Here is a 71,828-nt window from a genome sequence, read left to right as displayed (position 1 = left end):
GATGTTATGGTCGATGGTAACACCGCTGAGAGACCCAGCAGAACTAGGAAACAGCTCTCACCTTTGTCCCTAGCCCGCCGGAGATCATCAACCAGTGCGACCAAGGCAGTTTCAGTCCCATGATGAGGCCTGAATCCCGACTGGAAGGGATCCAAATGGTCCGCTTCTTCCAGGCGTGCCTGGAGTTGTTCAGCAACCACTCACTCAATCACCTTGCCCAAGAATGGAAGATTTGAGACTGGGCGATAATTGGCCATCGTGGCCGCATCTAAAGATGGTTTTTTAAGAAGCGGTTTAATAACCGCCTCTTTCAGCGGGTCTGGGAAGGCTCCCTCACGGAGGGAAGCATTCACCACCCCACGAAGCCCATCGCCCAGTCCTTCCCGGCTAGCTTTTATAAGCCAGGATGGGCAAGGATCCAGGAGACAGGTGGTTGGCTTCACTCGTCCAAGCAGCCTGTCCACATCCTCGGAGGTAACAGATTGGAATTGATCCCACGCAACTTGACTAGACAGGTCTCTAGCATTCTCCCACTCCGGCCCTGCTCCCACGGTGGAGTCTACTTCTTCCCGAATCTGAGCGATTTTATCTGCAAAAAACTTTGCAAAATTATTGCAGGAGATCATGTGGCCCGTACTGGGCCCCGATGTCGCAGGTGGCTCCGCTAAATTGTGAACCACCTGAAAAAGTCTCCTGCTGCTGTTTTCTGCAGATGCAATAGAGGCGGTGAAGAAATTCTTCTTCGCCGTCGCTATCGCCACTTGGTAGGCTCGACGTTCAACTCTAACCTGTGTCCGGTCAGATTCGGAATGAGTTATCCGCCACCGGCGCTCTAGCCGTCTCAACGATTGTTTCATTGCCCTCAGATCCGTGGAAAACCACGGGGCTCCATGCAATCGGAGAGGGCGCTTTGGAGCCAAACAGTCAATAGCCCTGGTTAACTCCACATTCCAGCGGGCCAGCAGGGAATCGGCTGAAAGGCCATCAACATGGGATAGAGCATCCCCTACCACTCTCTGGAAACCATTTGGATCCATTAAGTGGCGGGGGTGGACCATCCGAATCGGTCCCACCTCCCTGCAGAGGGGATGGGTCGCAGAGAAGTCCAGTTGCACCAGGAAGTGATCTGACCATGGCACTTCTTTCATTTCGCTTTTACTTAGTGTCAGATCACCAACATCCATAGAGGTAAACACCAGGTCCAAGGCATGTCCGCGGCTGCCCTGGGCCAGGTGGTAAGTGGCAGGAAGGAGCAGGGCCCCCAGACACTCACACAGGAGAGTCCTCCTGGGCAGCAGAGCACAGCAGTCCCTGTGAGGCTTCAGGCCCCGCCCTGGGCCAGGTGGTAAGTGGCAGGAAGGAGCAGGGCCCTCAGACACTCACACAGGAGAGTCCTCCTGGGCAGCAGAGCACAGCAGTCCTTATGAGGCTTCAGGCCCTGCCCTGGGCCAGGTAGATGGTAAGCGGCAAGAGCAGGGCCCTCAGACACTCACAGAGGAGAGTCCTCCTGGGCAGCAGAGCGCAGCAGTCCCTGAGAGGCTTCAGGCCCCGCCCTGGGCCAGGTAGATGGTAAGCAGCAAGAGCAGGGCCCTCAGACACTCACACAGGAGAGTCCTCCTGGGCAGCAGAGCGCAGCAGTCCCTGTGAGGCTTCAGGCCCCGCCCTGGGCCAGGTAGATGGTAAGCGGCAAGAGCAGGTCCCTCAGACACTCACACAGGAGAGTCCTCCTGGGCAGCGGAGCACAGCAGTCCCTGTGAGGCTTCAGGCCCCGCCCTGGGCCAGGTAGATGGTAAGCGGCAAGAGCAGGGCCCTCAGACACTCACACAGGAGAGTCCTCCTGGGCAGCAGAGCGCAGCAGTCCCTGTGAGGCTTCAGGCCCCGCCCTGGGCCAGGTAGATGGTAAGCGGCAAGAGCAGGGCCCTCAGACACTCACACAGGAGAGTCCTCCTGGGCAGCGGAGCACAGCAGTCCCTGTGAGGCTTCAGGCCCCGCCCTGGGCCAGGTAGGTGGTAAGCGGCAAGAGCAGGGCCCTCAGACACTCACACAGGAGAGTTCTCCTGTGCAGCGGAGCACAGCAGTCCCTGTGAGGCTTCAGGCCCCGCCCCGGGCCAGGTAGATGGTAAACGGCAAGAGCAGGGCCCTCAGATACTCACACAGGAGAGTTCTCCTGGGCAGCGGAGCACAGCAGTCCCTGTGAGGCTTCAGGCCCCGCCCCGGGCCAGGTAGATGGTAAGCGGCAAGAGCAGGGCCCTCAGACACTCACACAGGAGAGAAATACATATCATAAAGTCCAAATATTTTGCCAAATTATAATTTTTTTGTTGGGGGGTTCCCATGCTTCAAGTTCAGTGGGGTCCAATCATCTCATGTTTCTACTGCCTTGAGTCCCTTCTTTAAATCTTCTTGTTGTTATCCTTCTTTCTTTCATAGCCTGTGAGTTGTTTCCACAGGCGAGCTGAAGTGAACAATAATATACTTCTGTGTGAACTTTGTATGACTCTCCTTTTTTTTTTTTTTGCAGCTGGAAAGTCTTTTATATGCAGTATATCCTCACACGCTGGTGTTTATGCCGAATCCATCCAAAAGTCCTTCTCGGGTCGCAGACGCCATCTTTTCTCAGTTTCGATGAAATAAAATCTAGGCGTTTGCTCATTAGTTTTCTCAGACAGGTTGCACCAAACATTAGTCTTTCCAGAGGAGGTTTGCCAAATCGAACTTGAAATGCAGATATAATAACAAAGTAAGAGCTTGCCTCCTCCTATGACTATTAATCTCTGCAACTCAGTCTGTCTCATAATGGCGGATCCCGATTAAATAGTGCGTCACAGGAGAGTCTTTTATCTTCTTCCAAATATTTCAAAGAACAAAAGCTTTAGTTAATATTATTATTTCCACACAGTTTATATTTTCCAATCTCACTTGCTATAAATAGCGTAGACGGTTCTTTGGGGGAGGGGGAGGGTTGTTAGGTAATATCGTAGTAAGAAAAGAAAAAGTTTTATCCCCCCTCCTTTCTGTTCCGTTTCAACATACCAGCTTAGATGCTATTCTTTGATGTTATCTTTCTTCCACTCCGTCACTCTTGGCATCTCAGTGGCTGACTTAATTAGCAGATTAAATACCCCTTCTTCGCTCGAAGCATGTCCATAAATCTTAAATCCAATCTTTTATCTTAAGAAATGGAACTTGGAGCGCTCACAGAGACAGCATCCAGGAGATCCAAGCTCCCTCGAGGGCTTTCCATCCAGTGCCCCCAACCCATTCCTTCACTTCTTCTTTACAAACTCGGGGGTGGTTTGTGGGCAGCTGCGGATGAGACTGCATCTTCCCTTCCACCGGGAAGAAATAGGGAGGCTGATTACTCCCATCTCAGCCTCTAAATTACCTCGTGTGAGCTGGAGAGATGGTATTGTCGGCCATCTCTAAGTATCATTCAATTCTGCCAGGATAGTTTCATTTTTACAGTGTGATCTTATATACTCCTTGAATAATATCCATTCTCTATATACTTTTTGATTTAGGGCTCCCCTAACTTTTCCAGTCAGCTTTGCTAAGTGAAAATACTCTACCATGAGTGTTTGACAGTCTATTATTGTTGGTACTGTTGGTATTGTTTCACATTTCCAACTTCTGGCGCTCGTGTATTCTTGCGGCCGTAATTGAGTACATAAACAGTGGTCTTGTGTTTTGCTTTATTTCTGTTGGTAATGTTCCTAGAAGGAAAATCTCCGGTCTTTTTTTGATGTTAAGTTTAAATAGTTTTTTTAAATTCGTCATATATGTTACAAGCCTTTTGAACTGGTGCATGCAGATTTGTGTGGCCCTATGCCATTAGCCAGTGTGGGTGGGGCCAAATATGTGCTTATGCTTGTGGATGACCATTCGAGGAATGGGTCGGTCTTCCCAATCAAACACAAGAGTGAGGCTGCGCCGCTAATAAGAGATTGGATTGCGGCGGTTGAACTGCAATACTCTACACAAGTGCGGAGCTTTCAGACTGACCGCAGTGGAGAATTCACCAGGTCTGCGCTGCAGAGTTTCTTCTGCCAGAAGGAAATATGTCACAGGTTGACAGTTCCACACAGTCCCCAACAGAATGGTGTTTCAGAACGCAGGAACAGAACACTTCAGGAGATGTCCACAGCTTTGCTGTTTGATGCCGGGCTTCCCCAGTGTTTTTGGGCTGACGCCTGGCGGACTTCTGCGTTCATGTTGAACCGTTCGTTCAATTCTGTAGTAGGGGACACGCCCTATTTTCTGCTGCATGGCAAGAAGCCCAAGGTGCATTTCTTCTGTGTATTTGGCTGCGAGGCTTGGGTCCTTGTGCCAAAGGCCAAGTGCAGAAAGGGTGGCCCTAGGTCCCAAAAGATGATTTTCTGTGATTCCGGGGACCAAGGGGTGGAGGTTTGCTTATCCAAAAGGCAATCAGTCAGAAAGGCAAGATTGAGCAGTTGCTTGAAAGGTTCAGAATGTCTGATTGTGCAGGAGTTAGGACATCCATGGAGACGAGCTACGTGAAAGACAGTCAGCTAGCAGAACATGCTGTGTTCAAGAACGCTGAGCTCTTTCAGTCAGCTCTGGGTGGTCTGTTGTATCTGTCCCAATGGAGCAGGCCGGACATTGCTTTTGCCACCAATCTGCTCAGCCGGGAAGCTACAAACCCAAGCATACATGCCTGGAATGGTATCAAGCGGGTGCTGCGTTACCTGCAGGATACCAAGGACTTCAGTCTCAAACTGTCAGCTACAGGTTGTGATGGCCTAGGATTTGGACTTGGATGCTGAACCTGAGGGATCCCAGCCTGCACAGGATTCCCCGCCTCCAGAACCAGCTGAGCTGGGGCATGAGCCTGAAGGGTCCTCACATGTGCTGGATCCTCAGGTGCAGTCATCAGCTGAGTCTGCTCTGGCTCCCGAGGTGATGGAGGACCCATTGCCTGCAGGTGCTCCACTCTCAGCCCCGTCAGAGGAAGCTGAGGTTGCCTCTGGGTCCGGTAACCCTCCAGCCTCTCCTGAGCTGCAGAGGCTCAGGGCAGAGAGGTGGAGGGAACTAAGTTCCCACAGGTGGAGTGCTCACCTCCAGGCCAGGAGAGGCGAGTCACCAGAGGATCGGGGCCGCCCAATGCCTCGGGGCAGATAAAAGCTGGCCAGCCCTAGTCCCAAGTTGCAGGAGCAACATTGTTGGTTGCTAGTTCCTGCCTGAACCATGTCCTGCTTTCCTGCCTGAGCTCCTGACCCGCCCTGGCTCCCTGCTTGCACGCCTGTTCCTGACTTCACCTGGCTCCCTGCCCTGAACCCAGCTTCAGCTACTATGGACGGCCTCCATGTTGCACCTTTGACCACGGACCGGACTTGGACCTTGCCTCTCTGGTAACCCACGGGACCAGCACACAGGTGAAGCCAAGCTCACTTGTTGGACAGATAGCAACTGGGCGAATCTGGATGACAGGAAGTCCGTATCTGGGATGGTAATAAAGTTTGGGGAATCTCTAGTTGGGTGGAAGTCCCGGAAGCAAAGTCTCATCGCGCTATCCTCTACTGAGGCTGAGTTCAGCGCACTGTCGGAGCTGTACCGGGAACTGGAGTTCTATAGGTGTCTGGTTCAAGAAATCTATGGGGATTGTTGCTTGCCCATCACTGTTTGGGAGGACAATCAACCCAGTCTGAAGTTGGCAGAGTCTGGGCAGTTTAAGGCCAGAACCAAACATCTAGACATACTTTTCCAGAAAGCCACTTCCGACTTAGAAAGGAGGTAGGCTGCTGCCGAGGGTACAAGCCTTTCCCTCTTTATATTTGCGGTGGGGGCCAGGCTGGACTGTTCTACCTTTGTGGTTTAATTTGAGGCTTGGTTACTGTGCGCTAATTGTAGAGTTTGGTGATTATAGGGTTAACTTATAGAGCTTGGTGCTTCGTGTCTGAGGGAGGGTTTTTTCTAAGGGAAGACAGCCAGTTTGTCACATCCCTGTTTTCTTTGATCTGCATAAAATCTACTTTCGTTTTCAGTCAGAGTCGAGTCAGAGTGTGTTTGAGCTTTGAGAAAAGATGTGTGCAAGCTCTGACGGTATAATTTACAGCTTGTAGATAATAAAGCCTCTAGATAAGAAGAATCTGTCTCTGGACTGTTTCACTCTCTATTCTCCCGCGACAGCAACACCGCTGCATTTCTGCTACTACTTCTGCCTCAGCTGAAGTTTTACCCAGAAGATTGCACTGAGAGAAAGCAGTGTTTTTGGCGCAGGGAAGCACACTGGACAGGCAGAAGTCCAATACTAATTTTCCTTGCTGCCAAGGGTACAAACATCTCCCCCCCCCCCCAGATCGGCTCGTGGGGGTGTCCCCTGCCCTTCTTAATTGCAGTGAAATGGCAGTCAGGTGGGAGTGCTGCTGGGGGGGGGGGTATTGCTTTGCAGTTCATTGCTGTGCGTTGCACTTGGGGGAAACACTGCCCTGATCTCCTCCCGCTGCAGTTTATCTGGAGGCTTCACGTCTCCGTGGTTAAATGAAAAGTAAAAATAATCTAAATTTGAGGCTGAACGCTGCAGCGGTGGGGTGATTTGGAGGCTGCTCAACCCTTGCACTGTGATTTCCTGTGGGGAGAGGGTGTGTGTGCTGCCTTATTTTACTCTATTTTCTGATCGGAACCCCCTCCCCCTTTTTGGACTACAGGGGGTTTGTGCGTATCGCTTGGCCTTTCCTTATCAGTCCCGAAAAGCCCGGCTCAAATAAATTCATTCCTGGGCTGTTTACCTCCTTTCGTTGAGGCGAGCACAGCCATGGGGTTTTTTTTAGTTTACAGGGGTTGCTGCGGCAATGGTGCAGCCGCCATTTTATAGGCCACGTGATCGGCACTGACCGTGCCTTATACTCTTTGTTCCTTGCCTTGTTTTGCATTTAGATTGCTGAGGGTGCTTCGGGAGGCCTTTTTTTATAATTTCTCTGATTTTGGTTTTAGCCTGACAGGGTGCTCCCATTTTCAGCGGCCCCTGCTTCCATAGCCCCCATAGCCCCCACCTTTTTGCTCTGCCTATATTTTGAATTTCTAGAAAAGGGTCTGTGAAAAGTAGCTCAGGCATCCTGTTTTTCCTGTTTTAGCTCTGTGAGTTCCCCAGCTAGCCAGCTTCATTGTTATTCGGCTGGCAACATTGTCTTCGTAATTGCTCGGCCACCTTGCCAGATGCCTGATTACTCCTCTCCTAGCTACATTGTGTCTTAATCACTCAAACATTTCCTCACCCAGCAGCTTGCTGGCTACATTGTTTTGTCAAGTGCCTTGCAGTTCTGCACCAGTTACTTAATTGTTACAAGTCTCCTTTTGTTTGCCAACTAAGTTAGCAGTAATAATTCCTTTCTGTTCACTGAATTTCAATTGAGGAAAAGTACCTTTATTTCTGGGACGCGGGTGGCGCTGTGGGTTAAACCACAGAGCCTAGGACTTGCCGATCAGAAGGTCAGCAGTTCGAATCCCCACAACGGGGTGAGCTCCCGTTGCTCGGTCCCTGCTCCTGCCAACCTAGCAGTTCAAAAGCACATCAAAAGTGCAAGTAGATAAATAGGTACCGCTCCAGCGGGAAGGTAAACAGCATTTCCGTGTGCTGCTCTGGTTCTCCAGATGCGGCTTAGTCATGCTGGCCACATGACCCGGAAGCTGTACGCCGGCTCCCTCGGCCAATAAAGCGAGATGAGCGCCGCAACCCCAGAGTCGGTCACGACTGGACCTAATGGTCAGAGGTCCCTTAACCTTTACTTTACCTTTATTTCTGCCATCGCTTGCCATAAGTCTAGTTGCCTGCCTGATTAAATACCTGCAAGGGCTCTATTTAGGTGCAAACAGTGCAGCTTAGTGGCTGGGGTAGGGTTTATAGTTGGTCCATAATTTGATTTTTCCTTTTAGTAATAAAGATTTACTCTTTTAGGCGAAGTTATTTAACTCATCGACATAATTTAAATTTGGTTGACGTAAAGATATTACTGGTCGGTATAGTGGTATCTATAGTGCTTTAATTCAAGGCTCTGGGTAGGCAATACTGAACTAGGTCTCACGCCTGAGGCGATTGCGGGTTTTAAACGATGCCTGGCTAGCATGACCAGCACGCACTGATAGGAGTTTGGTTCAAGGGCTAATTTTATTTTATATATTTTCTGTTTTTTATAACAGTTTGGTTCAAGGGTTATTTCTGAGTGGTGCAATGGCTTCCAAGGGAAACCAACAGGTGCCTTCTTCCAATTCAAGTGGGTCAGACAACCAAGATGGGTCAGGGAGGCCAGCTATGCCCTGCAACCCACAGGCCTTATCACAGTTTTTCTCTGCCTTTGAAACATTTTATCAGCATTTTAGGCCCATGGTCACTGGGTCCTCTTCACAAATAGTTGGTTCTCAAGATTGCATACCTGACACTGCTCCCAGCAATGAGGAGCACCCTGGCACTTCAGCCTCCTTTTTCAGTGCTGCACAGTCAGGCAGCAACCCATCTATGTGCTCCCACACGCATTCAAAGTCTTCGCATCCCTTCACGTCCAAGCCCAGTTCCTCAAGTGGCAGGGCTCCTTCTGGCAAGTCTAACCGTTCTGCTTCTCAGCATGTCGCAGATGTTCCCAGTATTTTACAGGATCCGCAACCTCAACCTACACCCGCAGAAGGTGGCTCAGGAACATCATCGGATGAGGAGGTGCGAGGTCATCAGGAAATGCCTGCAGCTGCTGAACAGCACCCAGTCACCAGTGAGGGGCAAGGGGGAAAGAGGAAAACTAAGAAGAAACATTTGGCTAAGAAGAGCAAGAAAAGTAAGCCGTCTGATACTGAGGATGAATCAGGTACTTCTTCGTCAGATTCTGATAGCGACGCCCCTTTAGATGGATATTGGGGTTTGGGGGAAGACATTTCGGGGCTCCTTTTATGGGTACACGAGAGAAGGGCAAACTCTCACTGTAAAACCTTTAATGGGTCTCTGGAGTGGAAAGGGGGTGCATTGGTGGAGGATGTAGAAACGTCTACTAACGTTTCCACTGATTTCATTCTGGGTAATCACCTTTCCCAAAAGAAAAGAACTAAAATATTGAATGGGGATTATGTGGATATTTTCACCCTGCCGCCTCCAGCCAAGTTCTCGGGTAAGGGGGAAAAGAAGCGATCCTATGGGAAACGCAGGTATAGGACACCTTGGGCGGAACGCAGTTTTGAAAATTGGCTGGATGGGTTCCAGGTTTATATGGGAGTGGTTTGCGCTGCTTATCCCAGACGCTCTATGCATTTAACAGCCTATATGTCCTATGTGATGAGGGCCTTTGCTCTGGCTGGAGAGTCAGCTGCCTTAACATATGATGAGGATTTCTGTAGAAATGCTTCCTTGCTGCCCACCACCCACTGGGACCTGAGGGACCAGAATTACTGAATGGGAACACGTGGGTCCCTATGTGGAAAAGAAGCTTCGTGACCTCTCTAAGTTTGGAAAGTTTGAGGCAAAACGCCGTAAGCTTTGTTGGGAGTACAACAGGGGGGCCTGTCTGAGGCCAAACTGTAAGTATGGAAATGAATGTGAGAAGTGCCTGGGTAACCACCCGGCCTCATCATGTTTTAAAGTTAAACAGCCCTTTCAGGGAGGTAGGGGGCATTTCCACCAGGGATCGCGAGGTGCTCCCGGACCCTCCCAAGGTGCGGCTGGAAACCGCTATTAATATGACCCTCGGTCTGGCCTTCTCGCCTGTTAAGCACCAACCTCTTAAAACCCTTCTCGACATATACCCAAATAAACAGGCAGCAGGGTACCTTGGGGAAGGGTTTTCCTGTGGCTTTAGAATCCCGGTTTCATTCCCCCCTAACTCAGGGGACCCCCCCGAACCAAAAATCTGTTAAGGAATTGCCAGATATTGCAAAAAGGAAAATACAAAAAGAAATCCTGGCTTGGAGGGTAGCTGGCCCCTTCAGGGAACCTCCTATAGCTGGTTTACACATGTCACCATTAGGTGTTGTCCCAAACAAGGACCCTGGTGAATATCACATGATACACAACCTATCCTACCCTAGAGGTGGCTCAGTCAATGATGCGATACCTCAGGAGCTTTGTTCTGTGCTTTCACCTTTGGTGGACGTGCCCAAGGATTAAGGCTTTCTGGAAGATGATATATAATGAAATGAAAAAGGTATTTAAATATACCTTCTTGAAGAAACCAGAGGCCTTTCTCCTGGGCATCGTAGGCCAATTGGTGCCAAAAAAGGATAGAACTTTCTTTATGTATGCCATGACAGCAGCAAGAATACTTATTGCAAAGTATTGGAAGACACAAGATCTACCCACCCTGGAAGAATGGCAGATGAAGGTGATGGACTATATGGAACTGGCAGAAATGACTGGCAGAATCCGAGACCAGGGAGAAGAGTCGGTGGAAGAAGATTGGGAGAAATTTAAAGACTATCTACAGAAATATTGTAAAATTAATGAATGTTAGAATGATGTTGGATAAAAAGTTAAGTGGTTTTTAGTTATAACGCTATAAGGAATATGAAAAAATGGATTATTAACAGGTAAAAATTTAATGTTATAATATTTTAAGATTAAAGACTAGGATAAACAAAGAGGGAAAGGCTTTGCTGAACTAATAAATTGAATTGGAATACAAAAAAGGGAGGTGTGAGGAGGTCCGGGAAACAAGCAAATGAAAAATAAGTGATGGAAAGATGGAATTGTTTTTTAACTATTTTTATTTTGTATTTTTCTTTTTTCTTTTTTCATTCTGTAAAATCTTAATAAATATCTTTTTTTTAAAAAAGGAGCTTTGTTCTGTGAAATATGCCTCCTTTGACCAGGCTGTAAAACTTATTCGCAGGTTTGGCAAGGGAGCACTTCTGGCAAAGTGCGACATTGACCCGGCCTTCTGCCTCCTACCAGTTCACCCAGAGGACTTTCGAAGGCTGGGTTTTAGGTTTGTGTCCACCAAAGCTAAATGGCCACAACTATCAGACCTGGGCAAGGTACTGTGAGGGCCAGATGAGAAGGCTTGGTGTGTGGAATACTATTTCTGAGGACCCCCCAGCCCCTGTGACAGATGAATGGAAGGCACAGGATTCAAGAGCCATGGGGATAATTTTGCTCTCAGTAGCTCCTGAAGAGTTAATCACCCTGGCTGTTAAGGCCAGTGCCCGTGAGATGTGGGACGGGCTTAAAGCCTGTCATCTCCGACAAGAGGCTGGGTCTGTGTTGCTTTACTTCAGAAAGCTGCACAGGAAGCGTTTGGAGCCAGGGGAAGACCTTAGAGCCCACGTTTTACATTTGCAGCATCTCAGACAGGAATTGACTCAGAGAGGTTTCAATATGCCTGAGTCACTGTTTGCAATTCTCATCCTGGACTCCCTGGATGAAAGCTATCATGCCGTGGCAAGTCAGCTGGCGACCCTCCCTGCGCAAGACCTCACTGCTACAAAGGTCTTGGCGACTTTGCAAAACAAATGTGATAGAAGGAATGCAGCTGAGTCGGCTTGTGCGCTCCAGGGGGAGCAATGTGGGACAGCATTCCAGCCTCCAGGGGGAGCCAAAGCGTTGGCAGCTGTGAAGTGCTGGAACTGTGGGACCCAAGGTCACACTCAGAAGTTTTGTCCAAAGACTGGAAATAAACAAAGGAAGAAGCCAGCAGATGGTCAGAGGCAGGGGGGGGGGGTGGAAAGCCCAAGCCAGGGAAAAACAAGGCTTTGTTTGCTGGCACAGCTTCACCAAAGACTAAAGGCAAGTCTGATGGCCAGGAGCAGGGGGGTGGAAAACAAGGTTTTGCTTGCTGGAAAGGCTGCTCCAAAGGCCAAGGCCAGGTTTGTTATTGATTCAGGGTGTACCCGCCATGTGTCGAAAGACTGCCATCTCTTTATCTCCTTCAAACCTCAAGACGGAGAGATCCACCTGGCTGACGGAAAGACGTTTCGAATTGCAGGAGAAGGGACTGTGAAACTGGCAAGTCTGCACACTACCATCAAAGATGTACTTTATGTTCCAGGTGCTGCAGACAATTTGCTCAGTGTCCCACAGCTTACTGGGCGTGGCTTTGAGATTTCCTTCAAGAGGAGCGTCTGTGTCATCAGAAAAGGCAAAGAGGACATTTTGCATGCAAAGTTTATCGATGGTTTGTTCTGTATAACTTATGATGACAAAGCTGTTGCTATGTCTAATGCTGATTCTTGTTTGTGTTGCACAAACTAACAAAGTTCTTCATGCAGGATGCATTCACGATGCACACAGAAGATTTTGTCACCTCTCTTGGAAGGCACTGGCCAAGATGCCAGAGATGGTTGAGGGTTTGAACATCAAACCCTGTAAGTTTCACATGAAATGTGTATCTTGTGCAGAGAACAAGGTGAAGGTTGCTCCAAAAGGCAAGGAGTCTAGCAGGCAGGCTTCCAAACCCTACCAGCTAATCCACGCAGACCTGGTTGGTCCACTTGCGCCCTCTTTGGGTGGAGCAAGGTACTTCATGGTTCTAATTGATTCTTTTTCCAGGTACATTCATGTGTTTATGGTCGAGCAGAAATTGCAAGCGTTTCCTAGGTTCAAGGCATTCTGTGCTTGGTTGGAGAATGCTCACGGTAAACGTATCGGCTGTCTCTTTACTGATCGGGGCGGGGAGTTCACTTCTCAGCAGTTTGAAGCTTTCTTGACTGAGAAGGGAATCCAGCATGACTTGTCAACGCCTAGATTGCCATGGATGAATGGGCTTGCGGAGCGAGCAAATCAAACGTTGCTGCAAGGACTGAAAACCTTATTGCATGATGCCAATCTCCCTGACAAGTTTTGGGGGGAGGCTCTGTCGAATTTTGTTTACACTTTTAATCGCAGATTGTCATCACCTATTGGTTGCACTCCCTATGAGAAGATGTTTGGTAAGAAACCATGCGTCAAGCACATGAGAATCTTTGGTTCTGACATGTGGGTACACACCCCACAAAGCAACAAGCTTGGGAAGCGTGGGGCACATGGTTTGTTCATGGGGTACGAAAAAGGTGCATACAGAGTATGGATGACTGACTCTAAGTCCATTAAATTCACAAGGAGTGTTGAGTACAATCCTAAGTGGGGGGGGAAATGTGGGAATTTTCCAGAGTTACCCAGAGGAAGATGAAAGTGATGTGAAAAAAGCAGATGATGCTGAGGAAGCTGAGGAAGCTGAGGGTGATAATGATGATGATCAGAGTTCGGATTCCAGCTCAGTGGGCGGCGCTGCTGCTGATGTCGGTGACAGTGATGACACAGCAGACTACAAGAGCGCAAAGGCCTCAGTCAGACCATCTGATGCGTCTGACAATGAACTGGAAGAACCACTGTTCACCATTGGTCACTTTTCTCCTAAGAAGGAGGAGATGAGTCCAGAAGACTTGCATCTAGTACGCAGATCTGAGAGAGCCACGAAGGGCAGACCTCCAAAGAGATTTGCTGATGAGTTTGCTAAGACGGCAACTGCTGTTCTTAGTAGCTCAGAGAAGGTGTGGGAACCTTCAAGCTTCAAAGAGGTTCAGGAGTTAACCTCTAAAGATGCTGAGCCTTGGCTTAATGCCATGAAGGCTGAAGTTGATTCCTTGAACAGGAACCAAACTTGGGAGCTGGTACCGGTAGTCCCAGGGATGAGACTGGTTGGCAGCAAATGGGTCTTCAAGGCCAAGACAGACCAGAATGGCAAGGTTGTCAGACACAAAGCCAGATTGGTTGCCAGAGGTTTTTCACAGGTACCAGGACAGGATTACCACGAGACCTACTCACCCACCGTCAAATATGAGAGCATTCGGCTGATGCTCAAGATCGCTGTGGAGGAGAAACTGCATGTTTCCCATCATGACATTAATACAGCTTTTTTGTACGGGATTTTGGGGGAGGAGCTGTACATGCTTCCACCTGACGGGATGCAGATACAGAAGGGAATGGTCTGTAAACTGCGGAAATCCTTATATGGTCTCAAGCAGAGTGCCTGGTGTTGGAACACAAAACTCACTGAGACGTTGCTTTCTCTAGGTTTTCACCAGGGCAAAGCTGATCCGTGTGTGTTTGTCAAGGAGGAGGGGCAAAACAAACTGTATTGTTTATGTTTTGTTGATGATCTTCTGATGTTTTGGAAGAATCAGGCTTTGTACCAAAGCACCCTAGCTCAGCTGAAGGAGCACTTTGACATGAAGGATCTTGGTGAGGTATCCAACTATCTTTCTCTGCAGGTGGAGAGGGACCAAGCAGGTAATTTTCTGGTACACCAAACAAAGAAAATTGCTGATGTATTAACCAGGTTGAATTTGGTTGATGCAAACCTAGCAGACACACCGATGGTGACAGGTTACCAGGTAGATAGTACTGCTGAAGCGTTTTCTGATACAACGCTGTACAGATGCATTCTAGGCAAGTTGAATTTCATTGCTAGATGCTCAAGACCTGACATAGCTGTAAGCACTAACCTGCTTAGCAGACATGCTAACAATCCTACTGTTCAGGATTGGAAAGCTCTGAAGCGCATAGCCCGCTATTTGAAAGGGACTTTGCACTACAGGCTGAGGTTCACCAGTCAGAAGACTGGAGGTCTTGAAATCTTTGCAGATGCTAGTTTTGGAAGTGACACCACGGATGGTACAAGCACTTCTGGAGTATGCTACATGTACAACCACTGCCTGCTTGACTGGTTTTGCAAAAAGCAGACGACAGTGAGCCTAAGTTCCTGTGACGCAGAACTCAATGCTCTGTCATTTTCACTCATGGATTGTGAATGGTTGATGCAACTGTTTAAGGACATCGGAGTTTCTGTGAAATGTCCTATACAAGTGTATCAAGACAATAGATCTTGTTTGGCTTTGCTGAACTCAGAGAGTTGCAAGCAAAGAACCAAGTACTTTCAGATTAAGCTACATCGTGCAAGAGAGTGTATTCAGAAAGGACTCATTCATGTGTCCTACATGCCAGGAAATGAAATTCCTGCTGATCTGTTATCTAAGGTTGTTAACAGAGAACAACTTAAGGTTTACGTACAAAGGTTGCAATTGGGTTGAACCACAGGTACTACAGGTTACACGGAAAGGGGGAGGATGTTAGGATATTTCCGTTCCACCTTAAAAGGAAGCAGGATGTTTGTGTCACAGCCTGCGTATTTCCTGTTTCACAGGATGTTTCTGTTGTGTCTTTGCTTTCGTTTCCTTCTTCGTGCCTGAATGCTGAAGCAGGCGGTCATGTTTTTTCTTTGTTCTGACCAACGCTGAATAAACTTGTAAATATGCTCTCCTGCGTGCATCTTTTGCTGTGCATTATCTGTTGATAAGAGTGTGCATCAGTTCCAGAATGTGGAACTATTTCTGGAGCTCGTGTCGCTAATTGCTGATACTGCGTGTCTACCAGAGGTCGATGGATCGTCCGGCAGCCGGCTTGGGGGTCATGATGGACTTTGTCTCCCTGGCAGTATCCCAACATAATGTTGTGGCCATATTTAGCCCATTAACCTTAAATATCTGTGTCATGTTTCTTTATTTCCACTGGGGGGAGGCAGGAACTCGCCATGCAATGTGTGTCAAAGTGTTCAGTCAGGATTGGTGCGGCTGCAGTACTGTCCAAGCCACAACAACCTGGCAGATGGGTTCACAAAACCTTTGAGCTTCCAGCGTCATGGGGAGTTCTGTGGAGGTTTGATGTTGGGGTAAGTAGTGATACTTACAAGCGCCCCAGTAGCACAGGACGAGAAGGGGTGTGAGGAGAACCTGAGCTTACAGGGTTAAACAGCTCAGTGTGTGCATCCTGCCTTCTGTGGGGGTGGAGAGATCCTACGTCACACATCCGGGATCTGTGTTCTTTGTTCTATTATTATGGTTTTGTTTTCGTCCTGAGCAGACATGTTCTTTCTGCCTGATACTGGATGATTTATACTGCTGCTGTAAATAAACACTTCTAGCTTAGAGAAGCTGCGTGGGCTCTTGATTTATGCACACTGACAGCACGCACAGAGGACAGAAGGCTAAAGGCTTTATACGCTGTGTTTTTACTTTGCTATGCTCAGAGGTCCGGGAAAGCAGTATGCGCAACAGAAGCCTGCAGGACCTTTCCCCTGTGCAATATTTCACACATGTTATTCCAAAACTCGCTTATAACCATACAAGGCTATTCCCCTTTAAATTAGCCATTTTGACAGAAAACATGAGAACTGGAATTTTGGTCTTGAATTGATTTTTGGATCGCCAGCATGCCAAGCACATACTTCTCCCACTGGGCCAGCACCCTTCCTCAGTGACTGAGGTCTCATTGCACACAGCCATCCATCAAGCAAAAAAATGTTATTGTTAGAAGGGCAGAGTGGGGAGCAAGAGATTCAGGGGCCGGTTTTAGACCCACAGTGCTCTGATTTATTCTGTTGCCTGCTTGACATTGTGCCTCCTTCCCCCCTACCTTTTATTCCTATTAAAGTTTCACAATGTCGCTGCTTGGGATTCTGGATAATCTATGTGTCTAGATGCCAGGCAATCTGGCGCAAGTGGGTAGGGTTGCCATCCGCCTGGAATTGCCGGGATTTGGCCGTTGGAAACAAGTGTCCGTGCGGGAAACGCTTTAATGTCCAGGAAAATCCAAACGTATAGCAATTCTACACGTGCGGAGTAGGGACACAAATGCAAATCAGAATAAAGCAAAGGCTGGGAAAGTTCAAACAGAAACACACACACACACTATTCCTCAAGATTTGTGTTTAAGACACAGGATCATAGAATTGTGGAGTTGGAAGGGACACCGAGGACCATCTAGTTCCGTTATTCCCAATCAGGGGTCCGTGGCCCCATCCCTTGCCTCCCTCCAACTAATTTTTTGTCATTTTTGCATGGCAATATCATAAATTTTATGGGCGGTGTTGTTTTTAGCATACCTAAAATCCTTTGCTTATTACCCCACATTTTGTTCAAAAAATTGCTTTGCAGAGGTAACTACCATAGAGTTATAACAATTTTCAAAAGTAGGGGGTCTGTGGCTTGGCTTTTGAAAAATAAGGGGTCCTCAGTAATTAGCTAATTGGGAACCACTGATCTAGTTCAATCCCCTACAATGCAGGAATAAGGCAGTTGGCCTATACAGGGATCAAACTTATGACCTTGGCATTATCTGAACATCTGCGTCACCTTCAGAGTTGTTGTTGTGGGAGCTGTAGTTCAGCAAAGTAAATATTGAAATATTGAAAGGATCCTCTTTTCACATCAAGGACAGACCATTCCAAACATCTACCTTATACACAAAATTGATTCCCCAAGCTCTTCTTGTGTTTTAAGACGCTGGGATGTGGGGAGCCGAAAATTCCACTGGGCTGGCAGAAGCCCCTTTTGTGACTCAATAGAGCTCTGTCTTCAATCCCAATTTTAGTTTGGAAAACTCATCCATTTTCCTTTAACACACTCAGTCCCTCCCCCCACTTTCCTTCACTCCACTCTTTTCCATATCAAAAGCAATTTCTAATGTCCACTGCCAGGACCAGCTGAGGATGTTTTTGCTTGAGGCAGAAACACCCTGAGCCCTGCCTCTGCTTCTCCTTTAGCCAACTGTGCAACCGTGTCAGGAGTCAAGAGGAAAAGGTGGAAAGGGCAAAGCACATGGCAAGATGGCACAAGGGGAAGGGCAGGCACCAGAGAACAGAGGCTGGGCCTTGCCTCTTCCCTCCCAACTTCATCTCCAGTCACGCTTGGCATCTTTAGTAGCCATCCGCCCCCAGCAGGAAGCCCAGGAGGAAGCCGATGGCACGCTGATGCTCCTGTGGGCTCTGCTTCGACAGAACATTGGGCAGAGGCCGTAGCAGGAGGCTGGCGAAGAGGGTGGCTGCAGGGAAGTGAAAACATTTGCATGAGAGGAGGCAGGAGCAGGAGGAAGGCCAGCTCCCAGCCAGGACAGGCAGGCCTTACCTAGCATGTTGCCACTGACGTTGTTGCTCTCAGAGTATTTCAGCAGCTCCCGCAGGAAAGCCACCACGAAGCGGAACACGTTCTGGTGCGACCGCAGCAACTGGCAGATCACCTGCAAGACAGGGAGGGGCAGTTTGGAGTTCCAATGCAGAGCTTTGCTAGAGGAGGGGCATGGATCACTAGCACGGTGTACTTGTTATGTTTGCAGGTTTAGACCTGGCATAAAAAAAAAGAATGTTTAAAATGGTAACCGGACTAGAACTCTGCTGGGAACTTTGGGGAATAATACAACTGTAGAGTCGGAAGGGACCACGAGGGTTAACTAATCGAACCCCCTGCAATGCCTAAGGTGGGGCTCAAACTCATGACACTGAGATGAAGAGTCTTATGCTCTACCAACTGAGATATCTTGGGGGAAGGGCCATAGCTCTGCAGTAAACCACCTGCTTTTCATGCAGAAAGTCTCAGGTTCCACCCCCAGCATCTCCCAGGAGGGTAGGGAACATCCCTTGTCTGAAATCCTGGAGAGCCACTGCTTGTCAATTTCGACAATACTGAGCTAGATGGCCCAGGGGTCTGATTCAGTATATGGCCGCTTCCTGGGTTGGAAATTCAAGCGAGGTTCACTGAAACAGGTGGGCTATTGTTACAACTCCTGGTCAGAAAGCAAAAAGGCAACATGTGTGCACCCCACCCCCCTCCACAACCGAGAGGGATGGTTATCAAAGGAGACATCAGCAACCTCTGCAGTTAACAAGGCTTCCCAGACCAGACTAGCCCTCCTGCCAGTGTGTTGGTTTACTGGCTTTCAGGGATGTTTTAGTGGATTTCCTGTTACTCGCGGCAACATTTGGACTAGATGGCTTTGGAAATCCCTTCTGATTCTATGCTTCTGTACACACCACAGATCATCCAAGAAGAGATGGGGCTCTGGGGCTGACCTGGCGACAGAGGTGGCTGTCATGTGAGCACTCAAGGCAGCGCTGATACAGTTCATAGCAAATGACCTGTTCTGGCAGTGCCTCCAGGAAGATGAGCAGAGCTTCGGCCACCGAGTGGTTACTGTTGGAGCTTCCGTACGTACGACCAAGCTGTAATGGCTACTCCTCCGGCCGTATCTTTGGAACCCATATAGGATCTCCTCCGACGGTGATTAACGACCTAAGCCTTTGAATGAGACTTCAGGCACGCTCTCCATTGCGCAGAGTACTCAGACAGCAGCAGAAGGAGCCAGAAATATGTGCTACATTGCTACTTTATTTCTAACTATGTAAGACAGAAAAGAATATGCATCTGCTCTCTGTGAGAGACAGAAAACAACTGGAAACAAAGAAACTGGAAACCAGTAACATCAACATCCGTCTCCCGTCTCCCATGAGACTTCCAACAGTCTGGAATGTCAATAGAGTCTTGTGACTCCAAGAACTGCACAGTGACATAACAGAAACCTAACAGTTACTGCCAACTATTGACAGCCTGTCAAGGAGAGTGTTCTATCCTGTTACCTGCACCCTGCCTCCTTCCCAGGCTGGTCCAAAACAAGAAGCTTTGTCCTTATACATCTGGGCCCACCTTGCAAGTTTCCCGTTTTTGCGCAAGGTGGACCTTGAACCCGCAGCCCTGAGATTAAGAGTGTCACGCTCTACCAACTGAGCCATCCCACTGTAATTATCCCACACCTCCCCTCTTGACGAAGCTGCCTGCAAAGCTGATCTGCAGAGGAAATGTCCTTCTGCAGGCATGGTTTCAATCCAAACAGCAAATACTAGTGGTCAACTTCAAAAGTGCGGTCAACAAACCCTGCTTGCCTAAGAACAATTGAACGCACCCTTGAAGCTCCTTTGCCGCCATGTCTTTACCTGTCTTCACACCTGACACCACGTAAGATGCTAGATGTGGGGCCTGCAGGCCTGTCAAGATTCCCCACCTCTGCTCTATCTAGCCAGGCTGATGTTTTCAAATGGAGGTTAAAGCTGTTAAGCTGTTTCGATGCATGACTGGACTTTACTGTGGGCATTTCATTTTGATTGATTTTACTGTGATGTGTCCCAGAGCCTTAAGGATAGGGTGGCCTAGGAACCTAAGCCACCAGGTATATAAAAATGAGGTCCACTCCAGCCAAGAGTGAGAGAGATCTCAGCGCTCTGTAAGTCAGCTGCTTTAAAGAAAGAGAGAGATCTCAAAAGATTGCGCTGATTGGGGAATTGGGAAAGTGTCCCAGCAGCACTCTGCAGCTCAGCTGCTTTAACGAGAGAGAGAGAGAAAGATCTCAAAAGATCACGCTGATCAGGGCATTGGGGAAGCGTCCTGGCAGCGCTTCACAGCTGAGCAGCTTTAATGTGTGTGTGTGTGTGTGTGTGTGTGTGTGTGTGTGAGAGAGAGAGAGAGAGAGAGAGAGAGAGAGAGAGATCTCAAAAGATCGCGCTGATTAGGGCATTGGGGGAGCGTCCTGGCCGTGCTTCACAGCTGAGCAGCTTTAATGTGTGTGTGTGTGTGTGTGTGTGTGTGTGTGTGTGAGAGAGAGAGAGAGAGAGAGAGAGAGAGAGATCTCAAAAGATTGCATGGATTAGGGCATTGGGGAAGCCTCCTGGCAGCGCTCTGTAGATCACCTGCTTTAACGTGTGTGTGTGTGTGTGTGAGAGAGAGAGAGAGAGAGAGAGAGAGAGAGAGAGAGAGAGAGAGAGAGAGAGAGAGAGATCTCAAAAGATAACACTGATTAGGTCATTGGGGAAGCGTATCAGCAGCGCTCTGTGGATCGTCTGCTTTAACATGTGTGTCACAGAGAGAGAGAGAGATCCCAAAATTTCACCCTGATTAGGGTATTGGGAAAGCTTCGCGGCAGCGCTCTGCAGCTCAGCAGCTTTCACTTGAGAGAGAGAGAGAAATCTCAGAAGATCAGGCTGATTAGGGCATTGGGGAAGCTTCGGGACAGTGCTCTGCAGCTAAGCTTCTTTAACATGAGAGAGAGATCTCTATCAAAAATTCACACTGATTAGGACATTGGGGAATCTTCCAAGCAACACTCTGCAGCTCAGCTACTTTAACGTGTGTGTGTGTGAGAGAGAGAGATCTCAAAAGATTTCGCTGATTAGGGCATTGGGGAAGCTTCCCGGCTGCGCTCTGCAGCTCAGCTGCTTGAACATGAGAGAGAGAGATCTGAAAAGTTCACGCTGATTAGGACATTGGAGAAGCATCCCGACAGTGCTCTGCAGCTCAGCTGCATTAACGTGAGAGAGAGGACCCAAGCCCCGCAGCCAAATACACAGAAGAAATACACCTTGGGCTTCTTGCCGTACAGTAGAAAATAGGGTGTGTCCCCTACAACAGAACTGAACAAATGGTTCAATGTGAACGCAGAGGTCCGCCAGACTTTGGCCCAAAAACGCTGGGGAAGCACGGCATCAAACAGCAAAGCTGCAGACATCTCCTGAAGCATTCTGTTCCTGCGTTCTGCAATGCCATTCTGTTGAGGACTGTGTGGAACCGTCAACCTGTGACGTATTCCCTTCTGGCGGAAGAAACTCTGCAGCGCAGACCTGGTGAATTCTCCACCGCGGTCAGTCTGAAAGCTGCGCACTTGTGTAGAGTATTGCAGTTCAACCACTGCAAAACAATCTCTTATTAGTGGCACAGCCTCACTCTTGTGTTTGATTGGGAAGACCCACCCATTCCTCGAATGGTCATCCACAATTAAAAGCACATATTTGGCCCCGCCCAGACTGGCTATTGGCATAAAAGGTAAAGGTAAAGGGACCCCTGACCATTAGGTCCAGTCGTGGCCGTCTCTGGGGTTGCGGGACTCATCTCGCTTTATTGGCCTGTCGTCTGACAGTGGGTCTGACGTAGAGAGGGAGGAGGATGAGCCTGGAACAAGTCATTCTGTACACAGAGGAAGTCAGGGGAGGGGTTTCCGCAGACTTGCATGCTGGGTACGGAAAAGGAAGAAGAAAGATTAGAGGCGGCAACTGTGCAACAAGGGGACGGACGCTAATTGAAACGCTGGAGATGTACTTTTGAACTTTGTCAAATAAATCAAATAGTTTGGAACTGGCTGGGAGCCCAGAGTCTTATCTATGCCAGCTGGACAGCATTAAGCCTCTGACAGCTTGCCGCCTCTCCCTTTTTTCTGCTGGAAAGCTGGTGGAATAAGGAAATAGCTTCAACATGGAGAAGGAGCTGTTGGAACTGAAAAAGCGAAATGTCGCTCTGGAACAAAGATTGGCAGACCTGCAGAGCCGTTTGGAGAAAGCCCGGACTGCTCAGAGAGGAACCCAAGGTGGGCTATCGGCAGATGGGGGCAAGTGTGTGTGGGTTGAACGGTTCCAGGGAGACCCGGAAAGTTACTTGGATTTCAAAACAATTTTTGTATTCCAATTCAATTTGTTAGTTCAGCAAATCCTTTCCCTCCTTGTTTATCCTAGTCTTTAATCTTAAAATATTGTAACATTAAATTTTTACTTGTTAATAATCAATTTTTTCATATTCCTTATAGCATTATAGCTAAAAACCACTTAACTTCTTATCCAACATCATTCTATCATTCATTAATTTTACAATATTTCTGTAAATAGTCTTTAAATTTCTTCCAATCTTCTTCCACCGACTCTTCTCCCTGGTCTCGGATTCTGCCGGTCATTTCTGCCAGTTCCATATAGTCCATCACCTTCATCGGCCATTCTTCCAGGGTGGGTAGATCTTGTGTCATCCAATACTTTGCAATAAGTTTTCTTGCTGCTGTCGTAGCATACATAAAGAAAGTTCTATCCTTCTTTGGCACCAATTGGCCTAAGATGCCCAGGAGAAAGGCCTCTGGTTTCTTCAAGAAGGTATATTTAAATACATTTTTCATTTCATTATATATCACCTCCCAGAAAGCCTTAATCCTTGGGCACGTCTACTAAAGGTGAAAGAAACGAAACGAAAGAAACGAAAAGAAGTAGCGAAGCGAAAGAAGTGCCATCGTCAGATCACTTCCTGGTGCAACTGGATTTCTCTGCGACCCATCCCCTCTGCAGGGAGGTGGGACCGATTCGGATGGTCCGCCCCCGCCACTTAATGGATCCAAATGCTTTCCAGAGAGTGGTAGGGGATGCTTTATCCCATGTTGATGGCCTTTCAGCCGATTCCCTGGTGGCCCGCTGGAATGTGGAGTTAACCAGGGCTATTGACTGTTTGGCTCCGAAGCGCCCTCTCCGATTGCATGGAGCCCAGACAGCCCCGTGGTTTTCCACGGATCTGAGGGCAATGAAACAATCGTTGAGACGGCTAGAGCGCCGGTGGCGGATAACTCATTCTGAATCTGACTGGACACAGGTTAGAGCTCAACGTCGAGCCTACCAAGTGGCGATAGCGACGGCGAAGAAGACATTCTTCGCCGCCTCTATTGCATCTGCAGAAAACAGCAGCAGGAGACTTTTTCAGGTGGTTCACAATTTAGCGGAACCACCTGCGACATCGGGGCCCAGTACGGGCCACATGATCTCCTGCAATGATTTTGCAAAGTTTTTTGCAGATAAAATCGCTCAGATTCGGGAAGAAGTAGACTCCACCGTGGGAGCAGGGCCAGGGCGGGAGAGTGCTAGAGTCCTGTCTAGTCAAGTTGTGTGGGATCAATTCCAATCTGTTACCTCCGAGGATGTGGACAGGCTGCTTGGACGAGTGAAGCCAACCACCTGTCTCCTGGATCCTTGCCCATCCTGGCTTATAAAAGCGAGCCGGGAAGGGCTGGGCAATGGGCTCTGCGGGGTGGTGAATGCTTCTCTCTGTGAGGGAGCCTTCCCAAACCCACTGAAAGAAGTGGCTATCAAAACCGCTTCTTAAAAAACCATCCTGTTTTTAAACCATGCTGCCAATATTGCCAACTATCGCCCAGTCTCAAATCTTCCATTCTTGGGCAATGCGATTGAGCAAGTGGTTGCTGAACAACTTCAGGCACGCCTGGAAGAAGCGGACCATTTGGATCCCTTCCAGTCGGGATTCAGGCCTCATCATGGGACTGAAACTGCCTTGGTCGCACTGGTTGATGATCTCCGGCGGGCTAGGGACAAAGGTGAGAGCTGTTTCCTAGTTCTGCTGGATCTCTCAGCGGGCCTTTCATACAATCGACCATAACATCCTTCTGGACCGTCTAGAGGGGCTGGGAGCTGGGGGCACTGTCATACAGTGGTTCCGCTCCTTCCTCCTGGGCCGTGTTCAGAAAGTGGTGGTGGGGGATGAGTGGGGGAAGACCTACATTGGCTCCCAGTACGTTTCCGAGCACAATTCAAAGTGTTGGTGCTGACCTTTAAAGCCCTAAACGGCCTCGGTCCAGTATATCTGAAGGAGCGTCTCCACCCCCATCGTTCTGCCCGGACACTGAGGTCCAGTTCCGAGGGCCTTCTGGCGGTTCCCTCACTGCGAGAGGCCAAGTTACAGGGAACCAGGCAGAGGGCCGTCTCGGTAGTGGCGCCCGCCCTGTGGAACGCCCTCCCATCAGATGTCAAAGCAATAAACAACTACCTGACATTCAGAAGACATCTGAAGGCAGCCCTGTTCAGGGAAGTTTTTAATATGTGACATTTTAGTGTATTTTTCATCTTTGTTGGAAGCCGCCCAGAGTGGCTGGGGACACCCAGCCAGATGGGCGGGGTACAAATAATAAATTATTATTATTATTATTATTATTCTGAAACCTCTCAATTTCAATCGCTGTTAAATTTTTCTCTAAGACCTTTGTTTTTAATTTATTCAATTTAAATCCTGCAACCTGACCAAAATCTTGAATCAGTTCCAAAACTCTTTTAGTACTAGATTCTGGCTCCTGTAATGTCAATATTAAATCGTCTGCAAATGCTCTCAATTTATACTGTTTAGCTCCGAGTTGTATTTTTTTAAAAAAAGATATTTATTAGCATTTTCACAAATTTTATAAAACATAAAAATCACAAAAAACACAAAAAAGAAAATTAAAAATACATACAAAAAAGCAAAAAGACCACATGTATAACTTCATTCCCTTATGTTCATGAAAATTACTTTCCCGACCTCCTCATACCTCTCCTTACTGCATTCCATTCTCTAATTAATTCTCTTCAACAAATCCTTCCCTTAATTTCGATTAAATTTTTAAGCTTTCTTTTCATATTACATAATAATTACAGCTAGCAACCCCTTAATTTCAGAATCAACATCGTCTTAACATTCAACAATTTTACAATATTTCTTAAGATAGTCTTTAAATTTCTTCCAATCTTCTTCCGCCGTCTCTTTCCCCTGGTCTCGGATTCTGCCGGTCATCTCTGCCAGTCCCATATAGTCTATAACTTTCATCTGCCATTCTTCCACGGTGGGTAGTTCTTCTGTCTTCCAATACTTTGCGATAAGTATTCTTGCTGCTGTTGCGCCCCCCCTTTCTTTTGTATCAGTTAATATCTTGAATTTTATTCTGGGCTTTTTGCCCTGCCAGACAAATTTAGAAATGTCTTTTTGCCTCTTCTTGAAACAGTCCATCTTGTCCACAATTTGCAATGTTTGGAACAAAAACAACATTCTAGGCAATACATTCATCTTTATAGCTGCAATTCGACCCAACAAGGAAAGCTTCAGCTTCGACCAAATTTCTAAGTCTTTTTTCACTTCTGTCCAACATTTTTCATAGTTCTCTTTAAATAAATTCAAATTTTTAGCTGTCATATTAATCCCCAAATATTTCACTTTCTTAACCACAGTTAGACCTGTCACATTCTGAAACCTCTCTCTTTCAATAGGTTTTAAGTTTTTCTCTAAAACCTTAGTTTTAGTTTTGTTCAGTTTAAATCCTGCCACTTGACCAAAATCTTGAATTAATTCTAGAACCCTTTTTGTACTAGATTCTGGCTCTTGTAAAGTAAGTACCAGATCATCTGCAAATGCTCTCAGTTTGTATTGTTTAGCTCCGACCTGAACCCCTTTAACCAACTGATCCCTTCTAATCATATTTAGCAAAACCTCCAGGACTGATATAAAAAGTAATGGAGAGATTGGGCACCCCTGACGTGTTCCTTTTTCTATCTTAAAATCTTCTGTGATCACATTATTCCCAATTAATTTTGCTTTCTGTTCTGAGTATATTGCACCAATACCGTTTTCAAACCCTTGGCCTACCCCCATCCCCTGAAGATTCTTCTTCATAAAACTCCAGGAAATATTGTCAAATGCTTTCTCCGCGTCCACAAATATCAGAACTGCTCTAGTATTTATATTGGCTTCTAACATTTCCAAAATGTCAATTATATTCCTTACATTATCTGACATGTGTCTTCTCGGGAGGAAGCCCGCTTGGTCCCCATGAATCTCCTCCATCAAAACTTTCTTCAGTCTCTTAGCCAAAATGTCAGCAAATATTTTATAATCCACATTCAATAACGAGATGGGACGGTAGTTCTTAAGTTGGGTCTTTTCTGTCTCTGTCTTCGGTATTAGTGTGATGTAGGCCTCTTTCCACGAATCCGGTGCCCTTTTCCCTTCCAAAATTTCATTGCAGACTTCCTTCATTGGTTGTATAATCCATTCCTTCAACATCTTATAATATTTGGAAGTAAGTCCATCTGGTCCTGGGGATTTGCCCAATTGCATGTTTTGAATGGCACCTTCTATTTCCTGTTCAGTTATTTTCTGGTTCAGCCCAATTTTACTTTCCTGAGAAATTTTTTGTAATCCAAATGTCTTAAGGAATTGGTCTATATCTTCTTCCTTCTGCGGTCCTTGTGAATATAATTGTTTAAAATAACTCTGAAAACAATCTCTAATTTCATTTGGCTTATAAATACTTTTTCCTTCCACCTCTAGACTTGTAACCGTATTAAGTTTTTGTCTTTTCCTCATTTGCCAAGCCAGAAGTTTGCCACATTTATCCGCTGATTCAAATGTCTTTTGTCTCATTTGTTTAATTTTCCATTCTATTTCCTGATTCATCAATTCCATATATTGTGTTTGGTATAACTTGATTTCTCTCAAAATCTCTTGGGACTTTGGTTTGGATCTTAATTTCTTTTCCCCATCTTTTATCTTCTCCAAAATCTTGTCTTTTTTTTTCATTTTGAGTTCTCTTTTTAATTGCATTTTGTTGTATCAAAAATCCTCTCATAACAGCTTTACTTGCGTCCCAAATTATTCTTTTTTCAACATTAGTGTTCATGTTTATTTCAAAATAGTCTCTCAAAGTTTTTTGGGCCTTTTTATAAACTTCTTCATCTCTAAACAAGGTGTCATTCATCCTCCATCTGAAGGTACCGGTAGTTGCTAGTTTCATCTCCATTTTTACTGGGTTGTGGTCGGAGCAAGTTTTTGGGCAGATTTCCACTTTTTTTATCTTAGATGCCATTCCTCTAGTAACCCAAATTTGGTTGATTCTGGTCCATGTCATTTTAGATTCAGAAAAGAAGGTTCCCTCTCTTTCAAGGGGATTCTTTGTTCTCCATATGTCAATTATATCCATATTGTCAGTCATTTCGAAGAAGGTTTTTGGTAGTCTTCCATCCTTTGTAAGTATTTGTCTTTGTGCTTTATCCATGTTCGTTGAAACAACTCCATTCATGTCTCCCATCAATATCAAGTTGTAATCCAAGTAGTCTAACAAAATCTCATGCAACTTCTTAAAGAATTCCGATTTCCCCTCATTAGGTGCATAAACTCCAACAATCACAAATTTCTCTCCTTGGACTTGAATTTCAATTGCCAAAAATCTTCCTTGTTCATCTTTAAACAAAAATTTCGGTAACAGTTTTTCTTTTGCATAAAAGTTGTACACCTTTAACCAACTGGTCCCTTCTAATCATATTCAACAAAACCTCCAGGACTGATATAAAAAGCAATGGGGAAATTGGGCAACCTTGTCGTGTTCCTTTTTCTATCTTAAATTCCTCCGTCACCTCGTTATTAACAATTAACTTGGCTTTTTGTTCAGAGTAAATTGCACTTATACGATTTCCAAATCCTTCTCCCACCCCCATCCCCTGTAGGTTCTTCTTCATAAAACTCCAAGAAATATTGTCAAAAGCTTTCTCCACGTCCACGAATATCAAAACTGCCTTAGTATTAATATTCACTTCTAGTTTTTCCAAAATGTTAATTATATTCCTCAGATTGTCAGACAAGTGTCTACCCGGAATAAAGCCTGCTTGGTCTTTATGAATCTCTTCCAACACTTTTTTTAATCTTTTGGCCAAAATATCTGCAAAAAATTTGTAATCCTCATTAAGTAATGATATGGGGCGGTAGTTCTTAAGCTGGGTCTTTTCAGTTTCTGTTTTCGGTATAAGTGTAATGTACGCTTCTTTCCACGACTCTGGTGCCTTTTTCCCTTCCAATATTTCATTACAGACTTCCTTTAAAGGTTGTACTAGCCATTCTTTTAGAGATCTATAATATCTGGAAGTCAGTCCATCTGGTCCTGGAGATTTACCTAACTGCATGTTCTGAATGTCACCTTCTATTTCCTGTTCAGATATTTTATAGTTCAACATTAGTTTATTTTCTTGGGAAATTTTTTGTAATCCATTTATCTTCAAAAATCGATCTATGTCAATTTCTTTCTGTGGCCCTTGTGTATATAATTGTTTAAAGTACCTCTGGAAACAGTTTTTAATCTCGGCTGGGTTCTGTATGTTCTTTCCTTCCACTTCTAAATTTGTAATAGTATTTAATTTTTGTCTTTTTTTCATTTGCCAGGCCAACAATTTCCCACATTTATTAGCTGATTCAAATGTCTTTTGTCTCATTTGTTTAATTTTCCATTCTATTTCCTGATTCATCATTTTCATATATTGTACTTGATATAACTTTATTTCTCTCAAGATCTCTTGCGACTTTGGTTTTGCTCTCAATTTCTTCTCACTTTCTTTTATTTTCTCCAAAATTTTGTCTTTCTTCTCATTTTGACTTCTCTTCTTTATTGCATTCTGTTGTATCAAGAACCCTCTCATAACGGCTTTACTTGCGTCCCAGATTACTCTTTTTTCAACATTAGTATTCATATTTATCTCAAAATAGTCTCTCAGAGTTTTTTGGGCCTTCTTAATCACATCTTCATCTCTAAATAAGGTGTCATTCATCCTCCATCTGAAAGAGCCAGTTGATATTAGTTTCATCTCCATCTTCACAGCATTATGGTCGGAGCAGGTTTTTGGACAAATTTCCGCTTTCTTTATCTTTGGTGCCATTCCTCTAGTTACCCATATTTGATCAATTCTGGTCCATGTCATTTTGGCTTCAGAAAAGAAAGTTCCCTCTCTACCCAAGGGATTCTTTGTTCTCCAGATATCAACTAAGTCCAAGTTATCTGTCATCTCAAAAAAAGTTTTCGGTAGTCTACCATCCTTGGTAACTACCTGTCTTTGTGCCTTATCCATATTTGTAGATACCACTCCGTTCATATCCCCCATCAAAATCAGATTGTAATCCATATAGTCCATTAAGGTCTCATGCAACTTTTTAAAGAATTCAGATTTCCCCTCATTCGGTGCATAAACTCCTACTATCAAGAATTTCTCTCCTTGTATTTGAATTTCAATTGCCACGAATCTTCCTTGGTCATCTTTAAAAATAAATTTCGGTGATAATCTCTCCTTTGCATAAATCACTACTCCTCTTTTTTTAACTTTGTCAGATGAGATAAACTCCTGTCCCAATCTTTTGTTAATCAATACTTTTCTATGTAGCCTTATCACATGTGTCAGGGGTTCAGGAGCAGAGGGACAGGAAAGGGAGGAATTAGAGACCGAGGGAGAGGAATCCGAGGGAGAGGTCAGCGATGATAGCCGTCCGAGGTCTCTAAGTCTCTCCAGCGAATCAGAGGATTCACAGAAAGGGGCTCCCGTGGTCAGAGCTAGGGGGTTGCCAGAGGGAACACCACAGGAAGGAGGGGCCAGAGGGGACTCAGAAAGCAGCAGTTGGAAATCGGGACCAGCTTCCCCACCGGAGAGCAGTAAGGGGGAGGAGTCCCAAGCATCGGCAGCAGGCAGCTTTCCGTCAGCGGAAGGACATGAGTCAGGGTTAGCCACGCCTGCATCAGAGAGCGAGGAAACGGTCAAAAGGAAGGTCAGAGGCAGCACGCGCGCGCCAAGTTCAAATGTGCGAGAGGGTGGCGCAATGAGCAGCCCGGATAGGGAGCCAGGTCCCAAAGCCCGCCGAAGAGAGGGGGAAGAGTCCGAGGGGTCCGCCTCCGAGGCGTCCAGGAAGGAAGGCACCCCGGGGGGTAGTAGGACCCAGAGGCGGAAGGAGAAACGAAGAAGGTGGAGTAAGGCTAGAGTCTTAAACTGGTGTACAGGGGGCGGAGACTCAGACGAGGCTTCGCTGGTCTAGGGTCTAGACGTAGAGACGCACGCTAGGGCTTGAAAATGGAAACTAAACTTCAATAAAGACTTTTGTACAGTTCTACTGGCTAGCGTTGGTCCTCTGTGAGCTGGGACCGGGAGGCAGTCTCTGACAGTAAGCCTCGTCTCTCATTTCATCGGTTTTCTTCGCCTCAAGCACCGCTACGGGAGCGAGGCAGGGAGGGAAGAAGACTGGTGCCTTGCGAGCTCACAAAAGTCAGGCGAGATGACTACAGAACAGCAAATAGCTTCCCTGCAAGAAGCGGTGACACAACTCAGCGCTGAAATAACCGCATCCAGGAAGAGAGAAGAAGAAGCGGCGGCTGCCTGCAAAGATCTTCAAGCCAGGTTGGAAGGGCTTGTGAAGCAGGGGCTACCGGGACCCAGATCCGAGGGGATTGGGTTGGGGAAGAGAGGAGGCAGCATTGTATCTCATTTTGATGGGAATTTACAGCAGTACCCCAATTTCCGAGCAGACGTGCTGTTTGCGCTGCAGCTGCTGGATAAAGACTTTAGAGATGAGCAAGAGAAAGTGGGGTTTATCTTGTCCCATTTGCATGGGGACGCGAAAGCATGGCTGCACAATCTGTGGAGGGATAAGGATCCAGCGCTCCAAAGCGCAAATGCATTCATTAAGGCAATGGATTCCTGTTTCTTATCAAACATAGACATTGACATTGCCCGGAAGGACATACATGGGCTACGACAGGGGAAAGCAAGTGTAAGGCAGTATCATTCCCGGTTTTTTGCATTGGTCAACGCGCTGAATTGGGATAAGGATTCTCCGCCAGTTAGAGACCTTTTTTGGGAGGGATTGAGCCCACAGATCAAGGATGAGATGGCACGGGGAGAGAGACCCAAAACCACTCAGCAAGTGGTTGAAAGAGCGCTAACGATTGGGGTGAGGCAGGAAGAACGCCCATGGAGCAAAGAAGAAGGGCGTTGGGGACGCACACCAGCGAGAGTGCCCCCCCTCTTGCCCAGGGATGCAGCGCGTGAGCAGTCCACGCCTCCACAGGGAGGGGGCGAAGAGCCGATGGAAATTGGCGGTGCTAGGGCTCACTCAGCTACCAGAGCCTTAACACCGGGAGCAGTCAAACCGAAGCTGCCTAGAGGGAACAGGAAGTGCTATATATGTGATAGTGGACAGCACATGGCGAAAGAGTGTCCCCAGAGGCTCCACAAGCACACTGCAGCTTCAGTGACAGTAAGGGAAACAACTCAGCAGAGAGAACCACAGCAGGGAAACGACGGAGTCTGGCTGGAAACGGAGGCACTGGGGCCCAGCCAGACGAGTCAGTGAAGAAGTCCCCAGAGATTTTGCAGCCCACAGACCCCCTCCCGCCCAAACCAGTGGTGCAGCTCACCGCATCGCTCCAGCTGCCCAATGGACTCACCTTAGAAGTGCCTATTACGATTGACTCTGGCAGTAATGCAGACTTTATAGGACTGGAGTTCATTCAACAACACAACATAGCGCTACTGCCAGCCACGCTGCCCCTGAAGGTTGTCACGGTGGATGGCAGGGAACTGCTGGGGGGGCAGGTGGTACAGCAGACGCCGCCGATGGTGATGCAAATTGGGAATCACCGGGAAGTCATCAGCTTCAATGTCACCCAACTGTCGGACACGCCTGTAGTATTAGGCATGAGTTGGCTGCACAGGCACAGCCCAGCATTGGCTTGGTACCAGCGCCAACTGACTTTTGGCTCCTCCTACTGTGCGGAACATTGCATTATACCTAGCCCAGAAGGGGAAGAGGAAGACCCGCAGTTACAGTTGGGCACGCTGCAAGCAGTACCCCTCAAGTATGCGGAGTTTTTGGAGGTATTCTGCGAGAAGGAGGCGGACAAGCTACCTCCTCGCAGACCCTATGACTGCAAGATTGACCTCCTGCCGGGGGCGACGCTGCCAACTGGGAAACTGTATTCCATGTCTGAGGATGAACTGCAGGAACTCAGGGAGTTCATAGATCACAATTTGAAGCGCGGGTTCATCCGGGAGTCAAAAGCTGTGGGAGGCAGTCCAGTATTCTTTGTGAAGAAGCGGGACACGCCCCAAAAGAGGCTGGTGGTGGACTATCGAATTTTAAACTCGAAAACCAAGCCCTCAGCCTTCCCCATGCCCAAGATAGACGACCTGCTCGCGACGGTGAGGAAAGGACGCGTTTTCACCAAGTTGGATCTACGAGGGGCGTACAACCTGATTCGCATGCGCGAAGGCGACGAGTGGAAGACGGCCATGTTCACGCCACTGGGCACCTACGAATACAGAGTTATGCCCTTCGGATTACAAAATGGCTCTCACTGTTCTCAAGCCTTTATGCATCATGTGCTGGCGGGACTCCTTTACAAGAAGTGCGTATGCTTCCTGGACGACACCCTGATTTTTTCAGAATCGCGAGAGGCGCACGAGAGGGATGTCAGGGAAGTTCTGCAGAGACTGAAGGAGCACAGGCTGTACGCCAAGCTGGAGAAGTGCCAGTTCGACATGACGGAGGTGGATTTCCTGGGCTACAAGTTGTCGGACAAGGGGCTCGCCATGGACAGCGCCAAGGTTCGTGCAGTTTTAGACTGGAAAAGCCCACGCAATCGGAAGGAAGTCCAGCGGTTTGTCGGCTTTGCCAACTTTTACCGCAAGTTCATCAAGGGATTTGCCATGCAGACAGCGGCCATCACCGACACGCTCAGCTCCAAGAAGAAGAAATTCATCTGGACGGAGCAAGCGGAGCAGTCCTTTCAGAAACTCAAGCGTCTCTTCGCGTCCGAAGAGCAGCTTCTGCATGTGAATCCCAGCAGACCCATGAGGGTGGAGACAGACGCCTCAGACAGAGCCGTGGGAGCCGTCCTGTTGCAACAAGACCAGCAGGGGGACTGGAGGCCGTGCGCCTTCTACTCGAGGAAGCTCAGCAAGTCGGAGCAGAATTATACCATCTGGGACAGGGAGTTGCTAGCCATCCATGCAGCGTTCAAGGCATGGCGGCACTTCCTTATCGGAGCCAGACACACAGTGCAGGTCCACACGGACCACAAGAATCTGGAGTACTGGCGCACGGCTAGGTTCCTCAACCAGAGACACATTAGATGGGCAGAGTTCTTCGCGGACTTCGACTTCAAGATAGAGTACATTCCAGGCGACAACAACGTGATGGCGGATGCATTGTCCAGAAAGCCGCAATACCTTGAGGAGGCGGCACCGTCGGCGGCCAAGCACATTTTCGCACCGGAAGCGTGGGCATGCGCTTCGGCAACCGTGGACCTGGACGCCGTACGTCAAGCGCTGCAGGAGGACCCCTTCGCACAGGCCAAGATGGAGGAGGTGCACAGGGGCACAGCGAAGGCCGACGAGTTCCAGATACGCGATGGGTTGCTCCTCCACAAGGGAGCACTCTACGTGCCGGGAGACGACCTCCGCGCAAGGGTACTGCAGCAGCTACACGACGCTCCCACCGCCGGGCACTTTGGCAAAGAAAAGACTGTCGAACTAGTAGCCAGAGACTTTTGGTGGCCCAAGATGCGGGGGGAAGTAGCGGATTACGTCTCGAGATGTGACACCTGCCAAAGGGCCAAGTCAGTTCACAAACCGCCGGCGGGACTGCTGGAACCGCTGCAGACACCGTCTGAACCGTGGGAGAGGGTGGCCCTGGACTTCGTCACGGATCTGCCCAGTTCGAGGGGAAAGACAGCAGTGCTAGTGGTGGTGGACATGTTTACCAAAATGGCACACTTCATTCCGTGTGCGAAGGTAGCCACGGCAGAGCAGACCGCCAAACTGTTCATAGACCACGTGTTCAAAGTCCACGGTCTACCACGGTCTATTCTGTCCGACCGGGGGCGACAGTTCATCTCGAACTTCTGGCAGAAGCTGATGGGCATTCTGAACGTCAAGGTCAATTTAGCGTCGGCGAGACACCCACAGACCAACGGACAAGCGGAGAGGGTCAACGCCATCATGCAGCAGTACCTGAGATGCTACGCCAATCAGCAGCCCACGACATGGGTGGACTACCTGCCACTCGCCGAGTTCGCTTACAACAATACGAAGCACGTGTCGACAGGGGTGACGCCGTTCTTCGCCAACAACGGGAGGCATCCCAGAACCTTCCCGGGTTTAGAGAGAGTGGGGGAGGGGGAGCCACAGGCAGCGGAAGCCTTAGCGTCGGAGTTGCAGGAAGTTCACGAACAGCTTAGGAGGCAGTTAGAACTAGCAAAGCACGCATACAAAGTGCAGGCCGACAGACACAGAAGAGTTGGGGAAGACATACAGGTGGGAGACTGGGTCTGGTTAGCAGCGCAAGCAGTGCCGACCAGATCGTTAGCGAAGAAGAAGCTAGGACATAAGCAGCTAGGACCTTACCAAGTCCAGGCACAGGTCAATCCAGTGGCTTTCCGGTTGGCTCTTCCGGAGGGTTCCAGAATGCATCCGGTGTTCCATAGATCGGTGCTCACGCCCTACAAAGCACCTCATAGATTTCAGGAGCCAGACACAGCACCAGACCCGCTCAGAGAAGGGCCCAGAAAGGGGGGGGTCGCCAAGAAGGGGGCACATCAACGAGGTCACAGAGATTTTAGACTCGAGATGGGGGGTAGAGGGAGTAGAATATCTCCTAGCCAAAGAGGGTACCCCGGCCAGTGCCAACAGCTGGGTACCGGACTATGCCTTGGAGGAGCCTCTGCTCAAAGAGGAGTTTCATGCCCTCTTCCCACACAGGCCCATGCCAGCCGAGTATTTCGACGACTGGCTCTTCACACCCACACTTTCAGCCAGCACATTCCAGGGGTTCGCATCGGACGAGGAACAGGCACCAGTCACAAGCTCCCCGGAGGGTTCGCCACCGGGGTCTGCCTCAGACCGCTCGTATTGGTGGGACGATCGACCAGAGGAGCGGTGGCGCAGGAAGTGGCAGGGGGGTCCTTGGCAGGCATCACCCGCAGAGGGGAACGGAGGCGAGACGGACATGGACGTGTTGGGGGAAGACGTGGGGTTCGAGCAAGGAGGCAGAGAGATGGAAGCAGAGGAGAGCGACGTCGACGAGTACATGGGGGATGAACTGTATCCTGCACGCACCCCCGCTACGACGGAGCACCCAGTACCCACACCGGAAGGAGGGGAGGGGGGAAGGGGGGGCTTCGAGGGGGGGATGGATGTCAGGGGTTCAGGAGCAGAGGGACAGGAAAGGGAGGAATTAGAGACCGAGGGAGAGGAATCCGAGGGAGAGGTCAGCGATGATAGCCGTCCGAGGTCTCTAAGTCTCTCCAGCGAATCAGAGGATTCACAGAAAGGGGCTCCCGTGGTCAGAGCTAGGGGGTTGCCAGAGGGAACACCACAGGAAGGAGGGGCCAGAGGGGACTCAGAAAGCAGCAGTTGGAAATTGGGACCAGCTTCCCCACCGGAGAGCAGTAAGGGGGAGGAGTCCCAAGCATCGGCAGCAGGCAGCTTTCCGTCAGCGGAAGGACATGAGTCAGGGTTAGCCACGCCTGCATCAGAGAGCGAGGAAACGGTCAAAAGGAAGGTCAGAGGCAGCACGCGCGCGCCAAGTTCAAATGTGCGAGAGGGTGGCGCAATGAGCAGCCCGGATAGGGAGCCAGGTCCGAAAGCCCGCCGAAGAGAGGGGGAAGAGTCCGAGGGGTCCGCCTCCGAGGCGTCCAGGAAGGAAGGCACCCCGGGGGGTAGTAGGACCCAGAGGCGGAAGGAGAAACGAAGAAGGTGGAGTAAGGCTAGAGTCTTAAACTGGTGTACAGGGGGCGGAGACTCAGACGAGGCTTCACTGGTCTAGGGTCTAGACGTAGAGACGCACGCTAGGGCTTGAAAATGGAAACTAAACTTCAATAAAGACTTTTGTACAGTTCTACTGGCTAGCGTTGGTCCTCTGTGAGCTGGGACCGGGAGGCAGTCTCTGACAACATGTGTTTCCTGTAGGCAAATCAAGTCCAATTGTTCCTTTTTTAGTAAATGAAAAACACTTTTCCTTTTCCGGGGGGAGTTGAGACCGTTACAATTCCAACTTAATAGTTGCAGAGCCATAATGTAATTACTTTGCTTTTCCTCCAACTGCACCAAGTGCTTGTTCTTGTTCTGTCGGTGGTGTCACTTTCTCTGAACCGTGCAATCCAAAAGATAAGTTTGCTATGTCTAGTATTCCTCTTTCCAGTGCTCTTGGCTCTTCTCCAGATTCCGCTTCTTTCTGTAAGTCTTCTCCGTGATCTTTCAAAAATCTATCTTTGTCGTCAGGTGATCTTATTTTTATCTTTCTTCCTTTGTATTTAAAAGACAGGCCTTGAGGGAATTCCCACCTAAAGATGATTCCGTTACTTCTCAGCAGGGCGACCAGGTCTCCGTAATTAGACCTAAGATCCAAAAGGTGTTTCGGAATGTCCTTAAATATCTCCACACTTGACTGATATATTTCCAAGGTCTTTCGGAAATGCAGATTCAGGATTTTGTCTCTCTCCTCTTTTGTTCGAAGGGTAATGAGGCAGTCTCTCACCTTGTTCTTCTTTCCTCCTCTTCCAAGCCTGAATGCACTCACTATTTTAAATTCTTCCTTCCCCAAATCTAATTGCCAGAAGTCTGCAAATTCCTTCGTAAGAAAGTCAGTCAAGTTATCTTTCTCAAGTTCAGGTACAGCCCTGATCCTCAAATTCGTTTATTTCTCCTTCAATTCAATCATAGAAAACATCGACCTGTGGTCATCAAGTTGCCTATGTATCGGTGGTATCTTCTCTTCAGTAGCAGTTGCTATTTCCTTTGCTTCTTCAGCTGTCTTTCGGGTCAAAGTAGATTCCTGAAGCAATTTCTCAATAGTCTCTGTATTGGTATTCACCTTCTGTCCCAAATTGTTTATGCTTGTAGTGTTTTGATCAATTTTAACTGATGCTTCAGCTACTTGTTTGTTTGTTTCAGCTACTTGTTTACTTAAATTTTCCAAAGATTCATTAATTCTCCCTAGTGCCAAAGCTAAAACATCTTCAGACGACATTCCTTTTGACTTCGCTTGTACAGGTGCAGCCCCTGATAATCCAGATGGCCCAGAAGGACCAGATGTTGATGCTCTTCGCTGCAGCCCTGTATCTTTACAAAAAGATTTACCAGACCTCGTTGTTTTTTCTTGAAGCAACTCTGACTTTTCTTTTCCATCTGCCACAACACTCTAGATTAAATCCAAGGTCAGTCCCATGGCTAAGATTTGTTTTGAAGTGGAAAATTCCCCTGGCCCAGTTGTTTTTGTTACAATGTCCAACTTCCTCTAGGGGGACACAGTAACAGTCAAACTTGTAACTTTATAAAGAAAATAACCTTTTTAAATCCCCCAATTCACAGAAAGATGACAGTTTCAATTCCAGTTACTTTAAAACCAGGAGAAGCCAGCCAGAAACACTGTATCTCTTTTGCAAAGTTAGCTGTCAAAAGTACTCTATTTACCAGTAGTGCCTTTCACAATACGGCATTCCCATTGTCTATAGGCAGTCCGTTCCCAGGTTCTAAGCGGTGGATTTTAGCTTCCTTTCCTCTCTTTTTTGCAGGAAAATGCAGTTCAAACCTTTTCCCCTCCTCTCCTGCAATCCGGAGGGGAGACCACTTGTTTGACGTTAGGATTTGAGTCCTTTTAAAAACGTCTTTCAAAGTTTTAGGTTACAGTCTCTTTGCTTTGATATATATACAAGAAACGGAAGGCGGACTTCCTGTTTATGCCTCCCCGTTTCGGTGCCGAATTAGTTCTTTTCCTCCTTTTAGACTTTGCTTTGCTTTGCTTTCACTTTATCATTTCATTTTCATTTGTATATTTTGTGCACATACTTTCCTGTATATTTTAGACAGAGAGGAGTAGCAATAGGGTTAGAGGCAAGGTTCAGAGTTAGTGTTGTGTGAGCATTTTAAAGCAGTTTAGTTTAAACAGGAGGGGATTTCACCTGAAGAGATGGCCAGCATCGTGAATCTGTAAGTAGGATTTCTTCTGCTTCTTTTTTTTTAAATCTTCTGGGGCGAGGGCTTGGGTTCCCCCACATGGCCAGCATCCCCATGGAATTTAACCCCTTCCTGAACAGCTTAACTTCTCTTCCCGCCCCCTCCCTTTCCCTGCCTTCCCATTCTCCCTCAAATCTCATTGCAGCTCAGCTGGTTAGAGTAATAATAATAATAATAATAATAATAATAATAATAATAATAATAATAATTTATTATTTATACCCCGCCCATCTGGCTGGGCCTCCCCAGCCACTCTGGGCGGCTTCCATAAAAACCAAAAATACAGTAAAATATCACACGTTAAAAACTTCCCTGAACAGGGCTGCCTTAAGATGTCTTCTGAATGTCAGGTAGTTGTTTATCGTTTTGACATCTGCTGGAAGGGTGTTCCACAGGGCGGGCGCCACTACCGAGAAGGCCCTCTGCCTGGTTCCCTGTAGCTTTGCTTCTCGCAATGAGGGAACCGCCAGAAGGCCCTCGGCGCTGGACCTCAGCGTCCGGGCAGAATGATGGGGGTGGAGGCGCTCCTTCAGGTATACTGGACCGAGAGTGAGCTACAGATAGCACCAAGGTTGCAGGTTCGATTCTCATAAGGTACAGCTGCATATTCCTGCATTGCAGTGGGTTGGACTAGATGATCCCCAGGGTACCTTCCATGATTATTATTTTTGGATGCTTTTTATTACATACATAGCCCACTTTTCATCCAAGCAGTTCAAGGTGGCATTTATGGCTTGCCTTTCCCCCTGTTTCCCCCCACAGCAAAACTGTTAGGCAAGCTAGGATGAGAGTGACTGGACCCAACATCAAACAGTGCACTTCATGACTGAGTGGGGATTTGCACTCGGATCTCCCAGGTCCTCCTAGTCCAGAATTCTAGCCACTATACACCCCCCCTCTCTCTACCCCTTCTCCCTTTCTCAACTCTTCAGCCATCAACTGCAACAGACAGGCGTTCTGTCAGTCTTCCTGTCAGTCACTCTGGCTCTAAGAGAGTTTTCATTGCATTCTTCGGCTCATCTATGCCTTGATGATTTGATGACCTTCCTAGCAGCCCCCTTCGCTCTCCAGGCAGGGCTGCTGTCCTAAAAGCATTATGCTGAGGGCTCTTTTAAATGCTGGAAATGCTTCCCTTATCTTTGCTTTGCCAGTAGTGAGGGTGGGGGGGGGGGAGTGTTGGAATCCCCCCCTGCACACAAACATGAGATGCACCACTGTGTTCCTGTGAAGAGCCGTTTGGGGTCTGTGGGTGCATAAAGAAACGAAAATAGCCCTATTGCTGGATAAGAGGAAAAGCCCATCTAGTCCAAACTCACAAGCAGTAGCCCACTCCTGTTGCTTGTCCTCTAGCAGTTGGCTTCAGAGGTAGAGTGCCTCTGTTCCTGGAAGCTCTCTATAGCTATGTTCAGTAATAGTAAGAGTTGCTGTTTTTCTCCTCCAACAATTGGTGTAATCTGCTTCCCAGCCCTGCAGGCTACTTGTCCTTGTAGCATCGTGTGCCTGCAAATTTCAGAAACTGATTAAACATGATGTGAAAAAGTTCCCACCGGCATTCTAAAATTAGTTGATTCAAAGCTCTCCCTCTATCTGCTTTCTCTCCAAGGCCATGATCATCTTGTATAACGCCTTCCTGCTCCTTTCCTTGTTGGTTTTTAAAATAATAATAAATAAATAAAGATTTCTTAGTTTACAAAAAAAGTGCATTGTCTCTTTTTTCAAGTTGTGTTTTCTACAGATCAGTTTCATTTGTTGTGAGACATTAGTGTTGCATGCAGTGTTAGGTTAGGAAGAACAGAGGGGGAAAGAAGGGGAGGGTGGGATGGGGTCGGGCGGCAATGCTTCTCTTCTACTTAGTGTATGTGTGGGGTTTTGTGTCAGCATCACTTGTGTGGGTTCACTTACTATTCCCTTGTTGCATTTGTTTGGTGGTGACCTAGGGTGTGGTTGGTGGTCTTTGGTTGGCTGCAGTGAGATTTGTTTTTATGTGTGAGTGGGCACCTAGGGTACAAATAACCAGAAACCTCGTCAAACTATACCTCCACAACTACAACCCCTTGTGGTGACAAATCAACAAATACCCGAGGAGATGCAACAACACCAAATGCTCCTTTCCTTGTTGATACGATGTCCTGCAGCCGAAGTAGTGTGTGAAATGATACGGCTCTGCCTGCAACTGTTAGGCTACCCGTATTTGTGTTATGGCTATGCTGCAAAGACTCCCTGTCTTCTCTTACACACACACACACACACACACACACACACACACACACACCATTTTGGTTGTAGGTTGTAGGCCATCTTAGGAGAGGCATCCCCTGCCTCTAGTTTTCAGTCCTTTTTTCTGTTTGGGTAGATTGTCCTATTCTTTGCCTAGTTCCCGTGTTTGTCACGATCGTTACCTAATTCAGTCAGCTTATTGGGGCGGGGGCATAGAGATTGGGGCACGTTTCGGCTCTGTTTGTTGAACTGAGGGATCACACGCTCGTTACCTTAGTGACCGCGTGCATCGCCATTAGTAGCACCCACATGGCTCTCAGCTGCGGATCCCATCAGCGGCCATTTTGGGTGAGGCAAGCCTCCGCCGCAGCCGGGTCTGCACCCTTCTCTAGCTTAATCTTGGACCTCCCCGTAGCCTCTGTAGCCCCGTCGCAATTCAAGTGGTTTCATTGCTGTTTTAGCCTGGCTATTAAATACAAATTTTGAGATTTAGAAGTCTGCGGCAGCAGTTTATTCGTGCAACCGGGTGGGGGGGGGGGGCTGTGAGCAGCCCAACTCCCCACGCAGCCTATATCAAGCTAGCTTATTTGTAACAAGAATTAATTGATCTCAGACCTTAATGAAGGGTCGAATTTTAAGTGCTTGGTGCAAGTCTATAGCGACCATTCAATTGGAGAATTAAACTAGGTTTAGGAGTTGGAGTACAAGATTTGATCGGTCCCTTAAGTCATATTAAGTGCGGTTTTGAATTTGGATGCTGGGCGCTTGCGCAAATTCGATCGCACCTGCGTTAAAAAGGTGGTGGGGAGGCCCACGTGGTTGAACAGGGGCTCAGTGCTGCTAGCGTGAAGCATAGTAAAAACAATGGACGCTCCTGGTCATCTGAGGCGCTTTAACAGGATTGGAATTTAACCATCACAGTACAAGTACACCCTAATTTAAGAACTTAGTAAATTAAGAGGACACTTATGGGCATCTGGTGTGCCCCTTACAAGACCCAAATTTATCCACCGCGGCAAGTGCATCCCAAATTATTGAGCTTTCTTCCTATCGATCGTTGTATAGCAATTGACATTAGTGGTTCCTTTGGTTTGGTTTGGTTATTTTGGCGCAGCAAAAAATTTTTTATAAAGGGCATTGAATTCACTAGTAGGGGATTTGCATCTAAGCAATATTACAACCTGTTTGATAAGCAGCGCACTGGTTTGCATTTAACGGCTGGTAGCCTATTTCTATACTATCTTACCTGGAGTGTGTTTCACCTCCAGTGCATCTAATACTGAACTAACTGGGTTACAGTGGGCTTAATTTTCACTGCACAGTGTGGACAATACTGAACTAGCTGGCTATCAGTGTGCTGATTGTGCTTACCATTGAAGTACCTCCCAGTGTAGACAATACTGAACTAGCTTGCTTTCTTTGTTCTGATTGTGCTTTCCATTGAAGTACCTCCCAGTGTAGACAATACTGAACTAGCTTGCTTTCATTAGGCTGATTGTACTCAACAGGTGGGCATTTTGACTTAACTTGCTGTTAGTGGCATAATTCACTGCCTGCGTAGTCATTACTGACCCGGGTTGCTGGTACGCCTGTGTCGGCATGGCTTCTGGTATAAACCAACAGGCATCTTCCTGTAATGGTGGCAGGGCTGGCTCCTCAGGTGGACCTCAAACGCCCGCTATGTCGTGCGATCCTGAAGCATTTGCTCAATTTTTCTCGGCATTCAAAACCTTTTACATGCGGTGCAGGCCAGGAGTGAGGGCGCTTCCTGCTCCCCCTCCTGCATCCCAGGATTACATACCTGACACCCTTCCGAGTAATCAAGAGCGCCCTAGTACCTCAGCCTCTGGCTCTGGCTCTGGCCCCGCCCCGCCCACAACCACCTCCGGTTCCCGCCCCTTAACATGTTCCCACTCCTCTCACTCCCTTAGGTCAAAATCGGCCTCCTCGGGTGTTAGGACACTTCATAATGGGCTTAACAACACTAACAATCAGCAAGCCATAGATGTGCCCAGTATCTTTCAGGATCCACCACCGCAGCCCACAACAGCAGTAGGAGATTCCGGGTCCTCTTCCGATGGGGAACACCAGGGACACCAGGACGTGCCCTCGGCTGCAGCCCCGACCACGACTACCGGTGAGGAACAGGGCGGAAAAAGGAAATCCAAGAAGAAGCACACGTCAAAGAAAAGCAAGAAAAGCAGGACGTCAGACTTCGAGGATGAGTCAGGTACCTCCTCTTCCGCTTCGGATAGTGACGCCCCTATGGAAGACTACTGGGGTTTGGGCGAGGACATTTCCGGGCTCCTCTTGTGGGTCCACGAGAGGAGGGCCAATTTCCATCGTAAGTCCTTTAACGGGTCCTTAGAATGGGAAGGGGGGTCATTGGTGGAAGATGTAAAAATATCCGCCAATGTGTCCACTGACTTTATATTAGGAAACCACTTATCACAAAAGAAAAGAACTAAGATTCTCAATGGGGACTACATTGATATATTTACTCTCCTCCCCCCCCCCCCCGACTAAAATGACAGGGAAAGGAGAAAAGAAATGTTTGTACGGGAAGCAGAGGTATAGGACCCCCCGAGCTGAACACACTTTTGAAAATTGGTTAGATGGGTACCAGGTTTTTATGGGGGTAGTTTCGGCGGCTTATCCCAAACGCGCGATGCATCTCATCGCACACATAGCGCATGTGAGAAGGGCATTTGCCCTAGCGGGGGAGAACGCCGCTTTATCTTATGATGAAGATCTCTGTAGAAATGCTTCCCCTTTACCATCCACTCGCTGGGACCTGAGGGACCAAAACTATTGGATGGAGCACGTAGGCCCGTATGTTGAAAAGAAATCGCAGGACTCCTCTAAAGCTGGGAAGGTGGAGCCAAAGCGGCGACATCAATGCTGGGACTTCAACAAGGGGGTCTGTTCTCGGTCGGCCTGTAAGTATGCTCACGAATGTGAGAGGTGCCTCGGCAGCCATCCGGCCTCAGCGTGCTTTAAGGGTAAGCAGCCCTTTCGGGGCGGAAGGGGGTACTCACACCAAGGCACAAGGGGTACCCTCGGACAACCCCAAGGGACTGCCGGGGACCGCCAGTAATAGCTCTCTAGGGTTAGCCTTCACTCCAGTCAAACTACATCCTTTAAAAACCCTGCTAGATAGTTACCCTGATAAAAAAGCAGCCAGATACCTTTGGGAGCGGTTTTCTTTAGGCTTTAGAATCCCGCTTTCTTTCCCACCCAACCCTTGCGATCCTCCTAATCAGAAATCAGTAAGGGAAATGCCTGAGATCGCGAGAAAGAAAATTCAAAAGGAAATCGCGGCTGGGAGGGTGGCCGGTCCCTTTAAAGTGCCACCTATTGAGGGTTTGCACATCTCCCCACTGGGCATAGTCCCTAAAAAAGCCCCCGGGGAATTCTGCATGATCCATAATCTTTCCTACCCAAGGGGTGGCTCGGTCAACGATGCCATACCACAAGAGCTTTGTTCGGTAAAATACGCTTCTTTTGACCATGCCGTAAAACTGACACGCAGATTCGGAAAAGGGGCGCTGCTGGCAAAACGTGATATAGATTCGGCCTTTCGTCTCCTGCCAGTACATCCCGAAGATTTTCGCTGGTTGGGTTTCAGGTTCGAAGGATCTTACTTTATCGACAAAGCAATGCCAATGGGTTGCTCAGTTTCATGTGCGGCCTTTGAATCCTTTAGTACATTTCTGGACTGGGCGCTCCAATTCAAAACAGGTTCCACCGGGGTGTCGCATTACCTCGATGACATTATTCTCGTTGGTGCCACAGAACAGGAGTGCACCAATTTGTTGAAGGCATTCATATCCTTAGCAGAGGAACTTGGTGTTCCGTTGGTGGCAGACAAAACCGAGGGCCCAGCCACAACCATGGTTTATCTAGGCATTGAATTAGACACAATCGCCCAGTCCTCCAGGTTACCAAGGGAAAAACTAGTGGCGCTTAAGGACTTAATCCAACAGCTCCTCCCATTAAAAAAGGTTACTCTTAGGCAAATCCAGTCTTTATTAGGCCATCTAAATTTCGCATGCCGAGTAGTATCCGAGTAGTATCCCCGGACCGCCCTTTCTGTGCCCGTCTGGCTACACTGTCGGCGGGCCTTCGGGCACCCCAACACAGAGTTCGTCTTTCCAAGGCGGTTAAATCCGACCTTGAAGTATGGCTGCAGTTCCTAGACAAGTATAATGGCATTTCTTTGTGGCAGGACACCATGCTGCTCCATGCTGATTTTCAGGTCCAATCAGATGCGGCAGTCTGAAAAGTAGTCTATTTTAAGTCTATTTTCTTTCTCCTGCTGGCAGGGAAGGGAGTGTGCATCTCTCAAGAGGGAGGTGTCGCTCATTGAAGATTTCCCTGGTCTGACCGAAGACCAGCCAGGGAAGATCACCGGCAACAGGCCCCAATGCCTGGGAAGAGGAGTCAGCCTTTCCCGAGGGGGCCAGTTTCCAACAAGTGGTAGGAGAGTTGCTGGTTGTGCCGCTTCCAACGATGTCTGCCAGTTCCTGGTGGATGGCTGCCTGGTGAACGTGGATCGAAGGATTCTTTTTTTAAAAAAAAAGATATTTATTAGAGTTTAACAGATACAGAAAAAAGAAAGCACACAATAAAAGGTTACAAAGTTTCCAAAATAAATGAAAAAAGAAAAAATACAATAAAAAATACCAACAATACATCAGAACATTAAAAAACAAAAAACAAAAACATTTAAGAGGCAAAAACATTTAAAAAAGAAAAAAGGAAAAAAAGAAACCAGTATTTTCATGTCCTTATCTTTCCTTTACTTATTTCCTTGACTTCCTCACACCTCCCTTTTTTGTATTCTAGTTCAATTAGTTATTTCAGCAAGTCCTTTCCCCCTTTCTCAAATTTAGCTCAATAATTTGTCTTAACGCAATTTAGCTTTGCATTTTACACCTTTACCCATTATCAATCTATACTTACTTAATTCTTTATAACATTTCTGCTAAAGCCATATAGCTTCTTTCCAGCATCCTTCTAACATTCATTAATTTTACAGTATTTCTGTAAATATACTTTAAATTTTTTCCAGTCTTCTTCCACCGACTCTTCTCCCTGGTCTCGGATTCTGCCAGTCATTTCCGCCAACTCCATGTAGTCCATCAGCTTCATCTGCCATTCTTCCCTGGTGGGTAGATCTTGTGTCTTCCAGTACTTTGCAATGAGTATTCTTGCTGCTGTCGTAGCATACATGAAAAAATTTCTATCCTTCCTTGGCACCAATTGGGCGACCATGCCCAAGAGAAAGGCCTCTGGTTTCTTCAAGAAGGTATATTTAAATACCTTTTTCATTTCATTATAGATCATTTCCCAGAATGCCTTAATCTTTGGGCATGTCCACCAAAGGTGAAAGAAAGTACCTTCAGTCTCCTTGCATTTCCAACATTTATTATCAGGCAAATGATAGATTTTTGCAAGCTTGACTGGTGTTATGTACCACCTATAGATCATTTTCATTAAGTTCTCTTTTAAGGCATTACATGCCGTAAATTTCATACCAGTGGTCCATAACTGTTCCCAGTCAGCCATCATAATGTTATGTCCAACATCTTGTGCCCATTTAATCATAGCAGATTTCACCGTTTCATCTATAGTATTCCATTTCAACAGCAAGTTATACATTCTTGACAAATTCTTAACTTTAGAATCTAACAATTCTGTTTCCAATTTTGATTTTTCCACTTGGAAGCCTATTTTTTTATCCACATTATATACCTCCATTATTTGATAATAATGGAGCCAGTCTCGCACTTTATTTTTTAGTTTTTCAAAACTCTGCAATTTTAGTCTGTCTCCCTCTTGTTCCAAAATTTCACAATACTTCGGCAATTTGACCTCCATATTGAGTTTTTTCTGGGCCTTTGCTTCCATTGGTGACAACCATCTTGGGGTTTTACTTTCTAACAGATCCTTATATCTTACCCAAACATTAAACAGTGCTTTTCTAACAATATGGTTTTTGAACGCTTTATGTGCTTTAACCTTGTCATACCACAGCTATGCATGCCAACCAAAAACATTGTTAAAACCTTCCAAATCCAACACGTCCGTGTTTTCAAGAAGCATCCATTCTCTCAGCCAACAAAATGCGGCTGATTCATAATAAAGTTTAAGGTCTGGCAGGGCAAATCCACCTCTTTCTTTAACATCTGTTAATATTTTAAATTTTATATGAGGCTTCTTGCCCTGCCAGACAAATCTAGAGATATCTCTCTGCCACTTCTTGAAACAGTCCATTTTATCCAAAATTTGCAATGTTTGAAACAAAAATAATATTCTTGGCAATACATTCATTTTAATCACAGCAATTCGACCTAGCAACGATAGCTTCAAATTTGACCATATTTCTAAATCCTTTTTCACTTCCGTCCAACATTTTTCATAGTTATCCTTAAATAAATTCACATTCTTAGCAGTCATGTTTACCCTTAAATATTTCACTTTCTTAACCAATGTCAATCCTGTCTCCTTCAGGAACTTGTCTCTCTCAATCTCATTTAGATTTTTCTCTAAGACTTTAGTTTTCGTCTTATTCAACTTAAAACCTGCTACCTGACCAAATTCTTGGATCAGTTCTAATACTCTTTTAGTGCTTGATTCTGGCTACTGTAAAGTCAATACCAAATCATCAGCAAATGCTTTCAATTTATACTGTTTGGCTCCCACTTGAATACCTTTTACCAATTGGTCCCTTCTAATCATATTTAGCAAGACCTCCAGGACCGATATAAAAAGCAATGGAGAGATTGGGCAACCTTGTCGTGTTCCTTTCTCAATCTTAAATTCTTCCGTCACTACATTATTCACAATTAATTTAGCCTTTTGTTCTGAGTAAATTGCACCTATACCATTTCCAAAACCTTGACCAACCCCCATCCCCAGTAAGTTCTTTTTCATAAAACTCCAAGAAATATTGTCAAAGGCTTTCTCCGCGTCCACAAATATCAAAACTGCTTTAGTATTAATCTTCACTTGTAACTTTTCTAAAATATTAATTATATTCCTCGTATTGTCAGACAAATGTCTGCCCGGGAGAAAACCCGCTTGGTCTTTATGAATTTCTTCTGCTAACACCTTTTTCAATCTTTTAGCCAGAATGTCTGCAAAAATTTTATAATCCACATTAAGCAGTGATATGGGACGGTAGTTCTTAAGTTGCGTCTTTTCAGTCTCTGATTTTGGTATAAGTGTGATGCACGCTTCCTTCCACGACTCTGGTGCCCTTTTCCCTTCCAATATTTCATTACAGATTTCCTTTAAAGGTTGTATTAACCATTCTTTCAAAGTTCTGTAATATCTAGAAGTCAGTCCATCCGGTCCTGGAGATTTACCCAATTGCATATTCTGAATGGCCCCTTCTACCTCCTGCTCCGTTATTTTGTAATCCAGCATTAATTTATTTTCTTGGGAAATTTTTTGTAGTCCATTTAATTTCAAAAATTTATCAATGTCCATTTCATTCTGCTTTTCTTGTGTATATAGTTGTTTAAAATACCTCTGAAAACATTTTCTAATTTCCACTGGGTTCTGTATATTCTTTCCTTCTACTTCCAAATTTGTGATGGTATTTAGTTTTTGTCTTTTTTTCAATTGCCAAGCCAACAATTTCCCACACTTATTTGCCGATTCAAATGTCTTTTGTCTCATCTGTTTAATCTTCCATTCTATTTCCTGATTTGTCATTTTCATATATTGTACTTGATATAACTTTATTTCTTTCAAAATCTCCTGAGACTTTGGTTTCGCCCTCAGTTTCTTCTCTCCTTTCTTTATTTTTTCCAAAATTTTATCTTTTTTCTCATTTTGCATTCTGTTCTTAATTGCATTCTGTTGTATCAAAAATCCTCTCATGACGGCTTTACTTGCATCCCAGATTACTCTTTTTTCCACAGTAGTGTTCATGTTTATCTCAAAATAGTCTCTCAAATTTTTTTGGGCCTTTTTAGTAAATTCATCATTCCTAAACAAAGAGTCATTCATCCTCCATCTAAAGGAACCAGTTGGCATCAATTTCATTTCCATCTTCACAGCATTGTGATCGGAGATGGTCTTGGGACAAATTTCAACTTTACTGATCTTTGGAGCCAGTCCTCTGGTTACCCAAATTTGGTCAATTCTTGTCCATGTCATTTTAGCCTCGGAGAAGAAAGTTCCCTCTCTTCCCAGAGGGTTCTTCATTCTCCAAATGTCAATTAAGTCCATATTTTCAGTCATGTCAAAAAATGTTTTTGGTAGTCTTCCATCCTTAGTAATTATTTGTCTTTGCGCCTTATCCATATTTGTAGATACTACGCCATTCATGTCTCCCATCAAAATCATATTGTAGTCCAAATAGTCCATCAAAGTCTCATGTAGCTTTTTAAAAAATTCCGATTTCCCTTCATTTGGTGCATAAATACCTATTATCAAAAAAATTTCTCCTTGTGTTTGGATTTCAATTGCTACAAATCTTCCTTGTTCATCTTTGAAGATAAATTTAGGTAATAGGCTCTCCTTTGCATAGAGGACCACTCCTCTTTTTTTGACTTTATCCGATGAGATAAATTCTTGGCCTAATTTTTTATTACTCAATAATTTCCTGTGTAACCTTGTCACATGTGTTTCTTGTAGACAAATCAAGTCCAATTGCTCTTTTTTCAATAAGTGAAACACTCTTCGCCTTTTTTCCGAGCTGTTGAGACCATTAACATTCCAACTCAAGGCCTGCAGCGCCACCCTGTGGCTACTTTGGTACTCCCCCAACTGCCCCCAAAGCTTGCTCCTCTTCTGTTGGTGGTAACGTTGGTTCGTTAACCAGGGAGTCCAATCCAAAAGACAGTGGTGAAATGTCCAGGGTACCCTTACTTGGTGATATTCTCTCCCGTACTCTTTGCTCCAATCCTCTGTCTGGTGATCCTCTGTCCGATGTTATTGGCTCTTTTCCAATTCCCTTCTGTAGGTCTTCTTTGTAATTGTACAGGAACTTTGTTTTATCTTCTACTGATCTTATCTTTATTTTCCTTCCTTTAAAACTAAAGGATAGGCCTTGAGGAAATTCCCACCTGACGTTGATTTTGTTCCTTCTCAACAGTTCAACCAGATCTCTAAAGTTGAATCTCAGGTCCAAAAGATATTTAGGGATATCTTTAAATATCTCCACTCTTGATTGGTGTATTACCAAGGCCTCCTCATAGTGCCAGCTCAAGATTTTATCCCTCTCTTCTTTAGATCGGAGTGTAATCAAACAAGCTCTTATTCTGTTCTTCTCCTTCTTCCCTCCTCTTCCAAGTCTGAAGGCTCTCACAATTTTAAAATCCTCTTTTTGTAGATCCCGGTTCCAGTGAGCTGCAAATTCCTCCATAAGATAGTCTACCAGAGAGTCTTTTTCTAGTTCAGGTACTGCCCGGATCCTCAAATTTGTCTGTTTCTCCTTGAGCTCAATCATAGAAAGCATCAACTTACGATCTTCTAATTGTTTCTGCACATCTGGGACCTCTGTTTCCAGTTGTGTTACCTTCGCTTCGACAGTAACAACCTTTTCCTTAACTTCCTCTGCAATCTGTCTAGTTGAGTTAGACTCCTTGACTAATGTCTCTATAGCTTCTGTATTAGAGTTAACTTTTTGTTCCAAGCTTTTTATGCTTTGTGTATTTTGATCCAATTTTTGGTCCAGTTTTTTGTTCATTTGTTCCAAGGCATTGTTAATTTTACTCAAAACAAGTCCCAAAGCTTCTTCCGAAATCATTCCTCCTTTTGGTTTAGCTTGCATTGGTGCAGCTGCAGAGGAGACAGGAGGGCCAGATGTAGAAGCTCTCCGAAAAGACTTCCTAGACCTTGTTGTTTTTTATTGTAAAGAGGGATCTATTTTTTCTTTCCCATTTGCCATAACACTCAGGGCCCTCAAGGTCAGGTACAGTCCCAGAGTTTTATCTTTAAAGTTGGAAAATTCCACTCCTTGTAGCAATTTCAAAGTCCTCCTCTAGAGGGAAATAGTTATTGTTTATCTTATGTTAGTCCAAAGTATCCTTTTTCTTTTTCTGTTTTGAATTACAATTGCAAATTGCACCAGTATAATTAGTATCAAGCCTTAACCTTAGTTCAAGAGAAGATAGTTGAAACTTTTAAACCAGGAGAAAATAGTTGAAACAATGTTTCACTTTTTCACTGACAGTCAAATAGTCTATTCACAGTCAATGTGGAGCTCCGAAATGCAGCGATTTTAATGGCTGCCGTTCCCAGGTTCCGAGTGGTGGAAAGTTAACTTCTCCCCTCTTTTTTGCAGGCAAATAACGTCCAAAAAACCTCCCCCTTTTCCCCTACTTCCAAGGGGGGGTTCACTATTTTTGTACTGGAAATTTAAACGTTGAATATAGTCTTTCAGGCTTTAGTTTAAGCCTATTTGCTTCCGACTATTTACAAAAGGAGGAAGGCGGACTTCCTGTTTTACCCCTCCCCCCGTTCGTAGTCTAATTCCACTTTTAGAAATCCAATTTCTTCACTTTACTCACAGGTAATTACTTTTAAGTCCGATTGTCCACAGGAAAAAGTCAGCGCTCTCTGGCGATGGCTGTGCGGCTTCACTCCGTGAAAGTAGCAGTCAGTTCGCAGCACCGCGCCGCTCACCCCACTTCGCTCCGGATTCCCCGCGAGTAGGGGAGGTGCTCCTGGTGCCCTGCCGAACCCCACGTTCCCAGGCTTCCTCCACCTGGGATTTCTAGCGGGTCCCCACCTTCGCCGCGGCGGGAGACCCAGTTTCCATGGAGCCAGTTCCTCCGATCAGAGAAACTCCGCCATTCGCCGATGGCGCTAACCCGGAAGTCCATGGATCGAAGGATTCTCCGGTTCATCGAAGTTCAGCTGTTTTCCTGCTGTTTGTTTTTTGGATTAAAACACAGCAAAAGTCAAGTTCCTGCATTCCGGGGGAGAGCTGTTTACCCTGCCGGTAACCGCCAAGGAACTGTGAGTACTCTGTGCTGATTTATGGGCTCGTTAAGCATCAAAGGCAAAGGACGCAAGCCGGAGTTGAGCAGTTAAGGCTCAAAGGCTGTTGGAATTTACAGCTTGCTTGCTGCCAAGGATTTACAGCTAGTGGTGGATAGCTGTTAATTGGGATCAAGATGGATGCCAAACCGGGGACGGGGCTGCCCTACCCTCCACCGTTATCAGATGGCAATTATTCCTCCTGGTCTCTGAAAATGCAAGCCCTGCTTGAGAGACAGAGAATATTTGGAGTAATTCGAAATCCCATTCCTGCTGCACCAACAAGGGCCTGGAATGACTCTAACATGCAGGCAAAGTCTGCAATCGTCTTGTGTGTAGGGGACGATCAGCTGGTGCATATTTCAGGTTTGGAATTCGCAAGGGACATTTGGCTTGCTCTACGACGTATTCATATGCGCGAAGCAGCTGGGACTGCGCTGTTGCATTTTGAGAAGCTCACAAACTTGAGACTTAAGCAGGATGGGGATATCCAGGCGCATCTGACACAGATGCAATATCTTCGCCAGCAGATGGCGCAGAGGAATTTTCCACTTGATGAGTCAATCTTTTGTTTCATGATCATAAACAGCTTGGATCAGAGATTCAAGATGGTTGCGAGTCAACTGGGTTCGCTCCCTGCTGCAGATCTGATGGTGCAGCGCATTTGTGCCGTTTTGCTTAATGAGAATGACAGACTGGCTGCAATAGCTGTTGCTGATGGGGTGAGTGAAGCTGCATCTGCCAGTACTCCCCTCACCACTGTTGTTGCTCAAGAGGAGCAGGCTGTAGCCCTAAACGTCATTTGATGCTACAATTGTGGTCAGGCTGGCCATTTACAGAAGAACTGTAAAGAGAGCCGTGTTTCCAAAGGAGCCAAGGGGAGCTCAGCAAAGCCAGAGGCTACAAGCAAGGGTCGTGCCAAGTCACAGGCGACACCATCAAAGGCTTTGATGTCGCCAAAGGCTTCATCATCAGTTGAGAATGCGTTTGTAATAGACGCAGGAGCTACAGAGCACCTAGCGGCACGGCGAGAATTATTCTCTACATTTCAGGATCAACGCTTCACTGTGAAACAGGCCAATGGTCAGGACTGTATATCTGCAGAGTCTGAATTTGACTATAAACAACGTTTACTTTGTCCCAGGTTTAAAATTCAACTTGCTGAGTGTATCTCAGATGACAAAGAAAGGATTGGTGATATCCTATGATGAGAAGAGATGCAGGATCTTCAAGGACGGAAAGCTGTATCTTTCTGCCAAAGAGAAAGATTGGTAATTGGTCCTCTACCGCCCTCTAGAGGCAAAGCAAAATTCTATCTTGTAATTGTTGATCATTATTCTCAGTATGTGTGGATTTACGTACTGGAGAAACCACAGGAAACCTTAGCAAAGTTCAGAGAGTTTTGTGATAAGGTTAAATTTGTTCATGATGCTAATGTTGAAAGTCTTTTCACAGATGAAAAGCCAATTTTTGTTTCACAGGATTTTCAAGATTTCCTTGAGAAACGTGAGATAGATCATAAGATTGCTGTCTCTGAAGCTTCATGGAACAAGAGTGTGTGTGTGAAGGTGAACACAGAATTGCAGAAAGGCATGAAAGCCCAACTGCTTAGCTCACATTTGCCCCAAGAGTTCTGGGTCAAATCGCTGAGCACATATTCTTACACGTGGGTAAGACAGGTTTCAGCAGATATGGAAAGTTCTCCATTTGAGAGGCTGTTCCACAGAAAACCTTCAGTTAAACACTTTAGGGTCTTCGGATCTCATGTTCGTGTGGATACACCACAGGGAATTAAGGGTGCCAAGGGCATTTTTGTGGGTTATGAAAAGGGTTTCTACAGAGTAGTATTGCCTGTGTCTGATCAAGTGATTCTCACAAAGTTTGTAGCGAGCACTGCAAGACAGGAGAGAGAGGTTCTCCACACATTTCCCACAGATGTCAACACAGATGAGTATTCTGATACTGAGAGTGACACAGAGAGCTCAGAGAGTTTTGCTGACACAGTCATTGAGAAGGGTTCATACACAATGTCCAGTCCTTCACAGGTTAAGGCTGAACTGGAATTGACAGAACCACTGTTTACTGTTGGGCGTGGTTCTCCCAAAAGTCCCAAGGATGAACCAGTCAGCAAGGAGGATCTGCACCACATTCGCAGATCTGAGAGAGTCACAAAGGGAATACCACCCCAAAGGTACTCTCAGGAGTTTGCTAACTCAGCTGTTGCATGTGTTGCTGTAGTTAACAACTCAAACCAGGTTCAAGGTTTGTCCAAGACAGAGACAAAGTCACTCCTGAAAGTTGCAAGAAGCAACGCAATTCCCCCTAGCCAAGGTAGAGCAGAAGCTCTAATTCCTTGGAAAACAGGCAACCAGAGGTTCACACTGGTGGAACCAGTGACAGGTAGTTCCAAAGGTGGAACTGAAACAACAGGGGATTGTTATGTGTATAACAACTGTTTGTTTTCTTCTCTAGATGCTGCTTTTGTTTTTGCAACTCGCTTCAACTCATATGGGGGAGGATGTTGTAATATGAGTGCTCAGCAGCTGCGAAGTAGCAGCTCATTGTTTACATCACATGAATTGTCTGATGTTTCTGAGCGTGGGACTCAACTCTCTTCTCAGGAATGTGTTCTCAGTGTAACATGAGACCTTCCTGTTGTTCTTGCAAAGGAGGAGTTTGTGAGATGTTCGGAGCTTTCTGAGAGAGCAGACATGCTTTGTGCAAGCTCTTATGCAGTGTACAGTCCAGGAATAAAGTAGACTTAAAATAGACTACTTTTCAGACTGTTTTCTTTCTCCTGCTGGCATGCAAGGGGGAAGGGAGTGTGCATCTCTCAAGAGGGAGGTGTCGCTCATTGAAGATCTCCCTGGTCTGACCGAGGACCAGCCAGGGAGGATCACCGGCAACAGGCCCCAGCGCCTGGGAAGAGGAGTCAGCCTTTCCCGAGGGGGCCAGTTTCCAACAGGTTCCTTAGGGTTCGGGGTCTATTTCAGAGGGCAGTGGTGCGCACAACACTGGCCCCCGGCTTGGCAGGGAAAGCCCATCACGCGGGATCTTACCTTCTTAGAATTCTTCCCCATCGTGGTGGCTGTTCATTTATGGGGTGAGGTATTTGTAAGCACAGGGTGTGCTTTTGGACCAACAATCAGGCGGTGGTATCTGTTCTTTCAACTCAGTCATCACGCTCCCCAAGGGTTGGCAATCTCCTCCGTTCCTTTGTCCTCTTGTGCCTTGAACGCAACATCTATTTTTCTGCCAAGTTTGTGCCGGGCATTAATAACGCCATCACGGATGCTCTGTCTTGTTTTCAGATGGACCGCTTCCGCTGGGGGACGGGTAATCGACCACCCCAATATCCAGTTTGCAAAGGTGGCCCTCTACAGGGATGATGGCGTGCATCTTTCGGATGCTGGAAACGATGTTTGGTTGAAAGATATTATGTCAGGGATTAGGGATTAGTTACAGGCTTGAGGGTATTGGCGGCGAGCCTGGGCTCGAATGGCGGTTAGACATTGGTAGGGGCATTGTTCTATTATTATGCAGATGAGGGAGGGAGGAAGCGCCATCACCTTCCCCCAAAGCAAAAGGGTAGTCCGATAAAGGATTCCGGGGGCGTGGCCTTGCCCTAAGCCTATGGAGGTGTGGGCCCACGGCACTGTTAGGATATTTCCGTTCCTCCTTAAAAAGGGAGCAGGCTGTTGTGAGTCACAAAGTCTGCGTACTTCCGGCTCACAGGAAGTTTCTGTTTTTGTACATAGCTTTTGTCTCTCTCTGTTGCCTCAACACGCAGGCAGGCAGGCAGGCAGTCATGTTTTTTCTTTGTTCTGACCAACGCTGAATAAAGCTGTACATATGCTGCTCTCCTGAGTGCATCTTTTGTTGTGCGAACTCTGCGAAAAGGGCGTGCATGAGTCCTGGGATGTGGACAGATATTTCCGAGGCTCGTGTCGTTAATTGACTGATACTGTATTTACGGGAGATTGATGGATCGTCCTGAGACGACGTGGAGGCATGATGGCCTTTGTCTCCCTGGCAGTGTCCCAACAACAGGTTTCGGGCCCAGATTCACGGCACTTACAGGAGAGTAAGACTGCGAAAGACTGCGAGAGGTATGTGTGGAAAAGTCAGACTTTTCTGTTGCCGCGGCAGAGTCTTTGAAGTCCGGCAGGCTAATTAGCCTGGGAGACGAGCCAGAGGCCTCATGATTTATGAGCTGCCAAGATAAGGAGTTTTTGAAGTGAAAAAGACTCACGGCTCAAGTAAAAACCTGGAATGGAGTTTTTACAAGCCTCAGGTGCTGTTCCGTGCCCAAAGCTTAATGCCCACAATTATGAGACCTGGGCAAGGTGGTGTGAGGGCCTGTTGCGTCAGTTTGGAGTGCGGCATACAGTGTGTGAAGCCCCTCCAGTTCCTCTGACAGATAGATGGAGGGCCGAAGATTCAAGGGCCATAGACGTGATTGTCTGATCCGTCTCTCTGGAGGAAATTGTAACACTGGCTGGCAACACGATAGCAAGTCAGATGTGGAATGCTTTGAAAGTAGCCCATCTGGCAGTCATCCCAGCCCAGAGTTTGACTGTGTCGGAGGTCCTGGCTGTTTCCCAGATCGAGAGTGATTGCAGAGATGCCGAGGGCACCGGTTGCAGGCTGCAGGGGGAGCTGACTGTGACGTCATCCCAGGCAGCATTCCAGCCTCCAGGGGGAGCCAAGGAGTCGGCAGCTGAGAGCTCTGTTTCCCATGAGAGCCAAGGTCATCCTCACAGATACCGGAAGGCCAGAAGTAAACAGAGACAGAAGCCTGCAGATGGCCCGAAGCAGAAGGGGGGTGGAAAGCCCAGGCCAGGGAACAACAAGGCTTTGTTTGCTGGCACTGCTTCACTAAAGGCCAAAGGCAAGTTTGATGGCCAGGAGCAGGGGGGCAAGCTGCAGCCCAAGCCAGTGGAAAACAAGGTTCTGTTTGCTGCCACTGCTTCTCCAAAAGCCAAAGGAAAGTTTGTTGTTGATTCTGGAGCCACAAGGCATTTATCGAAGGATAAACATCTGTTTATCTCCTTCACGCCTCAAGATGGAAAGATCCACCAGGCTGATGGAAAGACGCTGCGAATCGCAGCAGTTGGGACAGTGAAACTGGCAAGTCTGCATACAACCATCAAAGACGTACTTTATGTTCCAGATTCTGCAGACAGTTTGCTCAGTGTCCCACAGCTGACTGGGCGTGGCTTTGAGATTTCCTTCAAGAAGAGCGTCTGTGTCATCAGGAAAGGCAAAGAGGACATTTTGCATGCAAAGTTTATGGATGGCTTTATGATGACAATGGTGTTGCTGTGTCTAATGTTGAATCTTGTTGTGTTGCACAAACTAACAAAGATCTTCATGCAGGATGTATTCACGAGGCGCACCAAAGATTTGGTCACATGTCTTGGAAGGCACTGGCCAAGATGCCTGGGTTGGTTCAGGGTTTGAACATCAAGCCCTGTAAGTTTCACATGAAATGTGTATCTTGTGCAGAGAACAAGGTGAAGGTTGCTCCAAAAGGCAAGGAGTCTAGCAGGCAGGCTTCCAAACCCTACCAGCTAGTCCACGCAGACCTGGTTGGTCCACTTACGCCCTCTTTGGGTGGAGCAAGGTACTTCATGGTTCTAATTGATTCTTTTTCCAGGTACATTCATGTGTTTGTGCTCCAGCAGAAGTCGGAAGCGTTTCCTAGGTTCAAGGCGTTCTGTGCATGGTTGGAGAATGGTCACAGTAAACGTATCGGCTGATCGAGGCGGTGAATTCACTTCTCAGCAGTTTGAAGCTTTCCTGGCTGAGAAGGGAATCCAGCACGACCTCTCAACGCCTAGATCTCCATGGATGAACGGACTTGTTGAGCAAGCAAACCATACTTTACTTCAAGGCCTAAAAACCTTGTTGCATGATGCCAATCTCCCTGAGAAGTTTTGGGGGGAGTCTCTGTCCATGTTTGTTTACACTTATAATCGCAGATTGTCATCACCTATTGGTTGTACTCCCTATGAGAAGATGTTTGGTAAGAAACCTTACGTCAAGCACATGAGAATCTGTGGTTCTGACATGTGGGTCCACACCCCACAGAGCAGCAAGCTTGGAAAGCACATGGTTTGTTCATGGGGTACGAAAAAGGTGCATACAGGGTATGGATGACTGACTCGAAGTCCATTAGGTTCACAAAGAGTGTTGAGTACAATCCTAAGGGGGAGGGATGTGGGAGTCACTTAGAGGAAGATGAAGATGATGTGAAAAAAAGCAGCTGATGTTGAGGTAGAAGAGCAAGCTGAGGATGATGATGATGATCAGAGTTCGCATTCCAGCTCAGTGGGCAGTGCTGCTGCTGGTGTCAGCGACAGTGATGACACAGCAGACTACAAGAGCGCAAAGGCCTCATTCAGACCATCTGATGCGTCTGACAATGAACTGGAAGAACCACTGTTCACCATTGGTCACTTTCTCCTAAGAAGGAGGAGATGAGTGAAGAAGACTTGCGTCTAGTACGCAGATCTGAAAGGGCCACAAAAGGCAAACCTCCAAAGAGGTTTGCTGATGAGTTTGCTAAGACAGCAACTGCTGTTCTTAGTACCTCAGAGAAGGTGTGGGAACCTTCAAACTTCAAAGAGGTTCAGGAGTTAACCTCTAAAAATTCTGAGCCATGGCTAAATGCTATGAAGGCTGAAGTTGATTCCTTGGATAGGAACCAAACTTGGGAGCTGGTACCGGTAGTCCCAGGAATGAGACTGGTTGGCAGCAAATGGGTCTTCAAGGCTAAGAAAGACCGGAATGGCAAGGTTGTCAGGCACAAAGCCAGATTGGTTGCCAGAGGTTTTTCACAGGTAGCAGGACAGGATTACCACGAGACCTACTCACCCACCGTCAAGTATGAGAGCATTCAGCTAATGCTCAAGATTGCTGCAGAGGAGAAACTGCATGTTTCCCATCACGACGTTAATACAGCTTTTTTGTACGGGGTTTTGGGGGAAGAGCTGTATATGCGTCCACCTGACGGGATGCAGATACAGAAGGGAATGGTTTGTAAACTTTGGAAGTCCTTATATGGTCTCAAGCAAAGTGCCAGGTGTTGGAACACAAAACTAACTGAGACATTGCTTTCTCTTGGTTTTCACCAAGGCAAAGCTGATCCATGTGTGTTTGTCAAGGGGGAGGGACAAAACAAACTGTATTGTTTATGTTTTGTTGATGATCTTCTGATGTTTTGGAAGAATCAGGCTTTCTACCAAAGCACCCTAGCTCAGCTGAAGGAGCACTTTGACATGAAGGATCTTGGTGAGGTATCCAACTATCTTTCTCTGCAGGTGGAGAGGGACCAAGCAGGTAATTTTCTGGTACAACAAACAAAGAAAATTGCTGATGTATTAACCAGGTTGAATTTGGTTGATGCAAACCCAGCAGACACACCGATGGTGACAGGTTACCAGGTAGATAGTACTGCTGAAGCGTTTTCTGACACTACGCTGTACAGATGTATTCTAGGCAAGTTGAATTTCATTGCTAGATGCTCAAGACCTGACATAGCTGTAAGCACTAACCTGCTTAGCAGACATGCTAACAATCCTACTGTTCAGGATTGGAAAGCTCTGAAGCGCATAGCCCGCTATTTGAAAGGGACTTTGCACTACAGGCTGAGGTTCACCAGTCAGAAGACTGGAGGTCTTGAAATCTTTGCAGATGCTAGTTTTGGAAGTGACACCATGGATGGTACAAGGACTTCTGGACTATGCTACATGTACAACCACTGTCTGTTTGACTGACTGTGCAAGAAGCAGACGACAGTAAGCCTAAGTTCCTGTGAAGCAGAACTCAATGCTCTGTCATTTTCACTCATGGATTGTGAATGGTTGATGCAACTGTTTCAGGACATCAGAGTTTCTGTGAAATGTCCTATACAAGTGTATCAAGACAATAGATCCTGTTTGGCTTTGCTGAACTCAGAGAGTTGCAAGCAAAGAACCAAGTTCTTGCAGATTATGCTACATCGTGCAAGAGAGTGTATTCAGAAAGGACTCATTCAGGTGTCCTACATGCCAGGAAATGAAATTCCTGCTGATCTGTTGTCTAAGGTTGTTAATAGAGAAGAACTTAAGCTTTATGTACAGAGGTTGCAATTGGGTTGAACGGGGGGAGGCTCAAAACAGGAAGTCCGCCTTCCTCCTTTGTAAATAGTCGGAAGCAAACAGGCTCAAGCTAAAGCCTTGGAAAGCCTATCGTAAACGTCCAAATTTCCAGTATTAAAAATAGCGAAACCCCCCCCCCCCTTGGAAGCAGGAGAAGAGGGGGGGAGTTTTGGACAGTATTTGCCTGCAAAAAGAGAGGGAAAGAAGCTAAATTTCCACCGCTCAGAACCTGGAAACGGGCTGCCATTAAGACTGTTGTATTTTGGAGCGTGCATTGACTGTGAATAGACCGTTCGCTGACAGCCAGCGAAACAAGAGTGATACATTGTTTCAATTATCCTCTTCTGACTTCAAAAAGGAGTAGAAGGAGTAAAAGTAACTGAGTAAATAGTAGAGATTTGATACTAATTTTATTGGTGCAACTGTGTTTTAAAAAGTGACATTTTGGATTAACACAATACAATTAGTAACTATTTCCCTCTAGAGGAAGCTTCTGAAATTGCCACAAGGGTTGGAATTTTCCAATTCTAAGATAAGACTCTGGGACTGTGGGATTGACCTTGAAGTGCTTAAGTGTTATGGCAGATGGAAAAGAAAAAATAGACCCGCCAATCCAAGACAAAACAACAAAGATTTGGTTGCCCTGCTGAGAAGGAACAAAATCATCTTCAGGTGGGAATTTCCTCAAGGCCTATCCTTCAGTTTTAAAGGAAGGAAAATAAAAATAAGATCAGTAGAAGATAAAGTAAAGTTTTTGAATATCTACGAGGAAGATCTGCAGAAGGAACTAGGAAAAGGGGTGTCTGACAGAGGATCGCCAGACAGAGGATCAGAGCAAAGAGCATTGGACAGAAGATCACCAAAAAGAGGAATAGCGGATATAGCAACTCTATCTTTTGGACTGGATTGCCTAGTGAGTGTGACACCGACACCACCAACAGAAGAAGAGCAGGCATTGGGCGCAGTTGGAGGAAAACTAAAGTAATTACATCATGGCATTGCAAGTACTAAGCTGGAATGTGAATGGTCTCAACTCCCCGGAGTTATTGAAAAAAGAACAATTGGACTTGATTTGACTACAAGAAACACATGTGACAAGGTTACACAGGAAATTATTGAGTAATAAAAGATTGGGCCAAGAATTTATTTCATCAGATAAAGTTAAAAAAAGAGGAGTAGTCCTCTATGCAAAAGAGAGCCTATCACCGAAATTTATATTTAAAGATGATCAAGGAAGATTTGTTGCAATTGAAATTCAAACGCAAGGAGAGAAATTCTTGATAGTAGGTATTTATGCACCAAATGAAGGAAAATCGGAATTTTTTAAGAAGTTACATGAGACTCTGATGGACTATATGGATTACAATATGATTTTGATGGGAGATATGAATGGTGTGGTGTCTACAAATATGGACAAGGCACAGAGACAGGTAGTCACCAAGGATGGAAGACTACCCAAAACTTTCTTTGATATGACTGAAAATATGGATTTAGTTGATATCTGGAGAACGAAGAACCCCCTGGGAAGAGAGGGAACCTTCTTCTCTGAGGCTAAAATGACATGGACAAGAATTGACCAAATTTGGGTAACTAGAGGACTGGCTCCGAAGACTAGTAAAGTGGAAATCTGCCCCAAAACCTGCTCCGACCATAACGCCGTGAAGATGGAAATGAAACTGATGCCAATTGGTTCCTTTAGATGGAGGATGAATGACACTTTGTTTAGGAATGAAGAATTCACTAAGAAGGCCCAAAAAACTTTGAGAGACTACTTTGAGATAAATATGACCACTACTGTGGAAAAAAGAGTAATTTGGGATGCAAGCAAGGCGGTCATGAGAGGATTTTTGATACAACAGAATGCAATTAAGAAGTGAATTCAAAATGAGAAAAAAGATAAAATCCTGGAAAAAATAAAGGAAGGAGAGAAGAAACTGAGGGTGAAACCAAAGTCGCAGGAGATTTTGAAAGAGATAAAGTTATAGCAAGTACAATATATGAAAATGATGAATCACGAAATAGAATGGAAGATTAAACAGATGAGACAAAAGACATTTGAATCGGCAAATAAGTGTGGAAAACTGTTGGCTTGGCAAATGAAAAAAAGACAAAAACTTAATACTATTACGAATTTAGAAGTGGAAGGAAAGAATATACAGAATCCAGTGGAAATTAGAAAGTGCTTTCAGAGGTATTTTAAAAAAACTATATACACAGGAGACGCAGGAAGAAATGGACATTGATAAATTCTTGAAAATTAATGGACTACAAAAAATTTCCCAGGAAAATAAATTAATGCTGGATTACAAAATAACGGAACAGGAAGTAGAAGGGGCCATTCAGAACATGCAATTGGGTAAATCCCCAGGACCAGATGGACTGACTTCAAGATACTACAGATCTCTGAAAGAATGGTTAATACAACCTTTAAAGGAAGTCTGTAACGAAATACTGGAAGGGAAAAAGGCACCAGAGTCGTGGAAGGAAGCATATAATACACTTATACCGAAAACAGAGACTGAAAAGACACAGCTTAAGAACTACCGCCCCATATCACTGCTTAATGTGGATTATAAATTTTTTGCAGATATTTTGGCTAGAAGATTAAAAAAGGTGTTAGCAGAAGAAATTCATAAAGATCAAGCGGGTTTTCTCCCGGGCAGACACTTGTCTGACAATACGAGGAATATAATTAATATCTTAGAAAAACTACAAGTGAAGATTAATACTAAAGCAGTTTTGTATTTGTGGACGTGGAGAAAGCCTTTGACAACTGTCAGGGCCGCCTCAGGTCCCAGCTCACAAGAGACCAACGCCAAGTCCACTTTATTTACAAAAGTCTTTATTGAAGTACATTGTTTGTTCCACAGCCGAGGCGTGCAGCCCCACGTCTGTTACGTTTAGACCGCTGAAGTCCCCTCTGAATCAGTCCCGCCTCTACACCAGTTTAAGAGGCTTGTGCTAGTCCACCTCTTCCTGTCCTTCCTTTTCCGCAGGGTCTTTCTGCCCCCCTGGGTTCCTTCCCTCCTGCTTTCCCCTGACGCTGAGTCCCCAGACGCCTGCTCCCCCCTCCTCCGTGCTTTGGGACCAGGCTCCTCCTCCGGGCTCTCCGCATTTCCGCGCGCCTCCACATTTGAACTTGGCGCGCGTTCGCTACCCCTGACCTTCCTCTTGACAGTTATACTACTCTCTGTACTACTCTCCGCCCCTTCCGGCAGGACGTCTTGCCCCGATCTCCTTCCCCTCTCTGCTTCCTGCTCTGCTCCGTGTGTCACACTGGGAACTCCACCCTCTTCACTCCGTTCCGGCTGGGAAGCCGGCCCCGATCTCCCACTCCCACTCGGGGTTTCCCTGCTGCTCCCCTGCTCCTGACGAGTCCCCCCTGTGGCTCCCCTTGGCCTGACCAGGGGCGCCCCCTTTTGGGAATCCTCCGATTCACTTGAGAGACTCATGGAAACCCTCAAGTCATTGTCACCCTCCTCCTCCTCGTTCCGGGATTCTTCCCCCTCGCTCTCAGTCTCCTCCCTCATCTGTGCCTCTCTCCCTGAACCCCTGACATCCATCCCCCCCTCGAAGCCCCCCCTTCCCCCCTCCCGCCCGTCGGGCGCAGGTTTTGGGAGCCGCGTCTCTGCGGGGGTAGATGCTGGATACAGTTCGTCTACTTCAATGTCCTCTGCTTCCAGCTCAGTGTATGTGTGTTCGAACTCAGGGTCGTCTCCCAAGGTGTTCTCGGTCTCCTCTCCCATTGTTACTTCGTTTGGTGCTGTTGGCCAAGGCCCCTCCCTCCACCTCCTGCGCCAGTCCTCCTCTGGTTGCTCGTCCCACCAATACGAGGGTTCCGTCTCCACCCCCGAGCACGATCCCCTGGGGGGGCTCGACTCTGGCGTTCCCTCCTCCGTGGAAGAAAACCCCCGGAAAGTGCTGGCTGAAAGTGTGGGCGTAAAAAGCCAGTCGTCAAAGTACTCTGCTGGCATGGGCCTGTGTGGGAAAAGGGCATGGAACTCGTCCTTGAGAAGAGGCTCGTCCAAAGCGTAGTCCGGCACCCAACTGTTGGCGCTGGCTGGGGTACCCTCTCTGGCGAGAAAATATTCTACTCCCTCTTCCCCCCATCTCGAGTCCAGAATCTCTGTGACCTCGTTGATTGGTTCGGCCCTAGGTGACCTCCCCCTCTTGGGTGACTCTCTGCGTGGTTCTGGTGCTGTCCCTGACTCCTGAAATCTGTGTGGGGCCTTGTAGGGGGTGAGCACCGACCTATGAAAGACCGGGTGCATTCTGGAACCTTCGGGGAGGGCCAGTCGAAACGCTACGGGATTGATCCTGGCCTCAACTTGGTATGGCCCTAGCTGCCTGTGTCCTAGCTTCTTCTTAGCTAACGACTTGGCCGGCACCGCTTGGGCCGCTAACCATACCCAGTCCCCCACCTGGATGTCTTCTCCCGCCCTCCTGTGTTTGTCCGCCTGCACCTTATAGGCTTGCTTAGCTAGCTCCAAATGTCTCCGCAGCTCCTCGTGCACCTCTTGCAGTTCTGCTGCGAAATGGTCGGCCCCCTGCGGCGCCCCCTCCCCCGTCGTTACGAGCCCCGGGAAGGTTCTGGGATGTCGTCCATTGTTAGCGAAGAACGGCGTCACCCCCGTCGACGCGTGCTTCGTGTTGTTGTAGGCAAACTCAGCCATCGGCAGGTAATCCACCCAAGCTGCGGGTCGCTGATTGGCGTAACATCTCAGGTACTGCTGCATGATAACAATATTTCTTGGAGTTTTATGAAAAAGAACTTACTGGGGATGGGGGTTGGTCAAGGTTTTGGAAATGGTATAGGTGCAATTTACTCAGAACAAAAGGCTAAATTAATTGTGAATAATGTAGTGACTGAAGAATTTAAGATTGAGAAAGGAACACGACAAGGTTGCCCAATCTCTCCATTGCTTTTTATATCGGTCCTGGAGGTTTTGCTAAATATGAAGGTATACAAGTGGGAGCTAAACAGTACAAACTGAAAGCATTTGCTGATGATTTGGTATTGACTTTACAGGAGCCAGAATCTAGTACTAAGAGAGTACTGGAAATGATTCAAGAATTTGGTCAGGTAGCAGGCTTCAAGTTGAACAAGACGAAAACTAAGGTTTTAGAGAAAAATCTAACTGAGATTGAGAGAGACAAGTTTCAGAAGGAGACAGGATTAACACTGGTTAAGAAAGTGAAATATTTAGGGGTTAATATGACTGCTAAGAATGTGAATTTATTTAAGGATAACTATGAAAAATGTTGGACTGAAGTGAAAAAGGATTTAGAAATATGGTCAAATTTGAAGTTATTGCTGTTAGGCCGAATTGCTGGGATAAAAATGAATGTATTGCCAAGAATGCTGTTTCTCTTTCAAACATTGCAAATTTTGGACAAAATGGACTGCTTCAAGAAGTGGCAGAGAGATATCTCTAGATTTGTCTGGCAGGGCAAGAAGCCTCATATAAAATTTAAGATATTAACTGATGCTAAAGAAAGAGGTGGATTTGCCCTGCCAGACCTTAAACTTTATTATGAATCAGCCGCTTTTTGTTGGCTGAGAGAATGGATGCTTCTTGAAAACACTGATGTGTTGGATTTGGAAGGTTTTAACAATGTATTTGGTTGGCATGCATATCTGTGGTATGACAAGGTTAAAGCACACAAAGCGTTTAAAAACCATATTGTCAGGAAAGCACTGTTTAATGTCTGGATAAGATATAAAGACTTGTTAGAAAATAAAACCCTGAGATGGCTGTCACCAATGGAAGCAAAGGCTCAGAAAAAACTCAATATGGAGGCCAAATGGCCGAAGTATTGGGAAATTCTGGAACAAGAGGGAGACAGATTAAAACTGCAAAGTTTTGAAAAATTAAAAAACAGAGTGCGAGATTGGCTCCATTATTATCAAATAATGGAGGCATATAATTTGGACAAAAAACTAGGCTTCCAGGTGGAAAAATCAAAATTGGAAACAGAATTGCTAGACCCCAAAGTTAACAATCTGTCAAGAATGTATAACTTGCTGTTGAAATGGAATACTCAGGATGAAACGGTGAAATCTGCTATGATTAAATGGGCACAAGATGTTGGACATAACATTATGATGGCTGACTGGGAACAGTTATGGACCACAGGTATGAAGTTTACGGCATGCAATGCCTTAAGAGAGAATATTATGAAAATGATATACAGGTGGTATATCAGTCAAGCTTGCAAAAATCTACCATCTGCCCGATAATAAATGCTGGAAATGTAAGGAGACTGAAGGTACATTCTTTCACCTTTGGTGGACATGCCCAAGGATTAAGAACTTCTGGGAGATGATTTATAATGAAATGAAAAAGGTATTTAAATACACCTTTCTGAAGAAACCAGAGGCCTTTCTCCTGGGCATGGTCGGCCAATTGGTGCCAAAGAAGGATAGAACTTTCTTTATGTATGCTACAACAGCAGCAAGAATACTCATTGCAAAGTACTGGAAGACACAAGATCTACCCACCAGGGAAGAATGGCAGATGAAGCTGATGGACTACATGTAGTTGGCGGAAATGACTGGCAGAATCCGAGACCAGGGAGAAGAGTAGGTGGAAGAAGATTGGAAATATTTACAGAAATATTGTAAAATTAATGAATGTTAGAAGGATGCTGGAATGAAGTTATATGGCTTTAGCAGAAATGTTATAAAGAATTAAGTAAAAATAGATTGTTAATGGGTCAAAGTGGAAATTTAAGGTTAGATTGTGTTAAGATAAATTATAGAACAAAAATGAAGAAAGATGGAATGGATTTGCTGAAATAGCTAATTGAACAAGAATACAAAAAAGGGAGGTGTGAGGAGGTCGATGATACAAGTAAATGAAAGGTAGAGGTATAGAGATATTGGATGTGTTTTTAAATGTTTTTGCTTTTCTTGTCGTTTTGCTGTATTGTTTTTTGTTTTTATTTTTGATGTATTGTGAACTTTTTATTGTTTCTTCCTTCTTTTTTCTGTAACTATTAAACCTTTAATAAATATCTTTTAATAATAATAATAATAATAATTCAACCCATTAACCCGAATTCTTGTGTCTCGTGTCTTTATTTCTGAGGGGGGAGGTGGGAACTCGCCACGCAACAACAACAACAACAACAATGTCTGCCCCTTGCCTTCTCTTCTACATTCAGGCGACTGAGGGACATGGCAGCCCGCAAGAAGAAGGGGACCCGCAAAGTCCCCAAGAAGTCCAGGGTTGCTGTGGGCCCACGTGAGCAAATGCTTCCTTTTCATTTTGGAGCGTAAGGAGGGGTGGCCTTAATGCTCTAATACTCAACTGTGGAAAATAAGTAGAAATGAACTAACCTGCCCCCATGTCCTTTCCTTCTTCTCTTGTTGCAGATGGTTCAGAGACTGGCAGGGTCTGGGCATCGCCTGTGGTTAGTATTTGAGAAAACAGCACAGTACATACGAAATCCCTCACCCCCCATTTTGGCGGTCTCAGATGCAGAGAAGCCCTCCTGCCATGAACTGACAGCCTGACTCTTGCCATTTCAGCAACTGGAGAAGGATGAGATGTTCCTCTCCTGCGTGCTGGCCACTTGCTCGGAGGCCCGCCAGAGAGAAAAGCACAGGTTGAGGTACTCCAAAAAGATGGCCGTCAAGGCAATTGCGGTGAGTGAGGTATCCAGGGGGTACCTGGATGAGGTATCCAGGGGTGAGGTGGGCAGGAGAGCTGGGGATGGGATTTGGGGGATGCTGGGCAGAAGGAAGGCCTGGCAGGGTCTGGCCAAGAGAAGGGTTGTGCAGGCATTTGGCATTAAATTGCCAATTCCTGCACTGAGTTTGGGGTTGGAGGAATCCACCTGATGTCCATAGGGAACTGACGTTTTCCCCCTCCGTCCTCTGTTCTCTATCAGGATCTCATGGGACGGATTGCGTGCTTTACGCAGCCTGAATTGGTCCTTGCTACGGCACTGGAATCCCTTTACCAACTGAGGTATACTGGGTTTTTTGAGCTTGACAAGGAGCTGGGGGGGGGGGAGGGAGCAAAATGTGGAAAGGTGTTTCCACCTGCTTCCCTCTCGAGCCGGGCGAGTATGAAACCCAGGAAATTTAAGGGACATCATCAATCCGGGACAGCAGCGGGAAATGGCGCTGGGATAAGGGAGCTTCCTGCCAAATAAGGGACGGTTGACAGCTATGCCAGACATTGCCACTTCAGTGAATTACAGTGGTACCTCTGGTTACATACTTAGTTCGTTCCAGAGGTCCGTTCTTAACCTGAAGCACCACTTTAGCTAATGGGGCCTCTCGCTGCTGCTGTGCTGCCGGAGCACAATTTCTGTTCTCATCCTGAAGCAAAGTTCTTAACCCGAGATACTATTTCTGGGTTAGCGGAGTCTGTAACCTGAAGCGTATGTAACCCAAGGTACCACTGTAGATTGAAATAATTGCTTACAATTTCTTGAGTTTTTTGCGTTCAAAAAGCTTTATTTATGCAGCAACTATTTACAGGATGAGTGGAGAAGTGAGAGAAAATAGAAGATATATTCTCTAGAGATAACTTCGAAACAGCTCAGCTTTTAGGGGTGGGATTAACTAAGACCTAGAGCCTTGCAAGGAATGCGGGTGGCGCTGTGGGTTAAACCACAGAGCCTAGGACTTGCCGATCAGAAGGTCGACGGTTCGAATCCCCGCGACGGGGTGAGCTCCCGTTGCTTGGTCCCTGCTCCTGCCAACCTAGCAGTTCGAAAGCACGTCAAAGTGCAAGTAGATAAATAGGCGGGAAGGTAAACGGCGTTTGCGTGTCAAGACCCCGCAGCCACCCCCTCGTTGGAAATAACTCACACAAGGACACAGATATTAGGTTTATGTTATTGGGCAAATTTTGGCCACAACTTTATTGAATTACAGAATGTGAGCAGTATTGGCTTAGGCATTGATTGGACCTGACTATATCTGACTCCTGCCCATTGTGCAGGAAGTCCAGTAAGGGTAAGCCACCGGTAGGGGGAGCCCTGTCGATGCAAACCAACTCAAACTTCCCCTGGTGTTCCCGTCGGGGTCCTGTCAAGGCCTTAGCCCCCCAGCCGGGCTTCAGACTAGATCAACACCCCCGGATTCCTTTAACGGAATACCCTTAAGCATGGAGGGGCAGTTGATGGCCACACCTCCCCTCCCCCACACAAGGTCAAACAATGCCTAACCACCACAAGAACCCAAAGGCTCACATCTGTAGCCAATGCCTCAAGCCCTCTGCAATATCAGCCAGCCATATATCATGTAGAGTGTGGTGGTTAAAGGGTTAACCTTCTGTGCTTCGAGTCTGAGGGAAGGGCTTCTACGGGAAGTCAGCCAGGATGTTACATCACAGTTCTTTGTTCTTTGTTCTGTGAAAGTTGGTTTCGATTTCAGTCGGAGTTGTGCTTTGAGATGTCTGAATTTTCTGGTGGACTGATTTACTGCTTGGCATGTACCGTATTTTTCGCACCATAGGGCGCACTGGACCATAGGGCGCACCCAGTTTTTAGGGGGGGAAATCAAGAAAAAAATCTTTTTTCCCCCCAGCCCCAAAGAGCAGCGTACAGGCTGCGCACAACCTCTCCCTGCCGGAGGGGTTGCGCGCAGCTATGGAGCAAGCCAAGGCAGGGGGCGGGATGGATCCCGCTCACTGTTTAGGCTTCCCCTTTAGCCCCACACAGCCTCCCACTCCCGGGAGAGGCTGCGTGGGGCTAAAGAATCCATAGTCCCTGCAGCCTCTCCTTGCCGGAGGGGTTGCGCGCAGCTATGGAGCAAGCCAAGGCAGGGGGCGGGATGGATCCCGCTCGCTGTTTTGGCTTCCCCTTTAGCCCCGTGCAGCCTCCCCCTCCCGGGAGACGCTGCGTGGGGCTAAAGAATCCATAGCCCCATGCAGCCTGTCCTTGCCGGAGGGGTTGCGCGCAGCTATGGAGCAAGCCAAGGCAGGGGGCGGGATGGATCCCGCTCACTGTTTTGGCTTCCACTTTAGCCCCGTGCATCCTCTCCTTGCCGGGAGAGGCTGCGTGGGGCTAAAGAATCCATAGCCCCATGCAGCCTCTCCTTGCCGGAGGGGTTGCGCGCAGCTATGGAGCAAGCCAAGGCAGGGGGCGGGATGGATCCCGCTCGCTGTTTTGGCTTCCCCTTTAGCCCCGTGCAGCCTCCCCCTCCCAGGAGAGGCTGCGTGGGGCTAAAGAATCCATAGCCCCATGCAGCCTCTCCTTGCCGGAGGGGTTGCGCGCAGCTATGGAGCAAGCCAAGGCAGGGGGCGGGATGGATCCCGCTCGCTGTTTAGGCTTCTCCTTTAGCCCCGTGCAGCCTCTCCTTGCCAGGAGACACTGCGCAGGGCTTTCCTGGGAGGTGGGGGGATTCCCCCACCTCCCGCAAAACCGGCAGAAGCCGTGCACACTTTAAAAGGGCTGCACGGCTTCTTCTGGCTTACCTGGGAGGTGGGGGGATTCCCTCACCTCTCGCAAAAGCCCGCAGAAGCCGCGCAACTCCTTTAAAGAGATCGCGGCTTCTCCTGGCTTTTCTGGGAGGTGGGGGAATTCCCCCACCTCCCGCAAAACCGGCAGAAGCCGCGTGCACTTTAAAAGGGCTGCACGGCTTCTTCTGGCTTTTCTGGGAGGTGGGAGAAGGGACTGATGCGGCCAGTCAGTCCCTTCTCCCTCCTGTGGAAAAGCCCGCAAGAGCGCACGGAGCTTGTGTGCGGCTCTTGGGGGCTTTTCCCGCCTGCCTCCCCCTGCATTCGCTCCATAGGACGCATGCACATTTTCCCTTGCTTTTTAGGAGGGAAAAAGTGTGTCCTATGGTGCGAAAAATACGGTAAATAAAAGCTTCTTAGATTAGAAGAACCGTGTCTCTGGACTGTTTTACTCCCTGTTTTTCTTCACGGAAGCAACGTCGCTGCAACTCTGCTATTTCCTGCCTTAGGTGAAGTTTTCCCCAGAAGATTGCACTGAGCAGTGTTTTGTGCACAGGGAAAGCGCACTGGACAGGCAGAAGTCCAAGAGGTTATGGGTCAGTGGTCGTTTGGTTGCTACGTGATGAGAAGGGAGTGCAAGGAGACGCTGTGCCAGCTAGATCTCCTGCCAGGACTACAAAGGCAGTTATAAGATCGCTGAAGAAGAATGGAGCCGATGTCTTTCCGGACGCCCGATTGGCAAGAATGAGTGAGTACTCTAGCCACGAAAGGGAAGGGGAAAAGATGGCTCATTCCTTTGAGAGACTAAATGGACAAAACTGGCTTGAGTGGTCTTTTCAGATGGAATACCTGTTAGTGGGGGAACAGCTATGGCAGTTTGTGCTACCCCCACAGCCTGAAGCTGGGAAAGCTAAGGCAAAGATTTATTGTTCCTTTCTTAAACATGAAGTGCAAGCTTATGTTGTACCGGAGGTAGCTAATTGTCTGCTAAGTGTGTCTGATCTAATTGCTGCCAATTTCTGTGTGTCTTTTGCAGGTAACAAATGTGTTTTTTACAGGAACGGTGAAGAGCTGTACACAGTGGAATCCAGAAACAATTTGTTTATTGTAGAGATGCCGGTTGCTACTGAGGATGCCACTGAAGATGCAAGGGTGCAATGTGTGAATGTAGCACCCCATAGTGGTTGTGCCCATCTCTGGCACAGACAATTTGCTCATTTGGGTTGGGGGTATGTTAAGAAAGCCCCGGAACTGACAGAAGGGTGCAAATTTAAGGCTTGTGACAAATTCTTGGATTATCGAGCTTGTAAACAATCAAAAGTTGCCACATGCTCTTATCCCAAGTCAGAGAAGAAGTCCACTCAACCTTTTGAGTTAGTGCATGCAGATTTGTGTGGCCCAATGTCAGTTGAGTCGTTGGGAGGTTCGAAATATGCGCTTCTCCTCATTGATGATTTTTCTAGATCTGCTTGGGCTTTTTGTTTGCGAACCAAGGGGGAGGCTGCTGGGTTGATCAAGGATTGGATCACTGCAGTTGAGGTGACCTTCTCCACCAAGGTGAGAAACTTTCAGAGTGACCGTGGGGCGGAGTTTACTGGTTCTGCTTTGCAGAATTTCTTCAGAGAGAAGGGGATAAGCCACCGTTTGACAGCTCCTTATAGTTCACAGCAGAATGGAATTGCGGAAAGAAAAAACAGGACTATTCAGGAGGGAGTGTCGGCCATCTTGTATGATGCAGGGCTACCCCAGCGCTATTGGGCGGAAGCCTGGAAGTTTATTGTGTTCACACAGAACAGAGTGTACAATTCAAGTGTAGGGAACACACCCTATTTTCTGCTGCATGGTAAGAAACCCAAGGTGCATTACCTTCGTGTGTTTGGTTGTGAGGC

At 46.7% G+C, this 71,828-nt stretch overlaps 2 pseudogenes; both read left to right on the top strand.

Moving 5' to 3' along the window:
• The first annotated feature begins 8,185 nt into the window (after positions 1 to 8,185).
• LOC144326447 (uncharacterized) lies at positions 8,186 to 11,889 on the top strand (annotated as a pseudogene).
• A 10,140-nt stretch (positions 11,890 to 22,029) lies between these two features.
• LOC144326446 (uncharacterized) lies at positions 22,030 to 43,473 on the top strand (annotated as a pseudogene).
• Positions 43,474 to 71,828: the final 28,355 nt, after the last annotated feature.

This window comes from Podarcis muralis, chromosome W (genome assembly GCF_964188315.1).
Source record: "Podarcis muralis chromosome W, rPodMur119.hap1.1, whole genome shotgun sequence".
Classification (NCBI taxonomy): Eukaryota; Metazoa; Chordata; class Lepidosauria; order Squamata; family Lacertidae; genus Podarcis; species Podarcis muralis.
This window is presented reverse-complemented; position numbering and strand designations above follow the sequence as displayed.